Raw genomic sequence first — 72,089 nt, 5'->3', positions numbered from 1 at the left:
GCTACTGGTCTCCAGGCTGCTCCATCACAATGGTCATAGCCACAGCCACCACTGGACTCCCTAATGGCCCATTCCTGCTGCCTGACCACATACCACTGCCCCCACCCAACATCCCAGGACTTCTCTACCATTGTTCCTCTACCTTCTTGTAAAAGCAGCTTCTCCTATGAGGTTCTTTCTACCTCACCCTCACTGCCAATAGCCAATCACCAGGCCCTATAGTTTCTCCCTTCTATACATTTCCCATATCTGTCCACTTCTCCCCATCTCTACTGGCCCCCAAGCCCAAGCCGTGCTTAACTTTCAACCAGAAGATTGCCATAGGCCTCCCTTCTCTCTCCCTGTAGCCAGACTGAACTTTCCTGAACGGAAATTTGATCTTGTCAACTATGGTTTAAAACCTCTTGGATGGTTGGTCTTTGTTTGAGATAAAGACTAAATTACTTAACCACAAGGACCTACAAATCACCTCCTGCCCGTGCCCTGCCCTCATCATCTCGGCATCAGTCAAACAGTCCTCTGTCAGTCTCCTTCCTTTCAGTCATCAGGCACCCTGGCTATTCTTTCCCGACTTCACCTGATGAATTTCTACTCGGCTTCAGGCCTCATTTCCTCAGGAAAGCCATGGCGGATTCCTGGGCCAGATTAGATCTCCTTTTTAAGCACTCGCCGGCACTTTGTGCTTATCTCTTTGTAGCATTTATCACAATTACAAAATTATATGACTCGTTTCATGTCTGTTTCTTCCACTTAATAGACTATAAGCTCCACGAAGGCAAGCACCAGGCCTATCTTTCTGACTCTTATAGTTTTAGTGCCTGGCTTGATAACTGGCACATAGTAGGTCCTGGCTACTGTTTGTTGAATGCATGTTAGTTAACATTTGTTGAATTAAAATTAATGTTTCCCCACTCCCATCCCAGATGGGTTAGGTGTCTCTTCTCTTTGTCCCCATTTCTATTATTGCTGCCTCCCAATTCTCTTTGCTCTTCAACCCTTCAGCTCCACCACCTGAGCACCTAAGGGCAGGGACAATAAAATATATGTTTGAAAGCAAGCAGGCACTCAAAAAATGTTTGCTGAATGAATGGAGCCTTTTGAGGGAAAAGAACAGCGTCCAAGGTGAAAATTCACAACAGAGGACCCAGATTTGGAAGTCATCTCAATGAATTGCATTCAGGATTGAACCTTGGGGACCACCCTTCATTATGGGGCAGGAGGAAGAGGAGATGGCCAAGGCGAGGCTGGGGATCCAGAGGAGCACTGTGTCGGGGGAGCCAAAGGAAGTGTTTCAAGAAGGAAGGGAAGGTCATTGGGGTCAAATTTTGCTAAATGAATAAGGAAGTTGAAGACTGAAAGAGGGTTTGAACTCCACCAAAAAAGAGGAAGTTTTACAGTTTTAGCAAAGTTGTGGAGATAACAGCCAGGTTGCATGAGATGAGGAAAGGAGTGAGTCCACAGGAGAGCGTGGAGCTGTAGGCTGTTTGTTGAAAGGGTTTGGCCACACGGAAGCGAATCAAGCTCCCTCATTTGAATAGAGTAAAACGAGCTCCAGAATGTTCCTTCTCACATTTTCTGCTCACTTCTCCTTTCTGCCCTAATAAGTATGGAATGAGCTGGGTTCATGACAGAACCCGGAACATGACAGTTCATAGCTGGCATGAAATAAAATTCTATTCTTCCCCCAAACTTCCACAAGGAATACTGTTGCTTTTCACACTTATTCAGAAAATGTGAATGCAATATGAAAATATAAAGTAATGTTTCCTCACAAAAGGAGCTAAAATACATTTATTTTCCAAAAGAAAATCATAAAATGTTTTTTGAAAAACCCTCTTCGGTGCCTTCAAAAATGTTTCTAGAGCAATTACTCCAGCAGTAAGAAGGTCAGTAACAAGTTACTTTCTTAACATGTCTAACAATATGTGCCCCTGGCACAAGGAGAGAATAAATTCCTCTTAAATGAATTCCTCTTAACAAGGAACAAAAGATGACTAGGAGGAGTTTCCTAAATTGTAAACCTTGGAGGCTGGGAAATTGGGCCAATTTTCAACTTGAACACAACCTCTGCCATGCCAATCAGACACACCTGCATGTGTGTCATAATGCTGCTTCACCCCTACAGGAAAGCCCTGGTAACACTGTCCAAACAAAGCCCAACAGGTTGAAATGGAGCGGAATTCACTGAGTTGAACTCATAAATTGCTGAAGGTAGAACAAGATTCTTGGCTGAACTTTGATCAAAACAAATAGCCTAGTACAGGGGGTTCTTAACCACAGGCAGTATGTGAACTTGGACTGAGAAAAATATATTTATTTTCACTAATCTCCAACTGGAATTTATTTCCTTCAATTATGAATGTAGGCAACAAGTCACTAGGATTAACAGAAACCACGGATTTTTCATATCGCCTTACAGTTGTTGCAGACACTTCGAAATATCATTTCTATTCCTCATTACTAGTTGTCAGACCCACCATTAGATTTTTATATAATGCATTATAAAGTAGCACATGTGTTATTATACCAGAAATGTGGGGTTTAAAAATATTTTGATAACTTTATTTCATATAATTGGATTCTTTGGTTATTCTACGTATTTTTTATGCATTTAAAAACGATTCTGAAGAGTCTGTAGGCTTCATCAGATGGTCAATGGTGTCCACTGCACAAAAAAGATTAAGATCAGAGGCCAGCCTGGTGGCCTAGTGGTTAAGTTCAGTACACTCTGCTTTGGTGGCTTGGGTTTGGTTTCCAGGTGCAGACCTACACCACTCTGTTAGTGGCCATGATGTGCTGGTGGCCCATATACTAAAAAATAGAGGAAGATTGGAATGGATGCTACCTGGGGGTGAATCTTCCTTAGCAAAAAAAAAAAAAAAAAAGGATTAAGATCCTCTGATCTGATATTTTATGAATAAAGCTTATGGTTCATCATTTCTAGTTGCAGGCACAAAGATATGAAAAACAGATTCTGTTTGCACCATTTGGTGACCTTAATAAGTTGGAATCCAGATACAACTTTTGCAGGGTTGTACTGTTTAGGACTAATCATTTATTCTGGACTAATCATCTATTCTATGTTCTTCTTTGCAATATAATTTTGGTTCAAGTGTAAGGAAAGAAAAATATTCTACTTTCCTTTGGATGCCTATTAAAACAGAAGGCTCCCAATTAATTGCTGGAGCTGGTACAGACCCCAAGATGGCCCCAGACATTCCTGAAGTAACCAATGGCCATGGAAAGAACATCGGGAAGAATTCCCAGCCCAAGAGTACAAGCCGGCGTGGGAGGTTATTCACTCTGGGAAGCATTTCACCATGCCAGCAAGTCTAAAGTCAAACAATATTGGGAGGAAAGACACACCCAGGAGATTTCTTCTGTGGTTAGACCACATCTTGTCGATGTAAAAGATATGAAATATTCAACTTAACAATGTCAAAGCTGTTTTTAGTGACATCCCATGTACCAAAGAACTACTATTGTTTGTTCAGTAGAAAAATATTAGAGTATCAAACCCAATTTACCAATTTAGGTTCCCTTAAATTACTATATCTATTGTAGCTACTCTCTCGTCCAGAGAAATCTTGAACACTTTATGGAAAAATGTCCCTGTACTGCCCCCAAGAGATAGAATCTCAGAGGTAGTTTTCATCTCATTTAGTCTAACTATGAAGGCTGTGGGGTCTATTAAGGACCTGTATGTAGAGTAATGCTCGAGATACTAGGAACACTATTTGGATGATCAAGGAAACATTCCTGGGATTTTTTTTCCCAGACATCAGCCAGAGACTTTGCATCCATCTTGTTTGGTGCAAAGGTTCTACTTGGTGCCCGGTTCATAACGGCATACCTGGTGAATGAAGAATAAAATTGTACCGGTCGCGGTTTAAGCATAACATATTCTCAGTGTGGGAAGGAAAGAACAACCATGTTTGTCTTGGCACAGGAACTTCTTGAAGGTAAAGGAAGTATCATGGGCTTCTCATTATCCCACATCTAGAAATAAAAATCCATTCCCAGCAGTATGAGTTCACAGAACCTAGAACTTCAGGAGTCCTCTGCACTTCCCAAATGTTAATGTGCATGGGACCACCTGGGCATGCTGGATCCTGATGCAGTAGGTCTGGGGTGGGGGCTCAGATTTCATTTTTCTAACAAGCTCCCAGGTGATGCCAAGGTTGCTGCTGCTCAAATCCTCTCCTCAGGGCTTATGGATAATTATGGAGCCCGGACGAGGGTTTAGAATGAGTAACACCAAGCAGCCTATGGTTTAGGAGGATTTTAGAGGTGGCTTTAGTAAGACTGAATCACTTTCATAAAAGAAAGAGGGTATTCCCACAATGACATGACGCTAGTAAACTTTTGCTTTACTTTCTCCAGGATACCTAATAAGTCCTAGAGAAAAATCAAGCGTGGTACAATATTATCCATAAACACTAAAGTGCTACTTTTCCTTAAGGAGTAAAGGTTCTTCTATTGTTAATAAGCCTATGATATTAACTTCTTTGTTCTTCACAAAAATTTCTAGAACTTTCCTTAAGATATTTTGGTAATGAAGACACTGCTTACTATGGTATTAGTTTACTCTTCTAGACAGCCTGAAAGTTATATTTATTTTAATTATATAAAGAATTGTTAGTACTTTTTTGGGACATAATTACCATCATTAGCACTTCATTGTGTTTTGGGAATAACAAAAATGTTATTGTTTCTTAATGATAGTCCTTACCTACACCAAAATGCTTTTATGTCTCGTTTCCAGAGTAGGCTAACTGGAGGTTTGTTTCTGCCGACTGTCTGGCACAAATGCCTTTAGATATACTGTTTACTTTCTCTTGTATTTTTAAAGAGTTTGCATTTTTAATGTCCCTAATTTATTGGAGGATAATTCCCAGTGGTGCAGTCAGCATTCATTATTAATGTTTTCTAAGGCAGATGGGGTTGTGTAAATTTAAATGTGTGATTAGCACAATCTATCTGCTTTTGCTATAAATGATGTGTCAACCTAAAACTAACAATTCTACTCATGTATACTCTCACTACCAAGAGAATGACCTTCCACAGTTCTCTGAAACCTCAGTAATATGGATTTTCCTTAAGGAAACACACTGTGGTGAGTGGATGAAAGAAAGTTGCTCTATTTTCATGGCAACTGACATGAAAGTTTTTCCAAAGGTCTTCCTTTAATTTTAAGAAAGGTGGGCAAATGAGCGCCCATCTTGAGATAACTGGCATACATACCACTTTAAACTCTGCCTATTGAAGACTTTTACAGGGCAGTCACATGGCCAGGTGTGCCCCAGCAGCCTGCCCCTTTAAGGCTTCTCCCACTTCATAGGTGAACCAGCCAAACCTAAGACAGAGCCTGAGATAGCAGCCCCAACTCCTAAAAGTGCAGGACTCACACAAACTTATCCACACCCACATCCTTCTCTGTTCAGTGACCAACCCTGATACCTATTTCCTCCTCCCAGCTTCCTGTTGATTTGGGCCTTGAAACCTTGTTTTACCGAGTCCCCTCCCTTGCAATCCGTCCTTCCAGGAAGAGCTTGTGTCTCCTCTCTGGGCTCAGCACTGTTTGTGTTGTCTGCATAGCCATTCTGACGACTCTTCAAGGCCTGGCGAGCTACTTTCTGGGCAGCCAAGAATAGTCTCCTCCTTTTACTGAGAAGGTCCAGGGAAGGACACCAAGGAGGAAGCCTATAAGGAAGATACTGGATGCACGACAGAGTTCAGGGGGCATTTACTCCAAAAGAAACAGCAACGCACAATACAAATGGTCTATTTTATATAGTGATTGGGGTGGATGTAAAATTCACACAGTGAGGTCTGTAGAGTACCTCACTCAATCTTGACCAACTTCTACACACCTGTGCACGGTCATCACCCAGACTGAAAACTTGAACGTTCCCTGTGTCTCTTTTCAGCCAACCCCCCTCTGAAAGCCAACCACTTTACTGACTTCCATCATCAAAACTTTCTCCTTAAAAACTAAGGTTTTGGGGCTGGCCCGGTGGTATAGTGAGTGGTTAAGTTTGTGTGCTCTGCTTCGGTAGCCTGGGGTTCACAGGTTTGGATCCCGAGTGTGGACCTACACACCACTCACCAAGCCACGCTGTGGGAGCATCCCACATACAAAATAGAGGAAGATTGGCACAGATGTTAGCTCAGGGCCAATCTTCCTCACACACACACACACACACACACACACACACACACACACAGCTAAGGTTTTATAACTTATCCAATCATTTCTGCACTCACAGCAACCAGTGAAACGTCATAATTCTTTGTCACTTATAATAAATTTAGCTTAAGTATTATAATAAGCAGTATTTAACATGCATTGTACATCTGCTTCAAACATCCTCCCAAAGAATGCACTCTTTAAAGATAGGAACGTAACGTCTTCCTCTCTCCAGCCCTGATGCCAGTACTTCTTTGAAGATCAGTTTTCTTCTCAGAGAACTAAGGTCCAGTTGACCTGCTGTGTATGTGCTAAACTGCAGCAAAACATCTCCGTGTGAGTTTCGGGGGGGGGGGGGGTGGGATGTATTCCTTTCATGCTTGATGTGTGTTCTTTGTTCTGAAATGGTGTGTAATCATGCTGTAAATGCTTTCCTGGAGTACTTTCTTCCCTGTGGAAGGGAGTGCTTCCAGACTAGTCCTTGGCTCAATTAAAAATCACTCTATCTTTGTTATCTATAGGATGGTTATTGATTATTTGTGTCGACACATCTATCCCCATTTTTTACCCTAGAGTAATTCAAAGCAAACCCAAGACAACATGATCACGTCACTTTGCCTGTAAATATGTAATAACACGCTGCTTTTTAAATTATACTTACATGAGTAAATGCTTTGTCTCCACATTATAATGTGGACTCCCTGAGGGCAAGTATTGTGTCTTTTTCATGCCTGTTTCCCAATTAGCTCTTCTCGGTAGGAAATTTTACACACATACACACACACACACACACACACACACAAATTACATTCTGAGGATTGCTTGACCAATGCATGGTATCAGACGATGGTTCTTAAACTTGAGCATGTATCCAAATCACCTGGAGGGCTTGTCAAAACACAGATGGATGGGCCCCAAGCCCAGAGTTTGATTCAGTGGAATTTGCATTTCTAACAATCTCCCAGGTGATAATGATGATGATGATGATGATCCAGAACCACACCTTGAGAAGTCCTTCATTAGGACAAGGAAGATGTGAACATTTCTACACCTGCTCATTAATTAAACATTAATCATATGTGAGGACGGGAGGAATAGGGGGAGAAACAATCCCCACTCTCACAGAGCTTATACTGTATGAGAAGCATATAAAAAAGAAATAGAGGAGAATTATTAAGAAACATGGATGCTGGACTCTCATATCAGAACATTCTTATTTGACTGGTATAGAGTAGGCATCAATTTTTTTTAGAAGCTCCTAAATAATTCCAATGTGCATTTACATACTATTACACAAGGCTTCACTGAAGAGGTGAGATTAGAATTTGTCCTTAAGTTATGAAGGAGATTGTAATAGACAGCTTAAGTGGGGAGAACCTTCCCATTTCCCAAGTTGGGGGTTGGGGTGGCATAATGTTCCAAATGCTCTTTCTGGTCTTTCCAAAACCTTGAACTGTATGCACATAAAAATATTCAGAGTTTTTACAGCATAGTTTGTCTCCCTTTTCCACTTATTAGTGGTACCTTTGGGCAAATCAATCTCTAAGTCCTCAATTTTCCCATACGTAAAATGGGGATAATAATTATACCCACATCATAGTGTTGTTCAGACAATTAAATGATTTTAATATATTCATGAGAAACCTTAGAGCAATACTTAGCAAATAATGAGTGCAAAGTGAATGGTAATTATGATTTATTAAACATGATCTACATGCCAGGCAGGGAACCTGAATGAGAATAGTTTGTTTGCATTTGTATCCTTTTAATTTTACGAAGCCCTTGCATATTTTTCGTCATATTTCCTCCTTTCAGTGACCTTTGAGATAGGTAGGGAAAGTTTGTGTTCACTTGACAGGAGAAAGACGTTGAGTGACTTTTCTTTTTTTGTTTGTTTGTTAGCTTGTTTTTGGCAAGGAAGATTGGCCCTGAGGTAACATCTGTTACCAATCTTCCTCTTTTTGCTTGAGGAAGATGGTCACTGAGCTAACATCTGTGCCAATCTTCCTCTATTTTGTATGTGGGATGCTGCCACAGCATGGCTTGACGAGCTATACGTAGGTCTCCCCCAGGATCTGAAACCACGAACCCTGGGGCACTGAAGTGGAGCATGCAAACTTAACCACCATGCCACTGGGCCAGCCCTTCAAGTGACTTTTCAACAGAATTTGAGAGATAGTGCTAGAACTCAAGTATTCCAAACTCCTAAAGTGTGCTCTTTCCTTCAATATAAACAAATAAGCAGGGGCCGGCCCTGTGGCCGAGTAGTTAAGTTCGCGTGCTCCACTTCGGCAGCCCAGGGTTTCGCCCGTTCGAATCCTGGGCATGGATATGGCACTGCTCATCAGGCCATGCTGAGGCGGCATCCCACATGCCACAACTAGAAGGATCCACAACTTAAAAAATATATACACAACTATGTACCGGGAGGCTTTGGGGAGAAAAAGGAAAAATAAAATCTTTAACAAAATAAATACATAAGCAAACACAAAACAAAAACAAAAAACTATTGAAGAACTGAGGCATTTGTCCAGATAGTTTGCAAACATACTCCCCTACACTTACAGACATGCCCACAGGAATCTCAGTGATCTTCCTTCTATCATTCCCAGATTATCCATAAATGGGATGTGTAATCAGTGGATAATCTATACTCTGCTTGGAGTTGTATTTCTTGTTCGGCCTTATTTCTAGTCAAGGATTGTCAAGTTCTAACTCCATTTATTAGAGAGAACCCTACATTTAACAGAGGTTCTTTCATTCTCTCAAGGAACATCTAGAAAGTCGAAAACCTAAAAGAAGACAAGTTTGAACAAGAAAGTCCTCTTCGTCAAAACACATACAGTTGCCCCTCCACATCCCCAGTTCCGCATCCTCGCATTCCACTGATGTCGGTGGACAGGCCTGCAACGGTTGCCTCTGTACTGAACATGTACAGACTTTTTTCTTGTCATTATTCCCTAAACAATACAGTATAACAACTATCTACAAAGCATTTACAGTGTAGTAGGTATTATAAATAACCTAGAAATGACTTAAAGCACAAGGAAGGATGTGCGTAGGGTATATGCAAATACTATGCCATTTTATAGAAGAGACTTGAACATCTGTGGCTTCGGGTATCCTCAGGGGGTGCTGGAACCAATCCCCCTCAGAAACCAAAGGATGACTGTCCATGCATACTGGAAAGGTAATACAGCAACTAACACGTTCCTTTTATGTAACTGGTACTTGGTGACATATTACATATATTATATTCTGGATCTGAACAACGAAAGCATAAGGAAAAAACATATGTAACTGGAAAACATGAGTAATCATTGACAGAGACCTAAAACCTAAAACCTCCACAAGTTTCCGTCTGCTGGTTCCTATAGGCAAGAACCACACCAAAGGACACAACTCCTGGGTTAAATAAAATGGTCATCACTCTGCAACTGGTGGTGAGTTTTCTGCAAGATTGAAAAGAGACGTGTGGGAAGTCATTCACATACTTAAACACAATAATCCTCTTAACCTTTGAAAAATATTGTGCCCTTTTGAATTTACCTTTTAGCCTCTATCTGTCCAAGATTCTTGCCTGAATTGAGCTATTTCATCTGTAAGTGATGCTATTTTGGTTCAGGAATAGTTATAGTGAGACACTAAGATGTCTCACAAATGTTTAAAAGGCCGAGGGGAATCACATACAACTCTAGGTCTCTAGAAATAATGTGAGTGTGTAGACAGATTTTAAGTATAGAATTTTTTTAAATGAATTTAAAGGTCTGATCTAATATAGTAGGTCGAGGGCACACAAAATCAAAGCGGTATAATTGTCATTACTACTACCACCACTTTAGATCTGATATCCTCACTTTGACCTGATGGGAGATGTGAGCCAGTCTAAAGAAAGAAGTGTAAATTAAGATAGCATGACAGGGAGAACAGATTTTTGTGCATTTTAATTGTAGCAGTAACTGTAGTAACTATTAATTATTTTTAGCCTCAAACAGAAAACCCTATTTGAGTTGATTTACACAGAGGCCATTTCAACAAACAAGAAGTATGGGGGAAGGAACCAAAGCTGAATGTGGCTCAATGTGGGATGAAGCAAAAAAAAGAAAGTCACATGCCATTTGAGTCTGTTCTTTTAAAAAAGGCTTTCCAGAAGCCCCACCCAACAGTTTCTATGTATGTGATTCTAACAGGTCCTCTTAGATCAGCACTGTCCAACTGAAATACAATGCAAGCCATAAATAGGAGCTATACATGTAATTTTAAATTTTCCAGTAGTCACATTAAAAAAGTAAAAAGAAAGAAACGAAATAAATTTTAATAATATATTTCATTCAACTCAAAATATTATTTTGATATGCCATCAATATTTTAAAGGCTGAGATATTTTATATTCTCTTTTTGCACTGTTTTCAAACTCAGTATCTCAATTTAGACCAGCCACGTTTCAAGTGCTAATAGCCACATGTTTCTGCATTAGATAGGAAACCTCAGGCCAATCACCCAAGTGACCAAGAAGTTAACTGGGGTGAACGAGCCAAATAGCAGCATCTGCCTCCTCGACATTAACAGATATTTCATTGAATAAGGAATGAATTGACCTCAATTTAACCAAAATAAGTCCCATCCATGATAGCTCTCTACAACCCTCCAACCTGGGATTATTCTAATGGAGGGCAAACTGTCTTTCAAAGACAAAAGAATTTTACCTCCACGAATGAAGCATTTATAATGACACTTGTAATTTTTGAAGTTTCCGTCATTAAACTTGCTGCATCTTGACAATTTCTGTCCAGCAGGGTTATTTTAGGTCATACTTATTTATAGTCCCTCTTTTACTGCAGTTGTTACAATAGCAGCCATACCTGTCATTTATCATGTAACTACACTGTTCCCAAGAATGCCCCACCCTTCAATGCTCCCAGTGGCACAGTTGCTCCAGATTTTACACAACTGTCAAAGAGTTTAGGAGGAGACAATTTACTTTTCTCTGCTTTCACTCAATTTTCACTATCTTACATTTCCATCATTTTCAATTTTCTTATTTCATCTGCCTTGCCTCTTTTTTATCCTTTACATCTTTATTTTAAAATCATCACCACCATACTTTAAGAGCACACAAACTCAATTGCAGTAAAGAATTTTTGGTGATAACATTTCTGATATAAGAATGAAGAAATATCCTTCAATATCATAACTGTGGATAAGTATAGATGTATTAAGGTATGGTCTCTGCTGCTTTCAAGATGACAGGTTAGCATTCCAGTGCTTTTCTGAGAGGGAACATTGAAAATCTATTTATGGTGACTGTGACGGTAGGGATCATTAGTAAATGCCCCGCGGGCCAATAACTGTGCCAGCAGCTGTGGAGAGTGGCACAGAATTTTGCAGAAGAACGAGTCTTAGACACGCAAACAAAAACAGCTCAGAAACATAAACTGTTCCTAAAGCGCGGAAGCCTCGCATTTCCTGGATCCTCCCTCTTCTTCTCCATTCTCCTAGCCTGTATCCAGCTCCTAAATCTCCCCCTCCATCCTTCTCTTGGCTCCACTGGCTATCCAGGATGGACCCAAACTCCCAGCCTTCCTCTCGCCTCCTCCTGCCTGGGCGACTGGTACCCACCAACATCCCCCAACCCCACCCGCGCCTGCGCAGAGCCTCTTCTCGCGCGAACGCGCTGCCATTACCCCCAAAAGCCCCGCCAATCCCGGGGATGCGAGGTCCCCGGTGAGCCGGTCTCAGCTCTGTTCGTGGAGCGACAGACGTCGCCTGTATCTGCGGACCCCTTCTACTCTCCACGGCGCCTCTCACATTCCTCGGGATCGCGTCCACAGGGGCGCGCGCCCGCCCTCAAAACAAGTAACCTCCAGGAACCAGACGGAGGAAGGTCCTGCAGGGCAGGAACCTCAGCGCGCGAGCCGCGGAGCCTCGAGGCAGAGCCCCGCCCCCGGGACTGGCTTCCTGCCTCCGCATTGGTCCGCGCTCCCGTCAGTTTCCGCCCATGGGGCCGCACCGGCTCTCCTCCCGGCGCCCTGTCCTCACTACGCCGCTTGCTTAGCTTCCTCGGTGGTGTCCGCCCGGTCACGCCGGTCCCACCCTGAGCTGGCGCGGGCTCCGGGAAGCTCGGGGAAGGGGAGGGCCGGGCCCGGCCGGAGCTGAGCATCGCCCGGGTGGGCGGCCAGGCCGCGGCCTCTCCGCCGGCAGCACCACCTGTCGCGGGGCGAGACGTCGGGTAAGGCTCCGGGTGAGGGGCGCGCTGCTGCGGGCGGCCTGCGCGGCGGGCCCGGCGGGAGCTCCGGGAGAGGAGCGGGCGCCGGCCTCCTCCCGCCGTTTCGGGGAGCCGAGCGCGCCCCCGCCGCCGGCTTCCGCGTGTGCGGCCGGCAGGGTCCCGGTGTGGAGGATGGGGGCCGGGGTGAAGGGAAGAGGGTCCCTGAGTCAGGGCTGGGGGCCAGCGGAGCGGTCAGGTCGCGGCGACCCCCAGTTCGACCGTCCGCGGCTCTTCCCCGGCGCCCAGTTTCGGGGCTCGACTTCCCGGGTTCTCGGCTCGCTGGTCCCAGGGCGCCCCCCTCCCGCCCTGAAGTGAGGCCCTTTGGGCTCCAGAATCCCGGCATCTCTTCTTCCCTCGCCTCCCGCGCCCCTTGAAGACCGATTGTGTGGCTCGAAGCTCCTTTATCAGTAGATCTCTTTTTCTGCAACGATGAATTAATGACAGGAGTTGGGCGGTGTGGGTGTGTGCGTTCGTTAGTTCCTCGTTTTAGAGGAAGTTTGTTGCAAGCTAGAAAGTTCTAGGATTCTGTCCATTCATATGAGATGGCATCTGTGGACCAGAATTGGCAGGTGATTCCTTGACGTTGGTAATAACCATCTCTGCTTGTGCGGTGTTATATTCGTGGTCCTGGATTTGACTTTCTTTCTTGGTTCTGAAGATAATTCTAGAAAACTTATGTTGCCTTTTGGTAGGAAGCATAATCAAAATAACAAATCTCAACAGAAGTGCTTCTTTACAAAACGTGTTATCTCATATCTGTTTGAATAATGCTTGTGGCAATCACTTCTAAGCAAAGCAGTTAATAGCATCTTATTTCTTTTAGTGTTGCAATTCATCTTAATGACAACAATGGAAGCACGTGTTAATTATTAATTATGAGTCGGGCAGTGTGCTCTACATGAATGATCTCAAAATAGTGCTTTGAGGTTGGTACTGTTATCTCCAATTTACAAATGAAGAAACTAAGGCTTGGGAAGATTAAGTCACTTGCCCAAAATCACAGGTTTTAAGTGGCAAAGCCTAGATTCAAACTCAGGCAATCTGATTTATTAGCCTCCACCCCCTCTTCACCTTGTATGCTCCTTAAGCATTGTTCAGTTGCTAATAATTGCAATGGTGTACTCATAAGTTTGGGATTTTTTTCCTGAGGAAGATTAGCCCTGAGCTAACATGTGCTGCCAATCCTCCTCTTTTTTTTTTTTGCTGAGGAAGACTGGCCCTGAGCTAACATTCGTGTCCATCTTCCTCTACTTTATATGTGGGATGCCTACCTCAGCATGGCTTGCCAAGCGGTGCCATGTCCGCACCCGGGATACAAACCAGCGAACCGAGGGCCGCTGAAGCAGAACGTGCACACTTAACCACTGCACCACCGTTGGGCCCCTGTACTCATAAATTTTTTTTTTTTTTAAAGATTTTATTTTTTTCCTTTTTCTCCCCAAAGCCCCCCGGTACATAGTTGTATATTCTTTGTTGTGGGTCCTTCTAGTTGTGGCATGTGGGACGCTGCCTCAGCGTGGTTTGATGAGCAGTGCCATGTCCGCGCCAGGATTCGAACCAACGAAACACTGGGCCGCCTGCAGCGGAGCGCGCGAACTTAACCACTCGGCCACGGGGCCAGCCCCCCACGTACTCATAAATTTTGATCTTTAGTGGCCAAGCGTTCTGGAAGTTAGAGAAGAAACAGTCACCCCCCTCACCCCCATGTATCCATATCCATGTATGTATATATACACACACTACAGTATATGTATCTCTATTGCGTGACTATTATAGTTCAGTTACATGTTGCTGTTACATGGTTTGCAGAAATACAGAAAAAAGTTGATCTCTGTCATCTTATTGTTTTCGACCTTTAAATAATCCGCTTTGAGCACTGATTTATAACCTGTATCTGACCCTTTTAAGGTAGTCATAAAAACTTAATTAAAAGTTAGGCATGGAGGCCAGAAATGCTGATATTACCTTTATCATATGTTACTGGAAAATGTTGGGCTATGCTTTTGTAGAAGTTCTTCATTCTCTTGAGAATTAAAACATACTCTTGGTCAGTAGTTATTTCTGAGAAAGAATTGCTTACGGCTTAGAAGGTGACTGTGTATAATGTTTTTGTCTTTTAATATATTTATTATGAAAACACATTAAAAAATTCATAAAGGAACTCATTTACCATTTGAGAATTTCTTTTGTAAATTAACTCCTATGTAGTACTGTTCATGCATACCTTGTATTTAATTTCATATAAAACTAAGCTATTCTAAACTATATTCAATTTTGTATTAAGTTAAAGTAAAATAAATTCTGATTTATGTTGGTGGAATTTCAGACAGACTTAACAGCCACATTTTAAAACGTAAATAACACTAAAACGTATGGTGGTTTACTGAGGAACAATGTTAGAGGACAAAATTCACACTAAATATCAAAATTACTCTACATTTGGCTTTATAAAAAGGTAACTATTTTATTTGAAAGTCACCATTTTGATTAGATGGCTGCATATTATACCTCCTTTGATCAATATTTACAAATTTCAAAAGTAATGAAAAATATTATATTGGTTCTGTAGATATTGTTTAGGATGACATTTAATGTTGCCTGGATCCTTATGTCATCCAGATTCTCATTCTTGACCTAGAAATTTATTTTGAAATAGTTTAAATAAATATTAACCATGATTATCCTCATGGCCTGTTAATGTGGATTTCACCTTGGAAGATGTTGATGCAGAAACTAACAGGCATTTAGAAGGCACTTTCTGACCACCTTAGTCTGTTACTACTGATGACAATAATGCTTAGATAACTAGCATTTAGACAGCACTTAGAGGGCACTGTGATAAGCATCTTACGTAGATTATCTAATTTAAATCTTAAAACGGCCCTGTGTAGCAGGTCCTGTTGTTTATCATCCCCGTTTGAGTGGTGAGAAGACCGCAACTCAAGGAGATTGTGGTTTACTCTGACTTGCTGAAGATCACAGAGCTAGCAATGGCAAAGCCAGGATTTAAATCCAGCAGTTTGATTCCAGAGCTTGCCTTTGACCACCCTGTTAGACTGCCTGGATATGGATTTTATTGAATAACCCTTTAAGTCAAGTAGTCAAGGTATTTATGATGATGATAAAGCTCTAAGGGCTCATTCCTAGTCACATCTCTGCAGTATAGAATTTCCCCTGCCCTGTTTATCGAGGAGAAAAGTGAGACTTCTGAGTCGGTGGTTCCCAGACTTTTGGACTTCATGAGCAAGTTATAAAAAAAAGTGTGCACACAGGGTGGCAACTCGGACCAGACGTAAGATCAGCAGCTTTGAATTCTGTCAAGGTTAAGAACCTTTTTAAAAAGTACCATCTACCATCCCCATCCTTTTATGAAAGAAAGGACATTTTAATCACCAAAAGGTAGGAAGATCATAATTGCAACATGAAAACAAAGACAGTAAATTTAGTATTATGAAAAACTATATTACATTGTCCTGGTTTTTCCCATTTGGTCACAGACCAGTGAAAAGCATGTCCCAGACTAACACCAATTCAGAGACCGTTTGGGAATGCCTGGGTCACACAACTGATTGCAAACTGGTAATTAGCTGAGTCCAGATTCAAACTCAAGTCTGTCTGACTGCAGAGCTTGTGCTTGTTGCACCAAGTCATGACCTCTCTCTAATTTTGGTCTTGAGTACATTGACCTTCTCCTTTCTACCCCCAAGTAGGGTAGTCTCCAGCAGCCAGTGGCCGGACAGTTTCAGTCCTAAGCCATTTTTAAACACCATCCGGAGAGTAAGTTCCACTGCCTCCCAGGGCAAGGCAGTGTGAGTGACGCACTCGGAGTAGAAACAAGAAACATATGTTAATATCCAAGAAACTCTCAAGCAACTCGATTGTGAATAACAAAAGATACTTCTATCACTCAGGAAATTCCGAGGATTTTTAGGAGCTCTGTACCAGGAACTGAGGACAAAAACCAAACATATTTCTTACTATGTTACAAGTACTGATTACAAAATGTAATTTTTTTCAGATTGTCTTTGATTTAAAATAAAAAGTATTCCATACTATTTTAGGTTTGCCTGCCTCACCAATATACTGCAATACTAAACCAACCTTTTTTTGTGTGTGTGAGGAAGATTGTCCCTGAGCTAACATCTCTGCCAGTCTTCCTCTATTTTGTATATGGGATGCTGCCACAGCATGGCTTGACAAGTGGTGTATGGTCCATGCCCAGGATCCGAACCTGTGAACCCCAGGCCACCAAAGTGGAGCACACGAACCCAACCACTATGCCACCAGGCTGGCCCCTAAACCAATCTTTTGATACCAAAGTTTTAATTGTGATAAATAATGCTATCTCTCCTGGAAGAACCACATAAACATATGATCAATACTACCATTTAAAATTTATTTTGGGGCCTGGCCCAGTGTCATAGTGGTTAAGTTTGTGCGCTCTGCTTCAGTGACCCGGCGTTCACGGGTTCAGATCCCAGGCGTAGAACTATACACTGCTCATCAAGCCATGCTGTGGCGGTGGCCCACATACAAACATAGAGAAAGACTGGCACAAGTGTTAGCTCAGGGCCAATCTTCCTCACCCAAAATAATAATAATAATACAGTTTATTTTGAAATAATTTGAAAGCCTCGATTGCACACATCATACCTTTTGGTCCCTTAATATTTCACTGTGTATTTTCAGAACAAGTATCTCTCTTACATGTGGTTATCAGGTTCACAAAATTTAAAATTGCACACTACTTTTATGTAAGCCACAGTATATCTTCTAAATTTGCCAGTTTTCCCAATAATGTCCTTTATAGCATTTTTTTAAATCAGGTTTTGCATTTAGGTGTCACATGTGTTTAGTCTTCTTTAAATTGGCAATAGTTCCTCAGTGTTTCTCTTTTATGACATGAACATTTTGGAAGAAAACCAAAAACCACAAATCAGTTATTTTGTGGTATGTCTCTCATTATTCTTTATTATCATTATTATTATTATTGAAATCTATTTGACATATAACGTGTAAATTTAAGATGTACATGTTAGATACATTTATATATTATAATCTGATTGCCATTGTAGCGAGAATTAGTACCTCTGTCATGTTACATAATTATTTCTTTTTAGTGGTTAGAATAACTAAGTTCTAGTCTCTCACCAAGTTTGATGATTATAATACAATACTATTGTCTATATTCACTATACGGTACATTAGATCTCTAGGACTTACAGTTCATTGCAGGTTTGTACCCTTAAGCAACATCTGTCCTGTCCCCAACCCCCCTTCCCCGTCTCTTGTGGTTCTTGATGTTCTTATGATCATACAGACTTCTGGGTTTTGTGGCCATATGTAGTACCACATTTTTGTGAAATATTCAGAATAGGTAAATTCATAAAGACAGAAAGCAGATTGGTGGTTGCAGGCAGTGGGGGAGGGGGGAAACTGCCTGTTGGGTACCATATTTCCTTCTGGGATGATGCAGATGTTTCGGAACTAGATAGAGGTGGTCATTGCACAACATGGATTTTCTAAATCCCTTTGAATTGTTCACTTTAAAATGGTTAAATTTATGTTATGTGAATTTTGCCCCTATAAAAATCAACTTTAAATAATCCCAGTGCAGATGGTTTTGCTACACCCCCATATACAGAGGATGAATTTCTCAGCAAATAGAAATTCTGTTAAAAAAAAACTTACTGCATGATAATTTGTAATGATTAAAGAAATAAATGGGCATTGCAAATTGTTATTTGGTAGGAGAATTGATATGCAGATCTATTATATTCCTATCAGTAAATATTTAAGGTTTAATATACAGTCAGGTGTCGCTTAACAGGGATGCTTTCTGAGAAATACATTGCTAGGTGATTTCGTCGTTGTGCGAACATCAGAGTGTACTTATATAAACTAGATGATATAGCCTACTACACATCTAGGCTATATGGTACTAATCTTATGGGGCCACCATCATTAACTGAAATGTCGTTATCCAGTGCATGACTGTGTTATGTAGAGTTTTCCCATTTTGAAGAATTCCCATATGTTTGTGATGGATGTGAAAGGACAAAAACATGTTTTCTAGCTAATTTGCATGATTTTTTTATATTAAAGAACAGGTTTTCTAAAAACAAAAAAGTTTTAGTACATTAAATTTAAACATTGAATATATTAGGATATAAAAATTCTAAGTCTAGGGGCCGGCCCGGTGGCGCAGCAGTTAAGTTCTCATGCTCCGCTTCGGCTGCCCGGGGTTTGCAGGTTTGGATCTCGGGTGCAGACCTATGCACTGTGTATGAAGCCATGCTGTGGTAGGTGTCCCCCGTACAGAGTAGAGGAAGATGGTCACGGATGTTAGCTCAGGGCCAGTCTTCCTAAAAAAATAAAATAAAATAAAATTCTAAGTCTAGATTAAGAATCTGCATAGCTTTTCTTCTTCTGAATGTGTATGCTCCAGGCTTTCCTGTTACTCACTTTTCCACCTTCAAGCTAAACTCCCACACTCGCTTACATGGAACTCACTTGTCTCTTTACTAACTGTTACCTTGTTTCTTAACATCTCACTTTCTTTCTGTCATAAGTGAAAGATACATACCTTGCCCCACTCATGTGTATTAGAAAAAGGGTAAATGTTTAGCACACTGTAATAGGTAATACGTAAAGAGTAGCAATGATTGTTATCCAAAGACTTAAAGTGGTGTCAGGAAAAGTCAGTCTTTGCCTTCACCTTATTGTTACCTTTTTATGGTCATTAGAACCTGTAGAAACAAATGTATTTTGAAAAAGCCTTTTCACAAGTGGAAAGTTAAGCTTTCTAAATCTGCTTTTGAAAACTGATAGCCGCTGTACATGCAGTTCTGTGATATGCTTCTCATCAGTGGTTTAATTGCTTTGCTTTTCCCAGGTGAAAGAAGAGATGTTGTCTCGGTTGAGAATAGTTGCTGCTCCCTGTACTCTAGCATGTCGTCCTGTTCACACGAAAGAGAAAGGCAAGCCGCTTATGTTGAACCCGAGAACAAACAAGGTCAGTAACACTAATACTAACATACATTTTCTCTCTTCCTGGTAAAGGTTTGTTATATCTTAGACTGATAAAGAATGAAATTTTTGTGTTTTGTAGCTTTATACAAGAACTATTCAGAGGTATTTACTTTTACTACGTGAACTTTTTTTCAGTTTTTTCCACATGGCAAGAATCATGACTGCTTTATATCTCCCAAATTTCACCCTCTACAACTTCCACCACCAGAAAAGGATTGACTTTATTTCCTAGTTCTATCTCAAAAAAAAAAAATGCCAAGAATAACATCTGGCCAGGACTTTTGGCCAGATGTGGAATATTTAGATTGACCCAGCTTGAATCAGGTGTTCATCCTGGAGCAGTCACTTGGGCCCTTGGAGGATGGGGTCAAAATTGTAAAGTGAAATGTTATCTAACGTCCACCCCCACCCCACCTCCACCCAACTTTTTGGACACAAATCATTGCACACAAGTGATTTTGCCCATTAATCACACTACTGCTTCAAAGGAGAGGCACCCCTGACCCTTTCTGTACTCTTGGGCCAGAAATGATGGACAATATTGAGACCTAGTTCTGCCTTTGTTCCTTATCCAAGCTGGGTACAGCGGGCAAGTCCTTCTATTTTTTAGTGGCAATATTAAATAGTAAGTAATTCTGGAAAGCCATTTCTTACAGGAAGGGTACATTGGGTTTATTTCTGTGTATGCTGTATATGAAATTTACCTTTTGGGAAAGGTACATTCAGACGAGGATGTGATTTATTTTAAAACAACAGTCATAAAAAATTTGCTAATCTCATCTGTTCCCCATTATGGGAGGGAAATCATTAACTGTGATATGTTTTGAGGGGTTTCAGGCCTACAAAGGGGAATTTGACCAAGGGTCACACACAGCACCTTATCTTTGCATTTTTGGTAGCTGGCACTGCATGAGAATTCAGCAAGCAGTTAGTGAATTAAATGAAGCTTAATGAGGGATATTGTAATCCTCTCTTGTTTTTGCCTCACCTCCCCAAATCTTGCTTGCTCTTCAAGAAGCAGCTCATTCAAAATCCAGTTCTGCCGTAGGGCCTTTTCACACCACCCTGGGCTGGAATAATTGCTCCCTTCTCTGAAACCCTGTAGCAGTTTTTATCTTTCTGTTCCTATGGCAAGTAATCGATACATGTTGCTTTGTGCATCTTTTCATGTCTTAAGCTGTCCTTGAAATAACTGACAGTATTTAGGTTTTCATGAATTTATATTTCAGCTTCCTTTTGGGCAAGGACCATTCAGAATTTCTTTGTATCTTTTTACAGTTTCATGGGTATAGTAAACATTTGATAAATACGGTTTTATTTTATTTTTATCCTTATAGAAACTATTTAAAACCTACGTTGGGGGGGGGTTATAAGAAATTTATAAAGTACCTTAAGCAGCAAGTGAATTTTAAAAGGGAGGATAGCCTAAAATGTATTACAGTACTTCTATAAAGAAAAAATCTAACACTCTGGCCTGAAATCTCTAAGGTTGGATAGCATCTGTATGGTTACCCCATTGAAGGACCGCTTCTGAAAATCCCTTAAGCATCAGGAAGAGATTTTGGTTGTATTTGTTTGTTTAAGAAGGAAGTGATTCCCAATTTGAGGGTCATGGACTCCTTGGGGACTTACCATGTAAAGAAATCAGGTTTGTGCTTCAAACATTGTGGACTAAATTAATAATTTTTCACATATTTATAAATACTGTTTTAAGAGTATGTTGCTGCTATGATTACTAAAATAGTAACTAAAGGCAGTACTGAATTCTTAATCTTTTTAAATGTATTTCTGTAATCACTGTCTACTAAAGGTATACCTGCTATTATGTCTGTAAAACTTTTTTTATTATGGTAAAGCAAATATAATGTACAGTTTACAATTTTTTTTTTTTTTTTGAGGAAGATTAGCCCTGAGCTAACATCTGTGCCCATCTTCCTCTACTTTATATGTGGGATGCCTACCCCAGCATGGCTTGCCAAGTGGTGCCATGTCCACACCCCAGATCCGAACTGGTGAACCCTGGGCTGCCGAAGCGGAACATGCGCACTTAACTGCTGCACCACCGGGCTGGCCCCCTACAATTTACAGTTTTAACCGTTTAAAAGTGTACAACTCAGTGACGTTAAGTACATTCAGTCTTGTGCATCCATCACACTATCTAGTTCCAGAATTTTTCATTACCCGACATGGAAACCCAATGCCTAGTAAGCAGTCAGTCCTCATTTCCCCTGTCCCCTCCTCAGCCCCTGGCAACCACTAGTCTGTTTTCTGTTCCTGTGGATTTGCCTATTCTGGCATGAATATGAAATTGTTTATGAAAAGTTTTTTAAGTCCTTATCCTTTAAAGGATTGGACATTTTGCTCAATTATGAGCAGGATGTGAGGTGCTGATTTGTGCTCTGCCACTTGCTAGCCGTGAAACTTTGGCAAATCCTTTAACATCTCTAGGCCTCCCTGTTCTCACTTAAATAATGGAGATAATACAGCATTTTGAAACGTTCAAAGGACTGTACAAGTGTCAAATTGGATTTCTCCTTTCTCCCCATGCTCATTTGGCTAACTTTTCTAATAGGCTTTTGAAACTCAGCTCCGCATCCTTTCCCGTAGGAAGTTTTCGCTGACTCTTCTCCCCTGCTTCCCCACCACACTGGATGGGTTACTCCTCCTGTGTGTTCTTTTAGCGTTCTTGTGCTTACCGCTATTATTACTATGTATCATTCTCTATTGGAATTATCTAACTCCTCCATGAGACTATGACCCACTTGAGGCTAAGGATCATGTCTTATTTCTAGATCCTCAACACCTTACCATTGTACTCAGCACACATAGAACCCTAGTAATGATGGATAGATGGATGGATGGATGAAGGCACAGAAAAAGCCTGAGGTAGTTGATGATGCTGGTTAGTGCAGATAATGAAGCACGAGTTTTGTTTCCAGAAAAGATGTTTGGATTCTTTAGTTGTGTCAACTACTTTTGCAAAATAAGATAGGAACTAGCCTTATTCACAGCTCTTCTTCCAGTGTGCTGACTTGTGTGTTTCCTTGTGGTTTTTGTGTGTTTTCCTTGAGCCTATTTCCTCTTACAAAGTCTTAATTAAGTTATGTATATATTTTTTAAGTATGAATAATTTTAAATTACATTTAAAGTTTTTCAGTTGATGAACGTATTTTTGTTTCTAATTTGTGTATCGAGTTATAAGACCCAGTTTCTATACCAAAGCAACATAAGCTAATTAGAACATCTGATGTGAATAATTATGGGTTTTTCATGAACAGACCTTGCCGCTTAGCTAGAGTTTGCCTCTTTCAGTGCTATTTCATCTTATTTAACACATTTTCAGGAATCTAAGGAAGCATTTGAATGTTCCAGGACTACCTTATACTTGTGAGGAGCTGGCTGCACAGTGCCTAATCGTATTGAAGTTAAGGGAATGCGTTGTATCAATGGATTCTATCTTCTGAATCAGTTGCCTTCTATCTCCTCTGTTTCTCATCACAAATCCAGATCAGTATTAAAGTATCTGAAGGGTTGTTTTAGTCTCGGATTATTTCTGTAACTCTCAGGATATATGTCCTGTTTAGCTTATACAAGACCTAAAGATTTAGCTAAAATGTGCTTTAAAGTATAAAATGAGTACCAGTAAACAAATATTTGGTTGAATCATAGAGGAATGAGAAAGTGTATAGTAAATGAATTAGATACTTATTTTTGGTGCAGATTTAAAGCTTTTAGAGGTACTTAGAAATGATACTTTACATTTTAATAATGCTTCCTTAGGACACTTTCTCAAACAGAAAATCTGGGGAGTATTCAGACTACGGGTTCTTATGATTACAACTAAAACTGTAAGCAGTTGCCTGATTAAAGCTGGGCCAGCTCTGAACTCTGTGTAGCCCCCACTGCCAACTCTTTTCACTTTCTTCCAATTCTTCCGACCTGTGAAATGGCTGTTTTGGGAAGAGAAGCAAACGTTTTTATTGATGAAGTGATGTGGGTATCAAAGGTATCAGAGTCCTTCTGAAATCCAAAAGAAATTGAATGCTATTCATATCAACTAGCAATTTTCAAAGCCCTCCTGCCATCTGAATTTTTTATTTTCCTGTTTCCTCCATAATATTAGTGAATCTCTCTTTCAAATCAAATATTTTTTTCAAGGTGGAAGATTGTGGAGACATATTACGAGAGATTCAAATTTATTTCAGCCAAATTTGAATATTCCTAAGGAACTATTTAGAATAACGTACCATAGATTGCTAGAGCTAAAAGAGCTAAATAAATGGTAAATGCCAATGTAAATCATTAACATATTGGGAAGAGGAGTGTTGAAGAAGAGAATTAATAACCCCTTCGCTTTGTGGATTAGGAAATTTAAGCCCTAAAAGATTTGATGACTTGCTTGAGTTTTGTATCTGGAGCTCTGGTTTTATGGTTCTTATTCTCTGAGGGTTTTGTTTGTTTTTATTTTAACCTCCCGTGGTTAGTTCCCTAATAGATAAACTAATTTGGATTTTTCCTGTGATTCTTATTTACACAAATAATATTACGACTATAAAAGAAAGAAAAAATCACATTCCTACCACCACAATATATCATCTATTTTTATTTTGCCATGATCCTCTTAAAAGTATACTTACTATTAAGATTGTAGCATTCAATTTTGTATGCCATTTTACCACTGAGAAGAGTATATTATAAATAATCTCCATGATGCTTCATAAGCCTTATGATATATGGCTGTATAATAGTTTAGTAGATACATATGGAATCACGAAGACTCATGAGAGTCCTAGCTTGACCCCTTACTGGCTGTTTAATCTTCAGTGTGGAGACAACCTCTTTGGATCCCAATTTTTTCATCTGCAGTGCTATACAGAAAAAAAGAAAAATTACAAAGCTATTTTAGGCACTGAAATACTATGTAAATGTGAGTTATTCCGTTTGGGTGATGTTTTATTATTTAGCCGTGGCCCTATTGTTGACTATTGTTTTTTCCAATTTTGACCTTATAAATCATTAGTTACTTAGTCACCTTATCAATTTTATAAATAAGTATTCGGTAGTTTCCCAATCTCTAGTGGATTTTATTCTGACTGCACTTGAAGAGAAAGAAATAGAAGGGGCCTTTATTTCCCCCCTAGCATGCTTACCTGCACATTCAAGAGTCTATTTAAGGGATTTTTATCAATATTGGCTTATGTGGAGCAACAGCACGTGTCTAAAGAAAATAGCTCAGGATCTTTCAGGATCGGCTGAACGAGGCACACTTCTGCTCTGTAAACTGAGGAGGCATTGCTGCTGCAGAGATGAGAGAATTGCAGGCCTGGTGGGACAGGTGGCATCAGGAAATGGAGAGAGTAGGAGAAGGGCAGATGAAAGGAAGACTGTTTCTGCTGACTGTTAAGGAACTAATCAAAGCATTCATTTTAAAGCAATTTTAGTTGTCTTTGCAGGCTTGCTTCACTTATTAACAGCAGGCTAGCAAATTTAAGAATTTCATCAACTATTACCATACTTAATACATAAAATTATTTGTTTAATAATCATTTTAACTTCTACCCTGCACTATAAATAAAATGCTTTTGAGTGTCCCTTCAGTCTAAACAGGAGATAGGTAGTGAAACCTTGTATAGCCAACTCATTTATCTTTGGCAATAGGATAGGTAAAGTAATTTTAATTGAACTATATAGTTCATTTAAACATAAATTTTACTTTTTCACTTTAGCCTTTTACTAGAGTTGGAAAAAGGAAGAGCAACAGTTTTGGTTTTATCTCCTTGATAATTTCCCAGCCTTAGATAAAATCTTGCAGGGAGAAACCTAGACACACAGGATTTAGTGATTTGAGTCTTCTCCCTTTTTTTCTTTTTCAGTCCAGCTAAAGGTTTTATCAATTTTGTACATCTTTTCAAAGAACCAGCTTTTGGTTTCATTGATTTTTTTCCAATTGTTTTTTCTATTTTATTTCTTTTCTTTTCTTTTCTTTGAGGCAGACTAGCCCTGAGCTAACTGCCGCCAATCCTCCTCTTTTTGCTGAGGAGGAGTGGCCCTGAGCTAACATCTGTGCCCATCTTCCTCTACTTTATATGTGGGACGCCTACCACAGCATGGCTTGCCAAGTGGTGCCATGGCTGCACCCGGGATCTGAACCAGTGAACCCCGGGCCCCTGAAGCGGAACATGCGCACTTAACTGCTGCGCCACTGGGCCGGCCCCTCTATTTTATTTATTTTCACTTTAATGTTTATTATTTCCTTCATTCCTTCTTGCTTCAGGTTTAATTTGCTTTTTTTCGCCTCCTAGTTTTTTAAGATGTGGAAAGTTAGGTTACCGTTCTGAAATCTCCCTGCTTTTTTCATATGGGCATGTGTAACTATAAATTTCCCTCTAAGCATTGTTTTCACTGCATCTCATAAATTTCGATATGTGTTTTAATTCATCTCAGAGTATCTTCTAATTTCCTTTGTAATTGCTTCTTTGACCAATTGGTTATTTAGGATTGTGTCATTTAATATCCAAATATTTGTGAATTCCCCAATTTTCCTTCTATTATTGATTGCTAATCTCATTGCACTGTGGTTAGAGATCATACTTTGGATGATTTAAATCCTTTTAAATTTATTGAGACTTGTTTTTTGGCCCAGCGTACAGTCTGTCCTGGAGAACATTCCGTGTGCACTTGAGAAGAACGTGTATCCTGCTGCTGTTGAGAGGAGCGCTCTGTAGGTGTCTGTTAGGTCTGGTTGCTTCATAGTGTCGCTCGAGGCTTCTGTTTCCTTGTTGATTTTCTGTCTTGTTTTTTTCTCCATTATTGAAAGTGATGTATTGGAGCCTCCAGCTTTTTGAATTGTCTTTCTCCCTTCAATTCTGTCAGTTTTTGCTTCCTATATTCCGGGCCTCTTTTGTTAGATGTATATATGTTAATAATTGTTATATCTTCTTAATGGATTGACTCTTCCATTATTATAAAATGTCAGTCTCTAGTAACAGTGTTTCAAAGTCTGTTTTGTCTGTTAATATAGCTGCTCTAGCTCTCTTGGTTACTGTTTACATGGTATATCTTTTTCCATCCTTTTGCTCTCCACCTATTTGTGTGTGAATCAAAGCGTGTCTCTTGTAGACAGCATATAATTGGATCATGTTACTGTATCCATTCTGCCAATACCTGCCTTTTAATTGTAGAGTTTAATCCATTTAGATTAATGTAATGACTGATAGGTACAATTCATGTCTGCCATTTTGCAATTTGTTTTCTAAATGCCTATGTCTTCTTTTGTTCCTCTGTTCCTCCACTGCTCCATTCCTTTGTATTAAATAGATATTTTCCAGTGTACCATTTTATTTCCTTTATCATTTCTTTTATTGCCTATCTCTGAGTTATTTTCTTAGTTGTTTGCCCTGGGGATTACAATTACCATCTTTATAACAATCTAGTCCAGGTTGGTACCAACTTAATTTCAGTAATACACAAAAACTTTGTTCCTGTATAGCCCACCCCCCCCCTTATGTGCTGCTTTGTCATACAAATTACATCTTTATACATTTTGTGACCGTCAACACAGATTTATAATTATTGCTTTATGTATTTGTCTTTTAAATCAGGTAGAAGAAAAACAAGCTACACCCAGAATATATTTATACTCTCTTTTATATTTACTCATATAGTTTGATCTTACCCACGTTTTTATTTCTTCATGTAGATTTGAGTTGCTGTCTGCTCTCTTTTCATTTCAGCCTGAGGGACTCTTTGGTATGGGATAGGTCTGCTAGCAATGAGTTCTCTGTTTTTGGTTATCTGGGAATGTTGTAATTCCTCCTTCATTTTTGAAGGATGGTTTTGTAAGGTTTAGAAATTCTTGGTTGACAGGTTTTTTATCTGCACTTTGAAATGTCATCTCACTGCCTCATGACGTCCCCAGTTCCTGATAGGAAATTAGCTGTTAGTCTTTTTGAGGGTTAGTGGACCGTGATGAGTCACTGCTCTCTGCTTGCAAATTTCTCCTTTTGTCTTTGGCTTTTGACAGTTTGAATATGATGTGTCTAGGTGTAGATCTCTTTGAGTTTTTCCTGACTGGAGCTCTTGAGCTTCTTGGATGTGTGGATTAGTGTTTCTCATCAAATTTGAGAAATTTCTGGCCATTGTTTCTTCAAATATTCTTCTGTCCTTTTCTCTCCTCCCCTTCTGGGACTCCCATTATGCCTATGTTGGCACTGTTGATGGTGTCCCACAGGTCTCTGAGGTTCTGTTCGTATTTATGTATTGTTTTTTCTTTCCTTTTCTCAGACTGGATGATCTCAATTGACCTGCCTTTAAGGTGTTCTTTCTTCCACCTACTTGAGTCTGTTGTTGAGCCCCTTTAGTGAATTTTTAATTTCAGTTATTTTACTTTCAACTCCAAAATTTCTGTGTGGTTCCTTTTTATGATTTCTGTCTCTTTATTGATATTCTCTATCTAGTGAGATATCATTCTCATACTTCCCTTTAGTTCTTTAGACATGGTGTCCTTTAGTTCTTTGAATATATTTAAAATAACTAATTTAAGGTCTTTGTCTAGTAAATATAGTGTTTGGGCTTCCTCGGGGGCAGTTTCTATTAACCACCATTTTTTCCTCTGTATGAGCTAGACTTTGTTTTTTTGCATGCCTCATAATTTTTTGTTGAAAACTGGACATTTTAAATAATGTGGCTGCTCTGGAAATTAGATCCCCCTACTAGGGTTTGTTGTCTTGCTGCTGTTTATTTAGTGACATTTCTGAATAAATTCTTTATAAAGTCTTTACATGCCCACTGAAGTCTCTGCTTTGTTTGCTTAGTGGTCAGCTAGTGATTAGACAGAGACTTAAATACTTAGAACCAATGAGTCTCCCGTCCTCTGGCTCTGTTTACATGTTGGGGCGTGCCTGCAGCACTCAGCCAGGCAGTTTACAACTATGAATCAGCTTTCACTTCTTGTTTGTACAGAGCCTCAAGGTTAGCCAGAGGTGGGAGCCTTAGGGCTTCTCAAGTCTGTCCTGGACTTGCCTACAACTCATGCACCTGGCCTTCTAGAGTCTCAGGAGTATATTAGAGCCTTTCAACGCTGCCCGCCCCTGCACACCCCCTTCCCTTCCCCCGCCTACCCTGGACATCTCATTCCTCAGCTTTTCCTTTTCAGCTTTTTGGTTAGCCTATTGTTTGCCTCAGCTGTTAACCACTGCCTTAGGGAGCTGCCATGTAAAATAATTACCTCTGATTATTTTCAACAGGCTCTTCTGGGGGAAAGGCTGGTCACACTGGGTGAGCTCCAAGTCAAGTCAAATAAAGATAGCCTTGCAAGTGGGGTCTTCCAGGGAACCACCAGACAGGTCAAATAATGACAATTCTCTGGATATGGGGCTTTTTAGAAGAATCTCCAACCCCTTCTGCCCTCTCCAGTGGCTGCCAGGCTAATTTTCAAAGTGGTTGTTTCACACAAATTGCTGTTTTCAAGGCTGCTGTGGAGCTGGGGAGGGGAGAATAGGAATAAGGCAAGTTCAAATGCTGTGAAGCGTGCTCTTCTTACTGAAATTCAGCTGTTTTTCTTGAATAAATGCTCTCCGATTGCTGAAGGCTTTGGTTAATTTCCAAAATTCTGAAGTTGATTATAGTCATTTTGCCAGTGTTCTTGTTGCTTTTATGGAATAAAAGATGTTTGGAAGTCCTTACCCTGGCGTTTTCACAGACATCATTTTAATACAAAGAATTTAGCCCACAACTGAATACCAGAAATTGAAAAAGATTTTCTTATGGCATAGCTTAATTTTTTCTTAAGCATCATTTCTTCCACTCCTTTCTGGTAGGGGTAGCCTCTGTTACCAGCTTGGTCTGTGTTCTTTCAAACTGTGTTCTGTTGATTTCCTTTCTAATGTACGAATGCATCTGTGTATAATATGTACTTTATGAGGGTTTTCTAAACATATCCATTAACAGTGAGTGTATTTTGATTTGCAACTTGCTGTTTTTCCTGAACTGTGTTGGGAGATCTTTCTACTACACACTTAGAGACATATGTCAAATTATATGGTATTTCATGGTATGGAAATACTGTCGGTTCCCTAACTGATGGACTTTTAGTTAGTTTGTAATGGCCAAGAGAACTAGAAACAGTGCTACAGCTAATCTCTTTGTACATGCCTCTTTATTCTCTGTATGAATATTTCTCTAGGAAGGCTATCTAGAAGTAGAATTGCTTTATTGTAGAGTATGTGCATTAAAAATTTTAAGAGTTACTTTAAAATTGTCTTCCAAAAAGGCTAAACCAGTTTATATTACCAGCAGTGGTATGTGAGAGTATTACTCACGCTAGTACTAGATATGGTCAATCTTAGAAATTTTTGACAGTCTGGGCAAAAATGATATTTTTCTGAGTTCTTTGGAATTTGCATTTAAATTACATTTGTGGGACAGCACCATTGCTACCCTAGTAAGTAATAATTTTTAATCCTTTTATTTCTCCTTTTTAGGGAATGGCATTTACATTACGGGAACGACAGATGCTTGGTCTTCAAGGACTTCTACCTCCCAAGATAGAGACACAAGATATTCAAGCTTTACGATTCCATAGAAATGTGAAGAAATTGAATGGCCCTTTGGAAAAGTAAGAGTTAATTAAATGTTTAGTTTTTTATTGATGATCTGATCAGAAAAATTGGGAATATTCTGGTTATTATGGTGTGAGAAATACACAGTCTCATAATGAAGTTTGTGTTTTAGTCAGTTATCTGTTACTTTTATACTGATTATGTTTCCTTCACTTCAGTGAATACTTCAGTTGTCTTTAGTACTGTAAAATTTAGCAGAAGTCAGTTTTTTTTTTTAAAGATTGGCTCCTGAGCTAATATCTGTTGCCAATCTTTTTTTTCTTTTTCCTTCTTCTTCTTCTTCTTGGTCTCCCCAAAACCCCCAGTACATAGTTGTATGTTCTAGTTGTGGGTCCCTCTGTTTGTCCTGTGTGGGACACTGCTTCAGCATGGCCTGATGAGCAGTGCCATGTCCATGCCCAGGATCCAAACCGGCAAAATCCTAGGCCATGAAAGTGGAATGGGCAAACTTAACCACTCAGCCATGGGGCCAGCCCTCGAAGTCAGTTTTTAATGCTTAAAAATCACAGGTCATTTCAAGTTTGAATGGAATTTTAGAAGCAAAGCCTTGTTCATCTGATTTGACCCATTCTATTCAACAGCTTGTATTGATTGCCTACTTTGTGTGTGCCACTGTACTAACCACTGAGGATATAAAGTGGGTAATAGATGGGGTGACAAGGTAATATATCATCCAATCCAGGACACTTTAATGAAAAAGAGGCGTGACTGAAACTGTCCCGGGCCAACTAGAATGTAGGGCCACCCAGGTAAGGCACAGCTCTGCTTTCTAGGAGTTCATCAATAGATAGTTAGACTGTGACTGTCATTTTACTCTGTATTACAGTGTGCAGGACAATGAGGAAAAAAAGTACATGCAAAGTATATTCTGAAAGCATAAAGAGGGGCACCTAGCCCAACTTGGGGAATCAATTAAAAATTCCTGGAGGAAGTGATGCCTGAGCTGAGTTTTAAATAACATGTTACAGGTAGCAGGGAAAATGAAAAAGAAGGGCGAAGTATTCTGGATAGAGGGATCAGTCTGAATACAGGATTAAAAATATCTGTTGAGGGGCCGGCCCTATGGCCTTGCGGTTACGTTCAGCACACTCCACGTAAATGGCATGGGTTCATGGGTTCCGATCCCAGGCATGGACCTACACCACTCATCAGCCATGCTGTGGTGGCATCCCACATATAAAATTGAGGAAGATTGGCAACAGATGTTAGCTCAGGGCTAATCTTCCTCAGCAAAAAAAAAAACTGTTGGGTTTGTAAAGTGTAAGAAATTATTGGTTATTGCTGACTGGCAAGAGTGGTTTTGTTTTGTTTTGTTTTAATTTTTATTTTTTTCCCCAAAGCCCCCCAGTACATAGTTGCATATTCTTTGTTGTGGGTCCCTCTAGTTGTGGTATGTGGGACGCTGCCTCAGCGTGGTTTGATGAGCAGTGCCATGTCCGCGCCCAGGATTTGAACCAACGAAACACTGGGCCGCCTGCAGCGGAGCGCGCGAACTTAACCACTCGGCCACGGGGCCAGCCCCGCAAGAGGGGTTTTTTTGATGGGGCAAAAGGGTGACTAAAATAGATTGAGAAATGAATGAGAGAGGAGGAAATGCAGTCTCTTTCAAGAAGTTTAGATAAGAGGGGGAGGAAAGCCATTCGCAGTAAGTAAAGCAGGACTTGGGTTTAAGGGGGTATATTTCAGGCCGGAAGGAAGTTGATTGTGCTCATAGCTGTGAGGAATGAGCCCAGGGGAAGGGATAATTGATAGAACAAGATCCCAGAAAAAGGAAAAGGGCATAGGGTGAAATGCGGAGGTAGAGAGGTTGGCCTTGAATAAGAATAAAATAACTCAGTCTCTGAGGCAAGAGCAAAGAAGAGAAGTAAGGATAAACTATGCAGGTGCTTGAGCAGAGGGTGTGAGATCTCATCACTCTTGATGACCTTGACTTTCTTTACGAAGTAGAATAGGAAGGTCTAGCTGGGATTTAGAAGGACCAAGGTTGAATAGAGTTGGTGAGGAGAGTGATAAATATTTGGAAGAGCCATTTAGCTGTAAAGCAAAGCTCAACAAGGACAGGTAAAAGGGATGAGAGGAGACCCTGGAGGCCTGCTGGCATCGTCTTGTTTGTATTGATGCCATTCTGCCCAGCAATGTTATTTTTCTTAGGAAAGGTGCAGTATAATGTCGATTCAGCTTTGGGGTTTGCTGGGCTGGCAAGGATGCAACATAATCCATTCAGCTACTATTTCAGGGCTGCTCTGTGCCAGGCATTGTTCTAAGCTCTGGAACTACAACAATGAAAAATTCCAGCCCTTGCCTTCAGGGAGTTTGAGGGAGATGGAAAAGGCAGACACTGTGGGAAGAGTAGTGCTGTGATGAAGATTTGAGGGGTTTTCTAAATGGTAACGATGGTGGCAGATTTATTCCGAATGAAAGACTTGATTCTGGGATCCAGAGTGGGGAAGGAAAAGGAGCCAGAAGGGAGCTAATAGAATGGCAGGAGATGAAGCCATCAAGGAGCTAGAGAGCCCTCAAAGAACTATGAAGCAAGGGCTTTGTTTGTATAGCTAGCCAAAGAGTAGAGGGTTATGATCAGAGAGTGAAATAACAGCATTCAGGGTTTCTGAGCTACAACAGTCCTCGGTGAGGACAGCAAGATCCAACATGGGGCACTCAGAAGAGTGACCAAAGTGAAATGAATGAAGTGAAACTGATAAGGTTAAGGAAGTCCAGGAATCGCACTAACTTCCCTCCATCAAGTGCCTGCTAGGTCCTCTGTTCTTTCCTTAACATTTCTGCTGTCTGTTTCACAAAGCTATTCAGTCTTAATAGCCCAATTCTTAGTTTTCCTCCCCACACTGAGGAGAAATCTCTTTTCCTCTAATTTCTACCTATTGGTATTATTTCTGCCCATGGTAGCTACATAGAAAGTATTATTTCCCTTTAAATGGAATCACTTCTCCTTATTTATTCACCAAGTATTTGCATACCAGTTGTATTCCACGTACTCTGCTAGTTCCTGGAAATATAGAAGTATATAAGGTGATAGTCCCTTATCATGATGTCATCTAGGCTGGAGGGAAGACAAAGTCAAGAAGTGGAGTGAGAGTTACAGAAGAGGGGGTAAGGTCTTATGGGACCTGATGACAAGAAAATGTAACGTGTGCATGTGTGTGATGGGGCAGGGGAACAGACAGAAAGGTACCCCCAGAGAGTGTGGCACCTGAGCTGCATTCAGAGAGCAGGACCATGCCTGAATGGAGGGTGTCCAGGCAAAGGGTGCATGGTAGGTAGCAGCTCCAAGGCCAGGCTTGTGAGGCATTTGAGGAACTGAAGTACATTCAGTATGAAGATGAAGCTGGAAAGGAGGCAGAGGTCTTGTTAACTATTTTAGGCACTTAAGCCTCTTTAACTGGCATTTGGAATCCATTCAAGGAGAACAGGAATTATCAGGGTTATATTTTTATGAGAAGAATAGATTGGAGCAGGGGAGCAAAATTGTGTGTATAAAGACTGGTTAGAAAGTTCTTGAGATAACCTAGGTGAGAGATGATCGTGGCTTGGATTGGGTTGGGGTAGAGGGAGGAAATAGGTGTATTTGAAAGATATTTAGCAGGTAGATTCTGTAGGACTTGTTGATTTATTATATTGGGGTAGTGGACAGTGGGAGAGGAAAAAATCAAGAATGGACTGCGATTCCCATTTGGTTAGACGATAACAAGAGGAGAAACGATTTTGGGGAAGATAATGAGTCTATTTTAGACCTATTTAATTCAAGATGACTACTGGTTTTTCAAGCCAATATTTCCCTGTTTTCTAAACTTTATTCTTTAAAAGCCATTATCATATATATTTATATGAATTGACCTTTGTACCATCTCTGTGCTCTTTGTAGACTTTGTAATGCCTGTAAGCCTACTGGATTATAAACTCCATGAGGACAGGGGTCACTTCTCACATCCCTAGAGTTCAGAATAGTGCCTGGTACATAGTATTTAGTAAATATTTGAATGAATGCCACTTTATTTTGCTTCCTTATTTATATGCCAGTCACTTTGAAGATTAGTTCCTTAAGGGTGGGGGGGCCTCATGGTAATCTTTGCATTTCCAGTGCCTGGCGCAGAGCCTGACTCACAGTGAGGGCTCAGTAAATGTTAGCTGTTGTTTCTGTTGTTATTCTCTTCATCATCTCTCATTTAAGTAGATTTTTATCTTTACTCCTCGGTGTTAAATAATGATAATTTAGGATTTTGTTTTCTGGGGTAGGTGGAGGGTCCTCAGGTTTAGATGTTTAGATTTCGCTATCAAAGGCCAAAACTTTGAATGTAATGCTGGCTGATGTAGACGTTATTTACTGTGCTTAATTTCAGATACATCTATATAATGGGAATACAAGAAAGAAATGAAAAGTTGTTTTACAGAATTCTGCAAGATGATATTGAAAGTCTGCTGCCAATTGTATATACACCAACAGTTGGTCTTGCCTGCTCCCAATATGGACACATCTTTAGGAGACCTAAGTAAGGCTTATTTTTAAAAATATTTTTGTAAATGATTATTATTAGGAAAAATATCACTCTATAACACTTATATTTCTATTTTGTGTGCTGCAGTTTTATCTCAACCACGTTTCCCACCTCACAAAAGCTTAATTTGGACAAAAAGAGATTAATAAAAATCCAGCATGTTCATATCTATCATTTTTGTAGAAATAGCATCATTCATTCTTAACCGTCTTTAAGTTATTATGATTATTAGAGGAATTATGCATTTTTGTATGAAAAAAAGTACTCTTAATTCTGGTGGCAGATTCTCCAGAATTATCATTAAAGTTTTTGAGAATTTGGCTAAATTAAGAGATTGATTCTCATTGTTTGTCAGCTTTAATTTCTGTTGTTTGTTTATAAACTTTCACAAAGTTTAATTTCAAATAGTTCTAGCACCTCCAATTATTTTAAATGGAAAGAGTACTGGAATGGGCATTGACTCAAGTCTTTGAATAAGTCACTTTATTCCTTTGAATTTGGTTTTTTATCATAAAACGGGGATACTAGTACCTATCAGAGAGCTGCTGAGAAGGTCAGGTGAAGAAACTGATGAGATGGTTCTTTGTAAACTTGGAAGCATTATATAAATGCTATTTTTATTTAATTTGAATTTTCTTGCCTTTTCCCTCTAACCTATTATCATTTTTCCTCAATCCTTACATCTTCCCATGTTCTGCTTACATGTTGATACAAATGTAGAAATTCAAACAATGTGTGCTAGCATTTACCTTCCACCTCCCCTAATCTAGTCTAGTGGCTTTCAAACTTTTAATGTGCATACGAAACACCAATGGGACTTAATTGAAATGTTGATCCCTGCCAACTTTCCTCTTCTTCCCATTCCCAAGATTCTGATGAAAAAGAGAAAGGTCTGGAGGTCCGGATTTGAATGAACACTGTGGTGATGGTGTTGCAAGTATTCCCAGAAACTCACTTTGAGAACCTGTCTGTTCTGTCCTGTGTGCTGTCATCAATTAATGTTTCCAAACATTTCTGTGATATAACCCAGCTGTTCAGCTCTTACAGTTTATTTTTCACTTAGAGTAATGGTTCTCCATCCAGATGAAAGGACAAAGGGAAACTTAAAAAAAAAAAAATACTGATGCCTGGTCCCCACCCAAAGAGATTCTGATTCGCTTAGTCTAGAGTTGAGCCCAGATGTTTGTGTTTCATAAAAGCGCCTGGCGTGATTCTGGTGTGCACCCAAGGGTGAGAACTAACATGATACGTAAAGAGCGTGGCTTTTGGGTGAGGGCAGATACTGTGTATCATTTATGCAGTGGTTTTTTGTTCCTTTTGTTTTTTACATAGAAAATAGTCAGTAAATCTTGGTTGGTTAATTAATCTAAACTCCAGGCCAGTTAAATCAGAATCTCTTGGAGTGGGACCTTGGCATTTTTTTAAACAGTTTATCAGATTATTCTATTGTGCACCTATAGTTGAGAAGCTGTTTGAGCTGATTTGAGCTGGGATAGTGTAATGCCAAAGTTAAGATACCAGTGAGAAAGTTAAGTGTAAGACTCAGTTGGAAGGCACTGGGGAACTGTCGGCCCTCATCTCTGCCTGACTTATTTTCTAGAACCTGTGTTTCTTTTTGTTCTCCCTTTTGTCTCTCTTCCTTTCTCCTTTCCTCTCTTCCTTTTTTGAAATCTGATGATCTCAACTGGATAACAATATACAGTGTGTTGAAAATAACTCTTCACTTTTTCCTAATGCTTCAAGGATGTCATGTTTTATATGAAATTACTGTAGTTTTCTCTCCTTTCTTAGTCCTTCAAATTTCAAATTTTCAGTTTTAGTGAGTTTTAACAGTAATTTACTTGGCCTTATTATGGTCTCCTGCATTGGTGGTTTATCTTTATACTGCTTTTTACTAGAGGTGTATTGAGTATTTTTGAACATGAGATGTGGTAACATTTCTTTTTGAGTAAAATGATCATATCATTTAATAATAATCTTTGTTGCAGCTACTGTCTGAGCAATGCAATTACAGTTTGAAGTAGTTGAAAATGTTTGAAAATAAACCAGTGTGACTTAGCTAAATCTGCTTGGAAATTATACTGTCTTGATGTTTTATTAAAATATCTAAATATTCCAGTTATGAACAAAAAATTAGAAAAAACAAAAAAAAACTGTTGTGAAATGCAAAGGTGTTTTTGTTCTGTTGCAGGGGATTATTTATTTCAATCTCAGACAGAGGTCATGTTAGATCAATTGTGGATAACTGGCCAGAAAATCATGTTAAGGTACTAATAGCACAACCTTCCTTTTCACAATGTTTTTTCTTTCCTTGTACATTACCTCTAAATTTCCAAGAACAGTTTTTCATTGTTGCTCTGATTTATTTTTACTTACATACATGCAGATTTAGTGCTCTGAGAAAATCACGATAGTAGTAATTACAAAATGGGTTACTGGTATGGAGTTTGACTCTGGGAAAGAAATTGGAGCTGGTACACAAGGTGAGCCTGCTCATGGTCAATACCTCTGGTGTCTCCTGCCTTCTCTATATCCCTTGTCTATTTCAATATTGTAGGTAGAGACAGTACATTAAAATGTCATAAAAACTTTTATTCTGATGGGTGGTGGAGAGGATTCGTTATGCCTTTTTTCTTCTAAATTTAAGATAGATTTAGATCCTTAAGCAAATATAAAACTCTTAGAGTTTCAAATTTAGCAAATATATTGGTCAATCTGGCTAATCTTTCATAAAATCTAATGACTTATTTAAGATCTTTTGGTAAGCTTTAGGGTTTACTACAGGAGTAATCTTATGTGCCTTTATTACATGTCTTCCTTACCAAAATAATCTTTGATGAATAATCATGAATTCCAATAATCTAGAAGAAATTTGGTCGGATAATTAAACTCAAACAGTGTCATCTTAAAACCCTGTAGTTAAGTGTATTTTTTAATTCTAGATCTTTTTCTTTTTCACCTTTGCTGAGGTTTTTCTTGTTTGGCCTAAGTTATGATTTTGGAGTAGGATGTTGTTTACTTCTAAACTCTTATTTTTCTCTTCCGGTTAATCTCTTTATCAGAAGTTTGCTCCTCTCTCCCTCTTTAGTCTTTGTGAAGATGTTGAAGTTGGTCCTCCCGTCAGAAGCATTCTGTTCCTAACCAAAGACAGAGGGTTATCATATCTCGATAATTCTCTTTTTTACATCTAGATCTAGAAATCCTAGAATTCTAAGTATGCTTGGTTGGTTTCCTTCGGAAGCTAGTCAAGAAACCATTTTATTTTTAAAAGTGAGAGTGAAAATATGCAAAGAGAATCTTTGTAAAAATGTTTTGCTTTAGTGCCCTGTTTTTAACAACTTTTAATTTATGTATTTTTTGTAACGAAGGCTGTTGTGGTGACTGATGGAGAGAGAATTCTGGGTCTTGGAGATCTGGGTGTCTATGGAATGGGGATTCCAGTAGGAAAACTGTGTTTGTATACAGCTTGTGCAGGAATACGGCCTGACAGATGCCTGCCTGTGTGTATTGATGTCGGAACTGATAATCCAGTGAGTAGAAGCATTTTCCCCCTTTGATCCTCCTGCCATGTTTAAAAAATGTTTTATTACATTCTTCTTTTGAGGATAATATAAGAAGGGAAAATTTTGTGATTAGACGTGTGTCTTAAACTCTGCTTTTAATGTTGATACTAATAATAGTAAATTAAGCCTGTTAAAAGTTTCTTGAAGAAAGGTAATAAAGTTTAAAAAATTTTATTAATGATTTTTTTATTTGGCAATTTTTGTTTTATAGAATATGTTTAAACTGGTTATATAACAAAGTGCTTTTATTTTTACATTTGGTCTATTTTATAGGCTCTCTTAAAAGATCCATTTTACATGGGCTTGTATCAGAAAAGAGATCGATCACAACGTTATGATGATCTGATTGATGAGTTTATGAAAGCCATTACTGACAGGTATTTTTAAAAAGTCTGAATATACGAAAGCATCTTAAATTTTTTTTAAAAAGGGAACCACAGTTTTGTTTTGTTTTCCTTTATCTCTTGTCAAGACAGGTAGGAGGAAATTAAATTTTTGAGAACTTTGGTTCTTTCCTGCGTGATTGGATGTGCTGATACATGGTGATACCCTTTATACTCTGCCTTCCTTCGTCTGACATCTTGAGGGAAGTCCGCACTCGCTGCTCCTGTCACACCCTCACTGTCTAGTTCTTTCAGCCCATGGCGTCCAGGTTGCTTCCACCATTCCAGCGAAACTCTGGTGCAGCTTTCATGTTTTAAACTCGCTGACCATTTGGTCCTCCTCTCTCTCCACCTCTCTGCAGCATCTGACCAGGTTTTTCACTTCTTTATCTTGGAAATTCTCTCTTCTCTCAACTACTAAAAGACTTTCCTAACTTGGTCTTTCTCCCACCTTTTTCTTTCTTTTGTCATCTTCACTGGTTCTTCTTGCTCTCTTTAGTTAAATGTGGGTGAGTATGTAGTTCTCTTCTCTTTGAGTCATGTAAGATATGACCTTTATGCATGTGACCCCTAAATCCATAAAACCCATCGCTGTAAGCCCACCTGTCTCTGAATCCTGCATTTCCAACAACTGGAGTGCTCCATCTAGACATTTTGTTGTTTCTTCATCTTTATGTTCTTTCTAAACTACCTATCTTCTATATATCCAGCCTCTATTAATGGCAGTAACATTCACCCTATTGCCAAACCTTTGATCTTGGTGTTATCTTTGACCCTTCCTCCTTCTCCATCAACCCCCTACACACTGAGTTACCCCTTCACATCCCCTCACATACCCTATACAACCCCCTCAAATCCAGTTGGTGCTGCCACTCAAGTGCCTCAGAAATATATCTCCTCTTTTCCATTGCCATAGCCTTTCTGCAGATCTCAACTCTCTTCTGGATTCTTCTGAACCTTCCTCCAGTTTCTCTCCTCTCTAGTTCATCTCCACCTTACCACAGATTAATTTTTTAAAAACGTGTACTTCATTATGTCTTTCTTTTGCTTGAAATCTCTCAAGTGGTTTCCTATTGCCATAGGGTAAAGTCCAACCTGTTTGTGATCTAGCCCTGCTCTGGCTTTTAAATTACTGGTACATAGAAGATACTAAAAAATTAATTCCTTTTCAGAGTCCAAGCTGACGTATCTAAAACTAAGCTTTTCATCTTCCCAGAAATTGCCATCTCCTTCCCTTCTTCTCACTTCCCTACCTTTTTTTTTTAAGATTTTATTTTTTTCCTTTTTCTCCCCAAAGCCCCCCAGTACATAGTTGTATGTTCTTAGTTGTGGGTCCTTCTAGTTATGGCATGCGGGATGCTGCCTCAGTGTGGCTTGATGAGCAGTACCATGTCCGCGCCCAGGATTCGAACCGACGAAACACTGGGCCGCCTGCAGCGGAGTGCGCGAACTCAACCACTCGCTCACGCGGCCGGCCCCCAAATGGTACCCTCTTAGTCATCCAGGTTGCCCTGGCATTTTAACAACTTTCCCTCACTTCGCAGTTGGTCCTCACCATCAAGTTCTATTTGTTCATTCTAATGTCTCATAATTGTCCCTTTCGTTTCCTGTGGCTTCTGCTTCAGATTTTCTTGTCATCATAGTAGCCTGCCAGCTGCTTCTCCTGTGTTTCTCATCTCTCCCGCACCCATACGTGCTACACATTGCTCGTGGGTTTATCCTTCCTAAAGGGAGTCTTACACGAATTCTTCCCTTCTCTGAAGCCTTTTGTGATTCTACATCAATACAGAATAAAGTCCCCATTCCCTAATTTTGCATTCAAGATTCTCCCTTATCTGGTTCCAACCTGCCTTAACCAACTTCTCCCTTGTCCTCTCAGATAAACCCTGAAATGTATAGCCAGACTGTTGAAAATTCAGGTTCACGAAAATACACCTTGTTTTTCTTCCTAACTCTTTACTTATTGTTCTATTTTTAGGGCCCAAATAAAGTCCCACCTCATTTTCAAGCCTTCACTTACCCCAACTCACCAAGACAATTGATGTCTTTTTCTGAATGCCAATGAACTCGTACAGCAATTACTTTTTAACCTCTTATTTAACATATACTGTCCTGTGTTTCTCTTTAACTGCTAATGCAATGAGAATATACATATCAAATATATACTTTTTGAGACTTAGAGACAAAAATCTCTTCCTGTTTAGGAAGTTATTTTGTGCTTAAATGTGCTTGGCATCCTTCTAGGCACTTGGAAATAGTTTATACAGATTAATATTTGTTCATTTATAATATTCATTTTAAGCATCCCATAAATTTTTCTGAATCTATTAGATTTCTACATTTTGAGTCTAGTCTTTCATAGGCTCTGAAAATTGCCAGATGGCCTTAAATGAACTAACATAATACATTATGTGTTTTTAAATGCAATCATAAGGAGTATTGGACAGGAAAGCTGTTCAACAGTGGTATTTTCAACACAACCGTTATGGGGTTTGCTGTTTTTAGGTATGGACAGAACACACTTATTCAGTTTGAAGACTTTGGAAATCATAATGCATTCAGGTTCTTGAGGAAGTATCGAGAAAAATATTGTACCTTCAATGATGATATTCAAGGTAAAGCAAAAAGAAAACCTCAAGTTTTTGATTCTTTTAAAAAATGTTTTTAGTGTGCTCATTTCTTACTTTTAAAACTCTTTATTTTTCTTCCAGGCACAGCTGCAGTAGCTCTGGCAGGTCTTCTCGCAGCACAGAAGGTTACTGGGAAATCCATCTCAGAACACAAAATCTTATTTCTTGGAGCAGGAGAGGTACGTTTTTGTAAGCTTTTAGAATTTAAAACCAACTCTCCTTTAGAATTGGAAAATGGGGCATAATGAGCTTATAATTTTGTTGAGATAGATGGTATGAATTCAAGATCTCTGTTGTAAAGTGGGTAATTTAAAATATGTTTAGAGAGAATATCACAAAGAATCAACTTTTGTGTGATTTCTAAGGGAAGAACAAACCAGATATTCTTCATACCATATAATCTTCATCTATAAAGTAATTCAAACATTGTGTCATATGCTAATCTTTATTTTTCAAATTTATGTTTTGTTGGACAGGCTGCTCTTGGAATTGCAAATCTCATAGTTATGGCTATGGTAGAAAATGGGATCTCAGAAGAAGAGGCACAAAAGAAAATTTGGATGGTTGACAAGTTTGGTTTATTATTTAAGGTAAGAGATTTAAAACTCAGAGAAGCAAAAGAATATTGTTATAGTGATATTTTAGTTTGATTTTTTTTTACATATTACCAATTCTTAAAATCTTGTATAAAATCTTGTAACTCACTGGACTATCCAAATTGTACCTGTTGAGGACCTTCCAGTATATTCACAACAGAAATCCTCCAGTTGCAGACTTTTGTCTTTTATAAAGACTGTTGCTTCATCTTCAAATCATAATCTGTGTAGCACCAGATTTATTCTTTCTTGCTTTGTTCTCTGACTCTTAAGAGATCAAATAACCATAGAAATAAGATTGTACTTGACCCTTCGAAAACTAGCTTTTTAATGGGAACTCAGAAGTTTCTAATTAAATTGTTAGCAGGATATCTGATATTTGAGCAAAACTTCTTTAACCCTTTGGAGATACGATTCCCTGTAGAAATTTATGGACCTTTCCCCCAGAAAAAGGCACATATTCCTGAAGTCAATTCATGGATAATAAAGAGCTTCTAACCCAGATTAATTTAGTATTCTTTGGACCCGTCTGCCTTCCTAGCAAGCGTTCATGTGCTGGCGGGCTTGGGCCGCTGTGTGAGGATCCTCTGTTTGAGGAGCTGTGCCAAGGAGGGGCCACTCCCCTAGTTCCACTGCTTCCCGGGGGTCCAGTCCACCACAGTCAGATGGATAGCTGCCTGGATCTCTCAGGCATCCTGTTGTGCTGTGTAGGGAATCATCTGTTGGTTAATGGATGTCTGTTAAGTTGTAACTTAGAGGGGAGCGACAGAGGGAACAACTCACTCCACCATAATGCTGATGTTGCTTCCTGCCTTACTAGCAGTGACTGCCATTTTTAGTAGCTTAAGAAATGCCTTATATCTTTTATGCTGCGTAACCCATTGAAATCTAGGTAAATGTGTCATGGTTGAACCTGTCCAGTGCACAGTGCATTGTATTTTTGCTATATATAATGATACAGCAGTTACTTGTCCTCTGCATCTTTAGAGCAGGCTTATCTCTGTGTACTTTGTTCCAGTTCTGAAATCCGTTCTTCTTTATTAGTTCCAGTATTCTATTAGTACAAAAAATTAAATGAAAAATTAAAGTGTGTAAATGAAAAATCTTGAGTGCTTAAATTATACATAATTTAAAATAGTTTAAAACGTACTAGACATTGTGATAAGTTTTTATGGGTAGTATCTCATTTAATCTAAAAACTTCTATGAAATTTTACAAATGAGGAAACTGCAGTTTAAAAAGGTTAAATGACTTTTCCAAGGTCATCAGCTTATAAGCATTGGAGGTAGGATTCACACCCAAGTAGCCTGACTATGAAACTGTGCTTTTAACCCTTCAGCTGCACTGCCTCCCAAGTGAGCTATAATTGCCCTGTTTGCTTGTAAATAAAATGCAAGGATTATAAGACGTTGTGCTTTTAGAAGGTGGAGGGAGGAAAAAGGAGTGATATATTTTTTCTGATACACAGTTAGTTGGTGCTTCTTTTTGTGATGTTGGTTTTCACAAATATTTTGTGATGCTTTATCATATTTGTAACAAGTCAAGTCTAGAGTGAATATGGTATTGGTTGGCACAAGTAAGAATCCCTGTTCATCTGCAAATTCAGAGTATATTTGTCTTTCGGGGTGTGTAAATAGCTTGACCTTTGGGTTTTAGGCTTCCAGTCTGTCCTGGTGACCCAAAACACTGCCCTCCTTTTTGAGACTTTGAGAGTTTCATGTTGAATCTCCCTATTGGCGAGTTGAGGTCCTCCTGGGGGCAAGCATAAGAAGCCACTGTTCAGAGAACAGGGATCTGTTGAGGCTGTATTTCAGTCCTTAAATTAACTTCCCAGCCAACTGCTGATAGTGTGCTGCTTTTCCCAGCCTCTGCTGGTTCTTACCTCGGGTTGTTTTGGAGTTCTGATGGAAGAATTCACCTCTGTAGGGGAGATCTTCTCTTTTACCAAAATTAAGGGTATGGATTTCTCAGGCTGGTTGGTTTTTGTATTCAGTATGTTTTTGCCTGCTTTAAATTGTTGAGTAATTCTTCATTGTTCTAGTTTGTCAGTGGTACCTCTCCTGGCTTTATAACACTACTCAAGACATAATTTTTACAGTCTTTGACCTGGTATTTGGGGAGGAAACCATGTTTCTTCATTCAGCCATCTTGAACCAGAATTCCCTGTTCCTCTTTTTTCTGAACTCTTGGTAGTACAAATCCATGATGTCTATCTGCAATTCTGAAATCCTAAAAGCTCTGAAATCCCAAAGTTTTTTCTGAAATTCATTTGGTAGCAAATCTGACTGACCTGAACTTAACTGGTAGCAAAAGCAGGGAGCGTCTTTGTAGTCTTAACCTTTTGTACTTGGTGTGACTATTTCATAAGTTTTGTTCAGTTGTGGGGTGCCCATTGTGAGACATTTGTAATATTTGATACATTACCATAATATGTTTCTAAAATATGAAAAATTTTGAATTCCAAAACGCATCTAGCCCAGATAAGGCCTCTGTGCCATACTGGATTTAGGAGGACTTCACAGAGTAGATAAGTTTTTGAGAGGGATTAGAAAGTTTCTGGTTATAATGGGATTTGCTTTATGTTTTATATTTGGGTTTATGGATACTATGAAGATAGAATTGGAAGATATGGGTTGAAAGGAAAAGTAAATGAAAAGACATTCCTATTGTGGAAACAATATGTGACTCATATAATGATGTCTTTTCAATTAATCCTCAATAAGCATGTACTAAAAAATACCAATTTTATCTAAAAATTCAGGGGCGGAAAGCTAAAATAGAGAGTTATCAAGAACCATTTGCTCACTCAGCTCCTGAGAACATACCTGATGCTTTCGAAGAAGCAGTGAATATACTTAAGCCTTCAGCTATAATTGGTAAGTAAAGTTGTTGGCACATCATTCTATTACTTACCTGTCTATTGCTGGTCATAACTACCATGCAAGATTACTAAACATGCAATGACGGATTTTTACCTAGCTTTCAGCCTATATGATGTTTTCTGTGATAGCTTTTTGATTAGTGTGTAAATTTTGGTTAACAGATGTTACTTGTTCTTTTAAGTGGTAGAAGCTGTGTGATGGATCATGCTTTGCTTTAGAGTTGGTATGACTGTTGAGCTCACAACCTGAAAAAGACAAGGTATTTGACAGACTGTGCCAAGAAAATCCTATGCAGAGTCAGAGATTTTTGTTGGCAACAAAGTTGAAAGCTTTTCATACATTTTGAGAGTCAGGCATTGCATAGCTGACATCAGACTATGCCAGCACGGCATTAAGGTCACAGCAGAAAATGTAAAAGTCTTTAAAAGAGGAGCTATTTAATTTCCTATATAGCTGTAAGATTTGAATCTATAAGTTGTTTTGTTTTGTTTTGTTTTGTTTTAGTGAGGAAGATTGGCCCTGAGCTAACATCTTTGCCAGTCTTCCTCTACTTTGTACATGGGCTCCTCCACAGCATGGCTTCACAGGCTGTGTGTAGGTCCATGCCTAGGATCCGAACCTGCAAACCCTGGGCCACCGAAGTGGTGTGTGTGAACCCAACCACTATGCCACCAGGCTAGCCCTGTATAACTTTTCTTGTAATTTTATCAGTTTCATGTAGGAGCCCTATTGAATGTTAAATAGTAAAACAGTCACAAACAGTAAGTTTCTGTGGTCAGGAAAAGTGTGTCTCTATTAGCTTTTCATTGATTAGAATTCATAATTTCTCAGAGCAAGAAGAAATCTTAAAGATCATCTAGTCCATTTCTCTTGAAACTCAATGTGGAACCTACGAATCTGTCCATTGACTCCATCCCTGTGTGGTCAAGGAATCATAAAGAGAAAAATGTTTAATTCTTTTAGAACTCATGAACTCCTAAGAATATGTCCGTGTATCTCCACATGGAGAAACACTGAGTATAAATTCCTTTTTTCCATAAGAAAAACAAGCACAGAGATGCTAATAAGCAACTTTGCCCAAGATTTGTGAATTCTTCGTATAGCCAGGAGTGACAGAGCAAGCACTAAAACTCTGGTCTCCAGATCAGTATTTTTCTTTATTAAATATCAGTTTATAAAACATAATTAAAGATTAATTATTTTGACTGTTGAATATAATCATTTTTCTGGATGAACTGGATAAGTACTCAGCTGAGGCATCGCTTGGTCATCCCCAAATTCTCACTGTGGGCTAAGTCTTCCTTCGTGCTGTGCTTTCATAACACTTTATACTCAGCACCTATTACAGGTTTTCTGATTTCTGTTTACTTTGTTATTTTTCTCTCAACTATAAGCTGCCTGAATTATACTCATTTTTACATCCTAACGGCCTAATAAAGTGTCTAAGGCATTGTAGGGACTTAAGAAAAGGTCATTAAACTGAACTGTGTCAAACTTTAGTCAGGATGATTTTTTATCGCTTCTGAATTCCTATTATTTTCTAATGAATACTATAGAGTTTCACATTGTAACACTTGAGATGCAAGTTTCTATCTTTTTTTTACAATTTTAATTGTAGTAAAATACACACAACATAAAATTTGCCATCATAACCATTTTAACTATATGTACAGTTAAGTAATCTTAAGTTCATTCACACTATTGTGCAGCCAGTCTCCAGAACGCCTTTCATCTTGCACAGCTGAAACGCTGTACCCATTAAACAGCTACATCCCCCGGCAGCCGCCTTTCTACTTCCTGTATCTGTGAATTTGACTACCCTAGGTACCTTACGGAAGTGCAGTCATACAGTGTGTGTCTTTTTGTGCCTGGCTTATCTTACTTAGCATAATGTCCTTGAGGTTCATCCATGTTGTAGCAAGTTTTAACTTCTCAATTAGATTGATGGAGATAGTCTTATACTCTTTTTTATTTCCCACAATTTACCATGTCAGGGGTAGACAGTAACTATTTAAGTGAAAACTTGAAGCATTTTACTGTTTTTCTTTTCAGATTTGAGATTGTGTTCCCATGGCATTATCTCAGCAACAAGACAGCAAGATCTGTCTTTGCAGTGGGAGTTTACCTGTGCTTTTATGTTAAACCTGTTGTAGAAATGCTGTTGATAAGAATTGCTTTATTTCAGCTGTAATGAAGTTGCCTTTTTCCCCCTTGTTTATCATAGGAGTTGCGGGAGCTGGCCGACTTTTCACTCCTGAGGTAATCAAAGCCATGGCTGATATCAATGAAAGGCCTATAATCTTTGCATTGAGTAATCCTACAGCAAAGGCTGAGTGCACAGCTGAAGAAGCATATACACTTACACAGGTACTAATCAAAATAATTGTATGAAGTGATTATGTCTATTTTCCCTCTATTAGCCTGTTAGTTATACATTCTCGCATAATTCTTTTAATGGTTACTCTAAAGATTACAGTGTACGTCCGTGCGTCATCAAATTCTGATATAAATTACTGCTTGTATCCATTCTAGAAAACTGTTACCTTATATCTCCATTTTAACACCCTCACGCTTTTCATGCTATTCTTGTGCATTTTAATTCTCTCTATATTTTAAACCCCAAAAGACATTGTTTTAAACAAAAATTATTCATTTAAATTTAGCTACATTTTAATATTTTCTTTTGCCCTTCCATCCTTCCTGCACATCTGTGCTTCCATCTAGGATCATTTTCCTTGTACCAGAAGAACTTAAGTCTGGGTCTGATAAATTCCCTTGGTAATTTTTTTATTTTGCCTTCATTTTCAAGGATATTTTCACTGTGCATAGAAGTAAAAGTTGATAGATACTTTATTTTGAAGATATCATTCTATTGTTTTCTGATTTCGGTTTTCCTTTTTTTTTTTAAAAGATTTTATTTTTTTCCTTTTTCTCCCCAAAGCCCCCAGGTACATAGTTGTATATTCTTAGTTGTGGGTCCTTCTAGTTGTGGTATGTGGGACGCTGCCTCAGCGTGGCTTGATGAGCGGTGCCATGTCTGCGTCCAGGATTCGAACCCACGAATCCCTGGGCCGCCTGCAGAGGAGTGCAGGAACTTAACCACTCGGCCACAGGGCCAGCCACTGTTCTCCTTTTGATACACCATTTTGTCTTGGGTTTTAAGCAGTTTTAGTACAATGGACATAGGTGTGCTGTTCTTTATATTTAGTCCACCTGGGGATTGCAGAACTCCTGAATCTGTAGCTTTATGTCCTCTTTTTTGAGGGGTCTATTTTGGAAATATCTCTGATTTGGCCACATTCTCTCTCTCCTCTTGTGGGACTCCAAGTATGTGAATGTCAGACTTTTTTTTTTTTTTTAACCATATCTCATATATCTCACACTGTTTTCTGTATACCATCCTATGTGCTCTCTGTCTTTCAATATGGTGATTTTATTTGGACTTATCCTCCAGTTTGCATATTCTCCTTTTAGCTGTGCTAATCTGTTGTTAGGGTCTTAATTTTATTGTATTTTTTATTTGTAGAATTTCTATTTGATTTTTTTTCTCTTTTTTTGCTGAGGAAGATTTGCCCTGAGCTAACATCTGTTGCCAATCTTCCTTTTTGTATGTGAGCAGCCACCACAGCATGGCCACTGACAGACAAGTGGTGTAGGTCCACGCCCAGGAACCAAACCCGGGCTGCTGATAGGAAACATGCCGACCTTAACCACTAGGCCACCAGGGCTTGCCCTGATTATTTTTGTAATAATTTATTAATTTAGTGACACAGACTTACAATCACATATTATAGAAATAACCAATTTGTAAATACTGCTTTCTTGCCCTCATGTTTTATGAAACAATTCTTTTTACCCTCTTCAAATGTATCTTCACTATCAGTGTTTGTCTTTATGAGGGCCATTTTTTTGAGTCATCTGACAGCTGTCTGGAACAAATTTTTACCTTCATCCAAATCGTTTGATTTAGTTCTTTAACTCCCACATACCAATACCTAGCTTCAGAAATGATCAACTCATCGCCAGTCACATTTCTTCTGCATCCCACCCACCCCAGATTATTTTGAAGCAGATCTCAGACATCATATCATTTCATTATAAATATCATAGTATATCATCCAAAAGTTAAGGATTCTTATAAAAATATAATCACAGTATGATTATCACACCTCACAATTTTAATAATTTTTAAATACTTATTGATCCTTTTCTTTAGCTTGCAATTCTCTGCTAAAATTTTCTATCTTGTTTAATTTCTTGAATATATGTATCATAATTAAAGTCAATGTCTGATAGTAACAAGTATCTCATTCTCTGTGAGTCCATTTCTAGTATCTGTCCTTCTTTCCTCTTGGTTATTCAGTTCTCATCTTTCTGTAAGCCTAGTTTTATTATTTTTGTTGTTGTTGATTTATTGAGTGCTAGAGAGTGTGAATGAAGAACTGTAGCGATAATTTGAGGCTGTTGCTGAAGTTCTCTTTCTCCAGAGGGATGTTACCTGTTCCTCTGGTGGCTGTTAGTCTGGGCTAGCTCACCGTCATCTCACCAGGATGCAGTCCATGTGATGCCTAGTCTCTTTCCACAGTTTATCCTTTTCCTGATGTGTACCCTCTGAGTAGGAATTGAAAGCCCTGGGCTATTTATTAGCACCCTCATCCCTCATGGTCCCTGAACTTGACTTTCCTCTCTGTCATCATGAGACTTCTGATAGCTTTGCTGCTCAGGCTCTCAGCCACAGATTTTGCTTTTGAAATGAGCAGTCACCTTGAGGGGGAAAGCTTCAAATGCTGGGCTCGCACATCTTGCTTTCCTCTTCTTTTGGATCTTGAAATATCTCCTGCCTCCAAACTCTATCTTGGTAGCACTCCTGCTTCCTTGAAAAATACTTTTAATATATTTTATCCAGTTTTTCTCATTGTTACCAGAGGAAGAATTGGTACAAAACAACCTAGAAGACCACTACCAAGGCAGGACTCTCTCTCAGAACTTTCTTTCCTTTTTGGTGAGGAAGATTTGCCCTGAGCTAACATTCATGCCAGTCTTCCTCTACTTTGTACACGGGACACCTGCACAGCATGGCCTGCAAGTGGAGTACGTCTGCACACAGGATCCAAACCCATGAACCCAGGCCACCAAAGCAAAGCACACAGAACTTTAACCACTCAGCCACAGGGCTGGCCCCTTTCTCAGAAATTTCTGAACTTAATATTCATGGCTTGATATATGAAGCCTTCTTTTCTTTCTCATTGTGAAAAATTTTATTTTGACATATATATTGTCTCAAAATTCCTTTTTTTTTTTACCTTTTATTTATTATTATTATTATTTTTTTGGTGGATTGGCCGTGAGCTAACATCTGTGCCAGTCTTCCTCTGTTTTGTATGTGGGGTGCTGCCACAGCATGGCCTGACAAGCCATGTGTGGGTCCACACCCGGGATCTGAACCCGTGAACGCTGGGCCACTGAAGCAGTGTGTGTGAACTTAATGACTATACCACCAGGCCGACCCCTCAAAATTCCTTTAATTTTGTTAATCAGAATTAATTCTCTTGACTATTGGTTTCCAGTGTTTCTAATAATTGCTGAAACATCTAATAATTATTAAAATCTTTTCTTTTGAAATCATCCACAAAATCTGCATACTGATTAAAAAAAAATCAGGCTTTGGTATACTGTCTTACCTTTTTACCAAAATATGGTATTACTTCCTGCTTGATTGCTCATCCTATTCACCAGTGTTCGCTACTGAAGGCTAATGGTTATTACCCCCAAAATTAAATCTTAGTCTTATACAACGACTGTTTGATAAATATACTACATGTATCATGGGCTTTGGGATTTCCAAAATATAAAAAATTTAAATGTTTGGGGCAGTAGCAGTATATCCCTAGAAGACTGCTCAACATTTAGGAAGTTTATCTTTTTAATAAATGTTACTGTGATAGATGTACATTATTGAAAAGAATAAAAACTCCCCAGGGGAACTAGTTTGATATACTATATTCCATCAGTTATAAAATGAAAATGTTTTCACAGTTTTTATAACTTTGAAATTCTCTCTTAAAAATGGTAACGAGGGGGCGGCTCCGTGGCCGGGTGGTTAAGTTCGCGAGCTCCGCTGTGATGGCCCAGGGTTTGGATCCTGGGCGAGGACATGGCATGGCTCATCAGGCCACGTTGAGGTGGCGTCCCACATCCCACAACGAGAAGGACCTGCAACTAAGATACACAACTATGTACAGGGGGGGTTTGGGGAGATAAAGCACAAAAAAAAATGGTAACGCATTTTGTCATAATTTAATTTTACAGAAATTCTTAGTGTTACATAAAATAATGGCATAAATTTATAGATTTGCAGTCACCTCTTAAATTTTTGATCTCTTTTTGTTTTCGGTGGAGAGTTGTTTTGATGTTCCTCTAACACCCTCTGCTGCTTAGTGAGAAAAACTTTTTCCCCCCAATGTTTTTATATTTTAATGGCCAGTCACTCATAGAACAAAGAATAGGTCAACTTGGACTTCAGAATGCAAATACTGTTATCATCAAGATCTGGCCACATTTAAGCCATTGGTCTATTATGAATGAAGAAAAGAAAAGGATGGCCTGGAGAAGATAAACTGCTGTAGAATTTTGCCATTCTGGAGAAGATTCGCAAGATCTTTCTAAATCTCCAAATTTATTCATATAATGACAACATAACGTTTTTCCCATAAAGAGCTATCTTGTATAATTTATAAAGCTATTAAAAATACTGGTGCCACAAAAATAATCTGTATTATTATACACATTATTATTGTGGTAACATGTATGGCATTCACCATGAAATAACCTAAAACCTAATCTTCAAAGAAACATTGTTGTCACAAGGAGAGCTATGCTTAGAACAGGTAGAGAATAGTAGCTCCCTATAGAAAACCATACAGCTGTCTGGAGTTGTGGGTCCAGGATAGTCACCTGGGCCCACCACTGGCAGAGTTAACTTGCTTCTACGCTTAAACCTTGTATCATTTTGAAATTGAAAGGATGTCTTGTGAGAGTAACAATTACTATACATTGTGGACTTTCAGACTGTCCAAAGGCTCAAATACTTGAGTGTTAAATCCACTGATGCCAAGGGTCTGTTATATTTCAAAGAATAATCACTCTTGGTATAATACACATTTTTAGATCTACAGAAAAGCAGACAAAGCAAAGGTCTAAACACATCATAATTCTGCTGAATGTTCAGGTGTCATGTCAGTGACAAAACAATATATAAAGTATTTCTAAATTAACTTTCTGGTACTTTTCAATTTTGTGGGCATCTAATTCTCTTAGAAAAACTGAATGTGTTAGTAGTATTTATTATATGCCATTCTAGAGCACAGTACTAAAATTGATGTATACAACAAATTTGGAGACTCATTTTTATTTGACAAGGCAACATGCCATGTTTTTCTGAGGTAATAGTGTGGTTATACAATATTCTTGTGTTATAAACTGCCTAACTGGGGGGCATTATAGCATACTAACAGACCACAGGCTTTGGAGTTATAAAATATCTGGATTCAAGTTGAACTGCTACCATTGTGAGTGTGACTTTTTACAAAGTACTTGGAAATAGCTAAGCCTTAGCTTGCTGAGATTTTTTCTTTTATATCAGTGAAATGGAAATTATGGTGATCTCATAAGGCTTTTGTGTGGGCTAAATTAACTGAGTTAACACCCGTGGGGCACCTGGTACAGTGGCAAAACCAGCAAATGTACAGTCAGTGGTTGCCATTTAATATTTTTGATGTTTTCCCCTTCTTTCACAGATGTTTACAGCAACTTTTATTATTGGCGATGGTATTTGTTGGCCCTCTACATTTTTAAAGAAAATAGAAGCGTTAGGTTTTTTAAAGTTAACTAATGGACATTTTTCAACTTTATTTGCATGTATGCTATGCACAGAACAAACTTCATTCCAGTAAGGGTTTTAAGGAGAAAATCATGTTTTATAGTAAATTTATGCCTGTTTGTTAGTAATATATTGGTCTACTTTACTACAAGATTTAACTTTGGGTGAATTTACCTCAATTTTCTAGTCCCCATAAAGTAACAAAATTGAGGTTATTTCATTTCTTAACAGGGAAGGTGTTTGTTTGCCAGTGGCAGTCCATTTGGGCCAGTGAAACTCAGCGATGGGCAGCTCTTTACCCCAGGTCAAGGAAACAATGTATATATTTTTCCAGGTAAATGCCACATTATTTGTTATAGAGTAATAATTACATAAAAATACTTCATGAAATTCTTTAGAATTTAAGATTAAAACGAACAACAGGATTTTGGTATGAATGTACAAGGAAACTCGAGGAATTCAGTGCTCTGTTTCCACTGAAAATTTATTTATTCATACCTTTAAACTTGTTTTTATTATAGAAATAATGTAGTACATGGTCATAAAAATGCAGAAGGAACAGAATGGTTTAAATATTTAACCCTCTTGATCTCCTCTTGGTACCTCCTTATCACGCTTCTCAGCTATAACCACTGTCACTGGTTTGCTTTGAGCTTTTCTGGCAGTGACCATCATGACTGATACACTGATCTCCCCTTACCTTGATTCTTCCAACTCCAGACTGTATGTGTGAACTTCCCCCTGTGAAAGAGAAGCAATAGTACACACATACCTCCTAACACCTTGCTTCCTCTCTCCCTCCCAATTTGTGTTACTGCTTTTAGTTTTCCTAGTAGTTACCACCTCAATTTTGGTTAGTTAATAATTGTGGAGCAGTTTTCTTTGACATTTGCGTCCTGTTCTGTTGTTTTCCATGCTCGTCTACGGATGGATTCTGAAATTACGTGATTATGTCATTCATGTCTAAACAAGAGGGTGATTTGATAAATATAATGGAACATGCCATTCTACATCACAAAATTTTTACGCTCAGAGTCTTTGAAGTGTCAAGTATAATGAATCCTCCTTTAATTTCTTGCCAGCTTTCTTCGTTTCTCCTTGATCCTACTCCACAACAAACTGCTTCTTGTGTCCCGTGTTCTTATTCTTCTCTCGTGTGCATGTGCACTGTTCTTCTCTGTCTTGGTCTCATTTTTCTGGAATACATCTTTGAGTAAGTTTTTTTTATAAAGCATGGACAAAAACTTCCTGAGTTTTTACATATCTGAAAATGTCTTTATTTTGTCCTCTTGCTTGATAGTTTAGTTGAGTAGAGATTTATAGATTCAAAGTCGTTGTCTTCAGACCTTTGCAAACATTTCTCCATTCACTTTTCGTGGCCAGTGTTGCTGATGAGAAATCTGTTAGTGAGATTCTCATTCCTTTATACATACTAGCTTTTTCTCCCTAAAAAGGTTTAAAATTTTTTTCTTAATCTTTAGATTTCTGAAAGGTTAGTGGGAAGCATCCAGGTTTGGGCTTATTTCCATTTATTATGCATTTCTGTAGGCAGGCCAATTCACTGTATTGTCTTTTACAAAGGACTTTTTTGGTTTTTGTTTCTTTCTGTTTTTCCCTTATGGAACTTATTTTAGACCATGGTCAAATCCCTGTATTGTCCTTGACTTGTAAATTTTATTTCATATTTTCACCTCTGCCTTTTTTATTCCATAAAATGGGGGATTTCTGTAGTGTTCATTTGTTCATCTGTATCTGTTCTGGTTTTTAGGACTTATGGTATATGTTTTGTTTCAACAGTCTTTTTTCTTTTTATTATGGAAAATTTCAAACATAGACAAAAGTAGAGGGAAGAATGAAGTCCCACGTTCCAGTCTCACACATTTTAGCAGTTACCAACATGTAGCCAGTCTTATGTAATCTATGTTCCTACCCACTCCACCTTCCCTGAGCTATTTGAAGCAAATCAGAGACATCCTATAATTTCATTAATAACTACTTCAGTATGTATCTCTAAAAGAGTAAATTTAAAAAAAAAAACATAACCATAATACTGGTATCACACCAAAGGAAATTAACAGTGATTGCTTAATATCATATATCATCAATTCAGAAAGTTGAAGTGTTATTTTTGTATTCCCATACCTTTTTAAATCCTAGAATCACTCTTTTTTAATAGCCACTTTTATTTTTTTTTAAGATTGCAGTATCCTTTCTGATCTCTCCAGAGAGTTAATTAAGATTCTTTTAAGTATTTCTTCCTTTGTTCTGTTTATTTTCCATAAATTTCTGGTTATCCTTAGTTGTTTATTCATTTTAATGAAAGACTATGTAAAATAGGAATTTGGTATGAATTTCCTTTGTACTTGTGTCTTTCTCCTTGAGGGCCCCTCCTGGAATAGCTGACAGCAGGGTCTTAACTAAGATTTCATGACAGGTAGATTTATACCATACATAGGCTAGCATCAAGCAGGCATGTTATAACTGTTATCAAAGTAAAGATGTTTAGCCTGTGAATATCCTAGTGCTTTTGTATGTGAACTTCCCTCATTTTCCCCCGTGTAGTTGTGGTTGTCTAGAGTTCTGCCCCGATTGGCTCTTGACCCAGCATCTATAGTAGAAACTCTCCTGTCACTGATGATCTCTTTCTAGAACTTGATAATGCTCAAAATCAATCTACTCCATCCAACAATATTTCTATGGCATAAAGGCATAAGAGCATGGAAGAGCATTCTTTTCTGCTGATTTTAACAGCCATTTTTATATCATATTTGACTAAGAAGGAATTTGGCAATTGATTACTTTTACACTACACTTCAAAGTCCTAACTTTGTTAATAACAGTAATTAGCAATATAAATTTAGAGGTAAAAATGACGTGGTAATGGAGGTTAAAATGGGCTTAAAACAAGGAGGATTGGCCTAAAGTCTGTTAATAAAGCAATTAAAAACTTAAGGTTCTGGTACTGTTTGAATTACCTAGTCCAGCAATTATAATGACTGGATGATATAACCACAACAATAAAACCTTAAAAGGGTCAAAATGCTAATAAGATGCTGACTAATAAAATATTGGAGAATTCTGGATCAAGATTAGGGAGAGGAGTAAGCCCAGAGGTGAACCAGCATTTGAAGGAGTTTTGCACTGCAAGCATTCTCTGATCAGGAAGGTGGCTGAGAGCTAAAGCTGTACTTTTCGTGGAGGGAAGACAAGAGCTGGAGTCTGGCACCTGCCAAGGATGGGATCCTAGTGAACCACCTCCCATTTGGGGCTGAAACTCTCAAGAGCTGGCCCTTGGAATATGGGTGGAGTTTGTATATGCCATCAGTGATCTAGAAAACCTCAAGCCTTTGCTTTGGCCTGCCAGTGCCCACAAGTCCTTGGCAGAAGCAAACAGAAATCTTCTCTGGAATTAGATAACACTATGCTAGCCTTCAAGTTACTTTTACAAATAAGTTTTCAAATACAACCCCAGTTAAAAAATAAAAGATAATGAGACATTTGAGGGAAACAATAGAAAGAATAAACAAATGGGACTTCATCAGACTAAAGAGCTTCTTCAAGGCAAGGGAAAACAGGATTGAAACAAAAAAACAGCCCACTAATTGGGAAAAAATATTTACAAGTTATTTATCCGACAAAGGGTTAATCTCCATAATATGTAAAGAACTCACACAGCTCAACAACAAAAAATCAAACAAGCCAATCAAAAAATGGGCAGGGGACATGAACAGACATTTCTCCAAAGAAGAGATACGTGAATGGACACATGAAAAGATGCTCATCATCACTAATCATCAGGGAAATGCAAATCAAAACTACACTAAGATACCACCTTATACCTGTTAGAATGGCAAAAATATCCAAAACCAAGAGTGACGAATGTTGGAGAGGCTGTGGAGAAAAAGGAACCCTCACACACTGTTAGTGGGAATGCAAACTGGTGCAGCCACTATGGAAGACAGTATGGAGATTTCTCAAAAAGTTAAAAATAGAAATACCTTATGACCCAGCCATTCCCACTACTGGGTATCTATCCTAAGAACCTGAAATCAGCAATTCCAAAAGTCCCATGCACCCCTATGTTCATCGCAGCATCACTCACAATAGCCAAGTCATGGAACCAACCTAAGTGCCCAGCAACTGATGATTGGATAAAGAAGATATGGTATGTATATACAATGGAAAACTACTCAGCCATAAAAAGGGACAAAGTCGTCCCATTCACAACAACATGGATAGACCTTGAGGGTATTATGTTGAGTGAAATAAACCAGACAGAGAAAGACGAACTCTGTATGACTCCACTCATAGGTGGTAGTTAATATATAGACAAAGAACTGATCGGTGGTTACCAGGGGAAGGGGGGGGGGGTGTGGGGGGAGGGCACTAGGGGTGAAGTGGTGTACCTACAACATAACTAATGATGTACAACTGTAATTTCACAAAGTTGTTAACTATCATAATCTTAATAAAAAAAAATTTTTAAGCTTAAAAAAAAAGATAATGAGACATATAAAGCAGCAAGACAACACAAGCCAAAAGTAGCAGAAACAACTAGAAAACTCTGGAACTCTAGATATCAGACAAGTGCTATGAAGCAAATATGTTTTTATGTTTACGGAGATAAAAGTCAAGCTTTAAAAATTCAGCTAAGTAATACTAAAATCTAGAATTGAAAAATACAATAAATTAAGAACTCAGTGAATGAGGTTTATAGCAGATTAGACCAAAGAGAATTAATAAACTTGAGGATAGACCAGAAGAAAGGATCCAGAGACCAAAAAAGGAAAATATAGGAAAACAGGTAAGATATATTCCTTTAATCGATAGGCTTTTAATTGAAGTCCCAACAGAAGAGAGTGAGAATGCAGCAGAGGCAGTATTTGCAGGCCTCGTGGCTGAGAATTTCTTAGAACTGATGAATGTCATCAATACACAGTATTCAGGAAGCTCAGTAAAACCCATGCAGGATAAATAAAAAGAAACCCACACTTAGGAATATCATTGTGAGGCTTCAGAAAATAACAAGGAGAAGACTATGCGGCCAGAGCAAAAAGATTTCCTTCAAGAAGCAACTGGTAGAATGACAACTGACTCCTCCACAGGACAAGATGCCAGAAGGCAGTGGAATGAGCTATTTCAGTTGCTCAGACAAAATACTAAGCTGGAGTTCATTACACAGTGAAAATATCTTTCAAGGATTAAGGCAAAATGAAGACATTATTAGAAAAACAGAGGATTCACCACCTGCAGACCTGTGAGAAAGGAGAAGAAATTCTAAAGAGTGTTCCTTAGGTAGAAGAAAAATAACCCTAGCTAGAAGCTCAGAGATGTGGAAGGAATGAAGAGCCAAGAAAGTTGTGAATCTGTGAGTTAAACAAAATGAATGTTGTATATAGAGAGCAAAACAATAAAACGTGGGATTTTGAAAAATACAGAGACAAAACTAAAATACACAATAGTAATAGCCTATCAGTTAAATAAACTGTTACAAGGGACTTGCATTGTCTGGTAGGAGGGTACATTAAAACTAACATGGAATTTTGACAAGGGTGCATCTTACAAATTTTAGGATAATCACTAAAAGAAAAACTTCCAAACTTCGGTAAGAGAATGTTAGGGTAGGAAATGAAATGATTAAAAACAAAATTCAAAAGGCAAGAAGAGGAAAAGGAACATAGAATAGACAAGTCAAATATAAGAATACAATAGATGTTGCCCCATTTAAGTAACCACATTAAATATAGATGGAACAAATGCTCTACTTTAAAAGATATATATATTATCTGAAAGCTAGATCAAAATAAGAGGCTATTAACCACCTGATCTTCTTCCCGTCCCTGGTTAATTGGGTGACCGTATTTCCCCATTCTGGTCAAAGATTGTTGCAATACTTTTTTTTTTTTTTTTTGAGGAAGATTAGCCCTGAGCTAACTACTGCCAATCCTCTTCTTCTTGCTGAGGAAGACTGGCCCTGAGCTAACATCCATGCCCATCTTCCTCCACTCTACATGTGGGACGCCTACCACAGCGTGGCTTTTGCCAAGTGGTGCCATGTCCATACCCGGGATCCAAACCGGCAAACCCCAGGCTGCCAAGAAGCAGAACGTGCGAACTTAACCACTGCGCCATGGGGCCGGCCCCTGTCGCAATACTTTTTGAATAATTTAAAACAGAGAATTGCTAGACTGGGAGACACCAGACATAGTTGAGGACAGAGGTGCCAGAAAATAGGGAGATTAAAAGCCAGGTGACTCCAGCGATGCTCAGAGTGGGCAGGCTCCATCCTGGTGCTCATAGCTAACAATCATTTTTTTAGTTCCTAACCCTTATATATGAGAAACACTAAAAGACTGCTAGTTATCTAAGGAAAATCTCTAATATGAACAATTTCTTTCATAAAAGAGACTAAAGTAGACAAATAGAAAAAAGCAGTTTAGGAAAAGGGGCCGGTCCTGTGGTTGAGTGGGTAAGTTCACGTGCTCTGCTTCGGCAGCCTGGGGTTTGCTGGTTTGGATCCTGGGCGCAAACCTACACAACGCTCATCAATCTATGCTGTGGCGGCATCCCACATAGAAGAACTAGAGAGATGTGCAGCTAGGATATACAACTATGTACTTGGGCTTTGGGAAGAAAAAGAAAAAAAAGAGGAAGATTGGCAACAGATGTGAGCTCAGGGCCAACTTCCTCACCCAAAAAAAAAAAAAAGCATACCAATAAAAAGAAAAAAGCAGCTTAGGAAAATATAAGGATTATGTGGGGAGAAGAAAAGTTAAAAAATAAACTATCCGTGTCCTCATAGAGACAAAATATTATATTCCAGAAACAAGACAGGATTTTATTTTTTTTTTAATTAGAAAACAAAAATGAGCTCTTGAAAATGAAAAGTTTGATAGCAGAAGGATTATAAAAAACAAGTTGAGGGGCGGGCCCCATGGCTGAGTGGTTAAGTTCACACGCTCCGCTTCAGTGGCCCAGGGTTTCCCTGGTTTGGATCCTGGTGCGGACATGGCACTGCTCATCAGGCCATGCTGAGGCGGCATCCCACATAGCTGAACTAGAAGGTCCTACAACTAGAATATACGACTGTGTACTGGGGGGTTTTGGGGAGAAGAAGATGAAAAAAAAGATTGGCAAGAAATGTTAGCTCAGGTGCCAATCTTAAAAAAAAAAAAGTTGAAGTCACTTAGAAATTGAGCAAAGAACAGGAGATGGAAAACAAAGAAAAGAAGAAAATTAGAGGACTAGTCCAGGAGGTACAATATCAGAAAACAAATTTCAGGGAGAAAGAACAGAAAAATGGAGGGAAGGAAATTATTAAAGACTTCATGAACATTTCTCAAAACTGAAAGACCCAAGTTGCCAGATAGGAAGGGCCCACCCACCAAGTGCCAAACATGGTGGGTGAAAGTAACCCACCTTAAGGCACATGATTGTCACAATTGCAGAATGTTAGGTACAAAAAAAAAAATCCTACACACTCCCAGAGACACAACAGAAAGATCATCACTGAAAAAGGATCTGGGATCAAATTGGCATTGGACTTGCCAGCAACACTGGAAGCTAGAAGGTATTGGAATAATGCCTCACAGTTCTGAAGGAAAATTATTTCCAAACTAGAATTCGAAACCCAAGCTATCAAATGAGTGGAAAGTAGTAAAAAAAAAAAAAAAGGGGGGGGGGGAAATGCAGGATTTCAAAAAATGTATCTCCCATGCACTATTTTTCAGAAAACTACGGGAGAATATATCCTGCCAAAAAGAGGGAGTAACCAAAAACTAGGAAGAAGCAGGATTTAGGAAATGGACCCAACTTGGAAAGAAGCAAAGAGAATCCCCATAAAGATAAAGGGATTTTCCAGGATGACAACTCTGTATGTGGGCTGGAGAGCCGCTGGAGCAGATCGGAGTTTCAGCAGAGATTTATTCTAGAGAATGAAATTAGAGAATCTGTGAGGTGGCTGAAATAGTAGAAGATTTAGACCATTGAGTGAGAGTCTCAGCGTGAAATAATTTTAAGTGCTGAAAACTCAGAGGAACCTACAGCAGGACAGTAACTTCAGGAAGATAAAAAGTTACAGCAGAAGAGGGAAAGTAATCATGATACACTGTTACTACATGGCTCGGCTGCGAGTAGCATTTATGAAGTCATAATAATATAAACATTGAGTATGGACTCAACTCAAATTATGCTCTAACTGTATTGGGAAGAAGGGAGAAGGCTGGAAACATGAAAGAAAGCTAAATGCTTATTTTCCACAGGAAGGAGTCAGTGAGTCAAAAGTCAATGAGAAGAATATAAGCAAGCTGTCTGAGCGAGAGAGAGAAATACTAAAATCATCAGCTGAAAGAATTGAAAGCGTTTGCCTCTGCACAGCAAGCAATGGAGGGTTGGAGGCGGGCTGGGGATGGATGTTTTGTGTAACAAGTGTTAATGAATTGGATTCATTTGAATTTTATTAAATGTAGAACTAAATTGAGAAAACCCATTTGGTACTTCTCAAGTTATTTGTTGTAGTAGATAATTGTAACAGTTAAAGATCATTTGATTTTTAACTCTCAGATTTCTGTTTTCTCTTGGCTGCTTTGTTTTGGGGTGGGGACGGGGTACTGTTAGGGGTGGTAGTGAGTTACCATTAATTTGCTTTAAATGGAGGAATTTATTTGGCTCCTTTCATAATTTGAAAAGTAACCTGACTAAATAAACTATTTAAAATGTGTTCTAGGCGTGGCTTTAGCAGTTATTCTCTGTAACACCCGGCATATTAGTGACCATGTTTTCCTGGAAGCTGCAAAGGTAAATGTTTTAAATACTGTTTGGTTATTTTATAAAGGATGAATTATAGAGATGAATGGATCTTAATTAAAAGCAGAGAGAGAATGGGTTAAATCTGCCTTATGAATGGAAAGGAAGTTACTCATCTATTGCTTTTTTGATCTGCCCATCTACTTTTGCATAGAATTACTTTTTTTCAAATGTTTGAGTGTAAGCTAGGAATCCTTTCATATTTCTAACACATATACTATACTTGTATTATAGATATCTGAAGGTAGCATTGTGACAATAGATAAACTATAACTCTTTTTTTTTTTTTTGAGGAAGATTAGCCCTGAGCTAACATCTGGCACCATTCCTCCTCTTTTTGCTGAGGAAGATTGGCCCTGAGCTAACATCTGTCCCCATCTTCCTCTATTTTGTGTGTGGGACGCTTGCCACAGCATGGCTTGATAAGTGGTGCTAGATCCATGCCTCGGATCCGAACCAGCAAACCCTGAGCCGCCAAAGCAGAACACACCAACTTAACTGCTACACCACTGGGCTGGCCCCAACTCCTTACGTTTTTTTAATAGACAATTACTGGTTTATTTGGAGTGCTGGCCTATTGGAGTTTCCAGACTTTGCGATGAGTTTTGAAGAACTCACATTAATACAAATGTTAACGTCTCTTTTCGTGTGGCTATTGTAATTACAGCAAACCTTCTTCGTATTAAGTAGAATATGTCAATAAGTCTTTACATCTGGTTGTTTCTTTATTGTTAGTAATGAACAGTTATTAAAACTGTTCTGCAGTGGTTTAAGTGTATTCCTGCTAGAAAAAGGGAGAATTATGATACCTGTATTATTCTCTGCTCCCCCAACCCTTCTTACCATTTTATTAGGTCCTCTTTATTCTGTGTTATTTAAACAAAAGTAAAATGTTGTTTTTTCCTCCTCAGGCACTGACAAGTCAATTGACAGATAAGGAGCTCGCTCAAGGGAGACTCTACCCACCACTTGCTAATATTCAGGAAGTTTCTATTAACATTGCTATTAAAGTAAGTAATAATTTATACCTCTTCACATAAATTTTAATGGTGTTTTCTTATGCAGTAACACAAGCTTATTAGAGAAAAATCTGAAACATTTAGAAGGTGCAAAGCAGAAATTTTAGGTCACCTATATTCTTACTACCAGAATGTAACCCATATTATTATTTTGGATTTGGTGCTTCTAGTCTTTTTTCTTCCCAGGTACGTAGATATACACACACATGAACAGTCAACTGTGCCTATTTTTATAGTTGGTTTCTCACTGCACTTTTTTCCACTTAATATGTTATGAGCCTTCTCCCGTGTAAATGAATAATAACTGCCAAATTATTGTTAAATATTTCAGGAAAAAAGTACTGATTTACATTGCACCTGTTAGGTGTGAGTCTATCTGTTTTCCCACACTTTTGCCAGTACTTAGAATTATTATTTTTTTAATCTTGCATATTTATTAGGTGAAAGTATCTCATTTTTATTTAAAGCATTTACTTTATTATTAGATTGAAAAATTTTTGTGTTCCGTGAACAATTGCATTTCTCCCATGAACTGCTCCTTCATGACCTTTGCTTGTTTCTATAGTATGACGTTTGTATTTCTACTTTCTGATACTGATTTATAAGGGCTCTTTATTAAGGGTAGTGATCCTTCTGTTTGCTCTGGCACGGGCATTTTCCCATTTGTTATTTATTTTAACTTTCAGAATTGTTTGACATGGATTTTTCAAAGTATTTTTAATGGAAAGATCTGTTGTTTCCTCATCTTTTATGAATGTTAGTGCCTTCTCCCACTCCAATATCATATAAATATCTACCTGCATTTTTTAATAACATAAAGCTTTTTTTTTTTTTTTTGGTGAGGAAGTTTTGCTCTGAGCTAGCACCTGTTGCCAGTCTTCCTCTTTGTTTTTCTTTTGCTTGAGAAGATTAGCCCTGAGCTAACACCTGTGCCAGTCTTCCTCTATTTTGTATGTGGGTCACCACCACAGCATGGCTTGATGAGTGGTGTATGTCCATGCCCAGGATCCGAATCTGCGAACCTGGGCTGCTGAAGCAAAGCATGCTACTACGCCATAGGGCCGGCCCCAATATAAAACTGTTTAATCCCTCTGATAGTTATTTTAGCGTATGATGTGGGACAGAACCATTTTTTTTCTGAGTAGTTAACCACTTGCCCCAGCACTAATTGATTGAGAACCCTCCTTTTAACATAAAATTCTTGATTCTCTTACTGGGATTCTGTTCCTGACCATATTTGGCTATTACTAGGCACTGTTTTAATTATTATAGTATGTATAATGTGTATTATTTGATACTATATATTTCCCATCACTCTGGTTTTTCAGTATTTTATATTCTAAACTGTTTATTCTTTTGGTTGAATTTTTCTATCAGTTTTTAATTCACAGAAAACTGCAACTTTGTATGAAACTGTCACATTTATAAATTATTTTTTATTTTCCTAGATATTTAAAAAATTTTGTTATTCTTTATAATAAAGACTTTTCTTTCCATATGTATTTCCTTGCTGGTCATTTCTAATATATAAGGAAGGTATTAATTTTTATGAATTTACTTGATAACTAATTTCTTTGAACAATCTTAATTCTTTTAATAGTTCTCAGTTAATGCTTTTGGCATTGTTGAATCATCTGTGAATAATTTCTTTTTCTCTTTTTAATATATGTAAGCTTTTTTTTCCGCTATCTTACTAAATTAGTTGGTATTTAAGAGCAATTTTAAGCAATTGGGTTGATAAGGGCATCCTTATATTTTAATATTAAATGTAATGCTAGCTTTTGATTGAAATAAGTATTTATCTTTTTAAAGAAATAGACTTCTATTCCTAGTTTACTAAGATTTTCTTAAACATCAGCATTAGATGTGGAATTTATCAACCACATTTTTGACTTAGATACTGATGATCATAAGATTTTAACCCTTTGACTATTAATATTATTATTGCATTATTTTAATACCCATAAACTAAGCAAAGATTGGGAATTGGTAAAGGATGATATGTTAAGGAAATAGCAGCCAATCCAGTTGAGCTGGAGTCTGAGTATAGGTAGGAAAATGGTAGAAGACAAGGCTTGAAAGTTTTCTGAAGGCTGGCTCGTACAGATGCACAAGTGCCAGACTAAGGCATCTGAATACCTTAGTATTGCAGAACAGCTGAGGATTTTAGAGTCTAGAATTAGGATGAATAGAGTCCAGTTTTAGAATTTATAGAATTATATTGCAGGTGGGATAGATTTTGGAAGATATCAGTCAAGAGATTACTGGTGTGTCCAAATGAAAGTTAGTACATGAGGAATAGAAGATGTGTGCTTGGGGTTGGTATAGGAGCAGAGCCCAAGGATCCTGTCTCTTCCCCCTTCCTGGGGGGTAGACAGTTTGCTCCTTCCCTCCTGGCTTAGGGCTTTCATTTTTAGGAACAAGGGGTCAGGAGAGTAGGCAGTATTTTGTGTCTGTCCCCCAACCCAACCCACAGCCACTGAGCCTCTCCTTATAGGCGCCAGTCACCTCCTGCATGCCTACATGACCAAGGAGAACTCATTCTGATCTTCTTGCCCCCAACCTTTTTTGTGGGCACAAATATGTTTCCTACAATAGATTAGGAAATAATTGAAACATTTTCCCATCACAAAACAGTGAGATTGAGCTCCCGGGGCCAAGGATTATTTTTAATAACCAACATTTTTTTGTAAAGTTTTCTTCTAGAAAGCTAAAATAAACTTTAGTAGTGGTTACCATTTGGAATAGGAATTAAAGGAGGAGGAGAAAGACAATTGTTTGGATTCTTTTTTTTTTTTTTTTACCATGTGTCACTACATTTTTTTTTTTTTTTTTTTTTTTTGTTTTTTTGATGAGGAAGATTTGCCCTAAGCTAACATCTGTTGGCAATCTTCCTTTTTTTTTCTTTGCTTGAGGAAAATGAGCTAACATCTGTGCCAGTCTTCCTCTGTTTTTCTGTATGTGGGATGCCTCCACAGCAAGGCTGATGAGTGGAATAGGTCTGTATCCAGGATCTGAACCTGTGAACCCAGGCCGCCAAAGGGGAGCATGCAGAACTTGAACCACTGGGCCATGGGGCTGGCCCCTACATTTTTTTTTTAAGTTAAAATAAAACCATAACTAGAGAACTTACTGTATGACAGTTACTGTGCTACGCTGTGAGGAAGCTTCTCATCCAACCTCATTTTACATCAAAACTGAGGCTCAGAGCGTTGATCTCACCTTCAGTCAAGGTTTGTGTCTTGGTTACAAAGATCGGAAATCCCCTCAAGCCAGTTTAGGAGGGAAGTGATCTAGATTAACTGTTTAGGGTCTGGGATCTGGAATCAGAATGCTTTGGATTTGAAACAAACAGTTTGAAGCTGTTTGGACAGTGAAAAACTGCTCGAAACAGTTAAGCTCTCACTTAACTACGTTGGGCAAGTTACTTAAACTCCTCATACTTTGGTGTCCTCGTGTATAAAATGAGAATAATGGTAGTACTTGCGAGGATTAAATGAGATGTCCACGTAAAGCACGGAGAACATGCCTGGCACTCAGTGGGGGTGGTGAGCTGCCATGTACAGGTTCTAGCCCTCACTTCACTCGACATTATAGTTCGTATCCAACACCTGATTTATAATCATCTCCATGTCTCTCAATCCAAATTCTAGAGCAAAAACATCTGGCTCCCTTTGGGTTAGGATTTCACCGCAGTCCAGTCAGTTATGACCGGGAAGTCAGTCTCCTACACAGCGTTTCCGCCGGGCTGTGGAGGAGGCACATGGGCTGGGCAGGTTACCCACGTAGGTCTGCTCGCCTGACACAGAGGAGAGCTTGAAATTGTTTGTTGCAGTGAAGTGTTGAGCAACTGCTAATAATTCTGCGGGAGACAGGAGACTTTAAAACACCTCGAACTTATGGTGAGATCACAGATTTTTATTTCATCTTTTAAACTTTTAATAGTTTCTGAATGCTTTGAAATGAGTCAAAGTAATGTTATTTTTTACTTGGAAAAAAAATACCATTCTTCTACATTTATTTCTATGTTTTAATAGTACTTTCCTTCTCAAATAGGTTAATACTCAGAGCCTACACAGTAATCTTATTTATTTTTCAGGTTACAGAATACCTATATGCTAATAAAATGGCTTTCCGATACCCGGAACCTGAGGACAAGGCCAAATATATTAGAGAAAGAATCTGGCGAAGTGAATACGATTCCCTGCTGCCGGATGTGTATGAATGGCCGGAGTCTGCATCGAGCCCTCCCCAGATAACGGAATAGAAGCACGCCCACTGATGAACACTTCCCATGCTTCAGAGGACTGCGTTTTTTAGACAAAAAGAGATAATGTTCTCAAATTCACGTTTTTTTCTGTGTTTTGTTCTCCCCCGCCACTTTGCCTGACTTAATTTTTCCCACGAATCTACACTTCTTTAGGGGGTATATGTGTTGACTACGTTGTTCATGCCCACCAGCACCCTGCAGTCAAATCACTAGAATGCTTTCCTTCTGATTTGTAATTCATCCCACATCGAAGAGATGTTAAAAATGTATCTGTGAATATCTTCTCTTGTGCTCTGGTTCACGCTTGCCAAAGTATTTGCTATTTACATAATAGGGACTCTTCTCTCTCTCAGCTCTTCTAGGGCTACTAAAATCAAAATTTACCCCTGTGGATATGGGTACAGAATTTTGAGAGGCCAAATTTAACCAAATTCTAAGGACAAATTGTCAGTATCTAAAAGTGTTCTTTTATTTCTGCTTCATTTTACCTTCATGCTCTGAAATTCCTTTCCCGTAGAGAGATGTAGAGAAATATGAAAGGTCTACCCTATTTATTTTCTGGAACAAAATTGAGGATTAACTATAATGTGAGAGAGAAATGGGAACTACTGCTACCTTTAGACAAATAAAATAGTCATTGTTTTCGACAGTGTATAAAAATCATAGTGTAACTTTTTTATTTAATAAAGGTGACATCTTAAATTTAATTGCTTCAATTACGCTGTTTCATTGCCCAGCTAGAAATATTTTCATTTTCTTTATTTCTAGATAATACTAAGGAGCAGGGTACAGGATACCTATTGCATAAATTATGACTGACATCCTGTGACTTTTAACAAAGTAGTCATGTGTTTCACATCTAAACGAGTCCTGCTTAGCTGGAGATGCTCTCCCCCTATTCCAGTTGTGCTGCTGTTCATTACTTGAGATAATTTTGGAATGTTGCTATGATACATCCCTTTGAATATCAGTAGTGACAACTCTTTCTCCTTTGAGGATGGATTTAATTTTTTGAAACCAGCAAAATTAATTTAGAGCTAAGTGGGGATGAATAAGGTAGGTGTTCAGACTAGGAAATGCCATCTTTAATCTCAGTAAAATGGATAATAATTGGCTAGTGAGACCAGTTTTCTTATGTGGCTTACATATTGGAGAGTTCTAAAGGAAAATCCAAAAGCATTTTGAGAAGAAGAAGTATTGCTGTAAATGTGCCTAACATAGTTGCTTTGAGGGAACAAAGTTTTCAAATGCTCATTGTAGAAATTAACTACAAGAAATTATTCACAGCTGTGTATCACCATGTACATTATTTGGTATTTCTCTTTCTCTTAAAATTAAGAGGTATTTCCTCTTAATTTTACTAAGATTTTTGTTTATTAAATATGTCCAGTACAGTTTTTATGGAAACTTTAAATATTTTAAGGAAAAAAGAAGACCAAATGGCATATAGCCTACTTATTTAAATAAGACAGAAATCTTTTATCTATATATATTTTAAAAGCTGCCTATTCTCAATATGTGTTATTTACCCACCAGTATCTTAACAAGTAACAGTTCCTGGATGTAAATTAAAGAAAAAAATGTTTAATAGTTCAGCTAAGAATACAGGCAGGAACTATCAGCATGGGGGCAGGGGTGGCATAATGGCATCAAATTGGAAAAGAAACTAAAACATTTGGACCCTCTATGGAAACTTAACCCAGCAAGAAAGTAATTATTTTGAAAAACAGCAATGGAGAGTCATTTTCATTCTTTTGAATAAGGAAGAAATTCTGTAGATTAGTCCATCAAATTATTTAGTAGGGAAAAGTGAGAGTACATGTTTTTCTAATCTGGCACCACCACCTGTAGTGTGAACAAAAATTGGATTAACTAGTGAAGTAAGGTTTATTGACTATAATGGGAAAAGTGTGAAAAGATTTTGGTTACAATCTTTTTAAAGGATGGATCCTTAACCAGGAAGTTGCCTTAAAATCACCATGAAGCTTCTTTAAAATGCAGATGCCTCTGCTGCCTCCCTGCAGGCCCCCTGGACCACCAGGGGCAAGAGCCCTGGCAGGTGTAGTTTCAGCAGGTCCCCAGGTGACTCTGATGCATACACACCTCCCCTGTCCCCCCAGTTGGGCCTTAAAGCAGATGGCCGCATCACCTGGAGAGCTAACTGATTCCTCCTGCCGATGCCAGGGGTGTGGCAGAGGGGGTGGGCCAAGATTCTGCATTTCTGACAAGCTCCCAGGCGATGCCCACGCCGCAGCACACAGAACACACTGAGTGCTTTGCCCTGGAGAGCGGAGTATGATGTGCAGTTTAAGCTTGGTGCTCATACAGTATGTACTTTCCATGAAAAAGATAAGTGAAATTGTGTTCTCACACGGGATTGGTTTCATCTATTTTTATGTACGGTTTTTATAGGGTGCTTATAAGAACAAAAATTACAGCACACAAACACTTTTCTGAAAATGAATACTGTTCAATGATAAATTATAGACTTCTAATGTACTTAAGTAAAACCTAGCACCTAGTTCTCATTTATGAAAGATTAGCTGGATATTTGTTTCTTCTCTATTGTTGTCTTATGATAGGACTTATCCTATCCTTTGTCATTTCTTTCTCTAAATTAACCTCTGGAGAAATAAGATTCTACATTCTTCTTTGCAAAGGAGTTGCTGATCATTTAAGACCAAAGCATAATAATTATTAAGGGGTGTGGAGCATTATTTGCTGCTCTCGGATAACTGAGTAAGCCCAAAGAGGATGGTAGGGGAGTGGGAAAAGCCTTGCCTGAGAAAAAATACTTCATTCAAATGCTCCTGTAGCTTTTTTCCCGAATCCATTCAGTCTTCAAAGATAACGTCTTCATAGTCTTGAACAGCTTCAGGGTTCTGTGGAATTCGCCAAAATGGAGTCAGCTCTGTTGAGCATACACGATACTTGAGAACATTAATATAAATCTCAGAGCTCTCTACTGGGATTCCACTTAAAGGGACTGTCCTCAAGCATGGAATAGCACCAATCACGTATTTCCATCTAAGACAAGACCACACATATTCAAGTGCAGGCACATTGCTGACTTTATAAAAATGGCATAGATTTGTTCTCTCCTCTCAACCGATTTGATTTGCATCTAAATGTTGAAATGAAATAAATCCTCCGTAGAGAAGCTAAATAAAGTAACAATATTTAAAATATTCAAGATAATTCGACTACAGAAAACTTCTCCGTCATCTCCCTCATCTGAAATCAGGATAAGATGTTTTAATGTAAGCAGAGAAAAAGCTCAATGCTTTGTTCCAAATTTTAATAAATTCAACTGTGCCTTATTAGGACATGACTCGTTGCATAATTCCCTTAATCCTTGCCAGGAGTTACTCAGATAAACTACTGATTAGATTTTAAAACAATAATTACTTTCCTTTCTTGGATAAGGAAAATTGTGCCTCTCAAAGAGGAAAGTAAGTCAGGCTATAATATGGAAATGTGTTCATAGTTCAGTTGCATAAAAGATACAAATTAAGTCAAATGACTTTTGGGTGCTTTGTCTCTTTCTGTAACTGGTTTTTGCCAATAAACTGACTCTCTTCATATGGCTGTTTAATCTTGTTTTTTCCAAATAAACACTTACTTGCTAATTTGCTGTTTAGGAAGTTAGCCCTACATTCAGCACACTTTTTAAAGTCTTAAGACTAAGGGGAAATTTGTGGGTATATATCCCCCAGTTTTCAGTATGTCTTTTTATGGCCTAGAAAAATTATTTCCCCTTACTTTCATAATTTTAAGTGTATATTCCAGCAAATCGTTGATTCCTACATAGTCACTGAGTCATCACCAACACCTTAGGTATGTACAATTATCAAATAATGATAAACTAACTTTTATAGATAGCACCTACTTTGTGCCAGGCATTGTTCTAAGTGTCTTACATGCATCAGCATATTTAATCCTCACAATGACCTTCTCTCCCCACACCTGTTTTACAAAGAAGGACACTGGCACAGAAAGGTTAAACGCCTTGCCCAAGGTCTGCTGGTGAGTGGCAGAGCCCGGCTCCTAGCCTCAGTCCCTCTCCACGAAGAAGGGCTTCTGTGATAGGCGATTTTATCTGGATCTTAAATTCCTTATCGTCAAGAATTGTTATTTCAGATGAAAATTATTCACCTGTTCTTATAAGACTAGTCTTAGGTCATTTTTAATACATTTTACCAGTTCATTTGATTTTTACTTAGTTCCCATTTATAATTCAAATACAGTACAAACCTATTCTGTTAGTCTTCAGCATTTTAAGTATTGGAGGTAAACATAAAAGATTTGGTTTTGAATTTGATAAATTACACCAAAGATTCTCAGTAGCCAGCTCACTGACATCTTTTGATTTGGTAATCGTCACAGAACCAACTGCTGTCACTTCTGTGCAAAATCAATTTCCATAGTGCTTACACACTTTGTGAATCTGCCAACGTCAATGTGAATTTGAAAATAAGATCTATTTTAAATGATATCTATTGTATTATATGCATATATATAACTTCTTCCATAGAAAGTAGCAATATAAAATATATATGTGGAAAAATGAATTTCTGAGGCCAATTTTAGCTAAATATTTGACAAAGTAAAACTTCTGCCTAATGTTTTATACTTTGCCTAATGACCTTTAAAATTAGCTGGAATTAAAACCATATTTTTGCAATTGATATTATGTTCCCTTTGATAACATCCCAAGTATTAATTATTAACTTCAAGGAAGCCACACATCACAAAAGTCATTGCTTAGCCTTTCTCACCTTTGGATTTAAGATAAAGAGATGGAATAAACAGTCTTGTAATTGCTTATGGGAATAGTAATTTAAGGGGAATGCCTTGCGTAGGGTATATGATAACCAGATCAACTTATTACAAATGGTTCCAGGAATCAGTCCAAAAACTTCAAAATGATGTGAATTGTTTTTTCTCTTTTGTGATATAAATTGTAATGAGATGTGTGTATTTTCTTTGCAAAATTTTCCAATCTTAAAAAATGCATTATGACCTTGTTTGTAAAGGCTGCTGTGTATAGGGCACTTTTAAAACTTAGTATTATCTTAAACCTTTAAACGCACTCACACAGAGTCCAGAATACTTGATCTTTCGGGGATATATTGTTAGACTTCAATTCACACGTGGAGCACTGGTTTTGCCGCTCATCTTTCCTTTTTATTGAGCTTCCTGCTCTATTTCTTTTCTTATTTATTTTAATCATAGCAGTAAAGGAATTATTTCTCACTTCCTCTCGCCCACCACATACACGTTCCAAGACTGCAATGTAAGAATACAAAATCAGGAACCACTGCATGTTGACTTTGTGATAAAGGGGAAAAACTGGTGTAACAGCCTGAGTGCTGCCTAAGTACCTGATACTGCTTATTCATTTAAACTTCACGACGAGCTTCTCAGGTGTAGGTACCGACATCT

General features: G+C 38.5%; 1 protein-coding gene across 1 annotated transcript; it reads left to right on the top strand.

Annotated features, from left to right (window-relative positions):
* Positions 1 to 12,246: 12,246 nt before the first annotated feature.
* Positions 12,247 to 67,351, top strand: ME2 (malic enzyme 2). The gene is made up of 16 exons (XM_046672153.1): positions 12,247 to 12,419; positions 19,351 to 19,470; positions 29,969 to 30,102; positions 34,462 to 34,611; positions 36,809 to 36,884; positions 37,986 to 38,147; positions 38,454 to 38,557; positions 41,069 to 41,178; positions 41,275 to 41,372; positions 41,670 to 41,783; positions 44,551 to 44,665; positions 46,896 to 47,038; positions 52,782 to 52,884; positions 61,276 to 61,346; positions 62,267 to 62,365; positions 66,474 to 67,351. The coding sequence occupies exons 2-16, from the start codon at positions 19,363 to 19,365 to the stop codon at positions 66,639 to 66,641; spliced, it is 1,755 nt and encodes a 584-aa protein (XP_046528109.1). The 5' UTR covers positions 12,247 to 12,419; positions 19,351 to 19,362; the 3' UTR covers positions 66,642 to 67,351.
* Positions 67,352 to 72,089: the final 4,738 nt, after the last annotated feature.

The sequence above is a fragment of the Equus quagga genome, chromosome 9, assembly GCF_021613505.1.
Source record: "Equus quagga isolate Etosha38 chromosome 9, UCLA_HA_Equagga_1.0, whole genome shotgun sequence".
In the NCBI taxonomy this organism is placed as follows: Eukaryota; Metazoa; Chordata; class Mammalia; order Perissodactyla; family Equidae; genus Equus; species Equus quagga.
This window is presented reverse-complemented; position numbering and strand designations above follow the sequence as displayed.

What these genes read in the sequence shown, in the direction of transcription:
- ME2 (XM_046672153.1), top strand. Translation starts at nt 19,363, where the DNA reads ATGTTGTCTCGGTTGAGAATAGTTGCTGCTCCCTGTACTCTAGCATGT. An exon ending in ATGAAAGCCATTACTGACAG is followed by an intron (nt 38,558 to 41,068) that starts GTATTTTTAAAA and finishes TGCTGTTTTTAG; the next exon opens with GTATGGACAGAACACACTTA. An exon ending in TTTTCCTGGAAGCTGCAAAG is followed by an intron (nt 61,347 to 62,266) that starts GTAAATGTTTTA and finishes TTTCCTCCTCAG; the next exon opens with GCACTGACAAGTCAATTGAC.